At 43.0% G+C, this 72089-nt stretch overlaps 2 pseudogenes; both read right to left on the reverse strand.

The window, feature by feature from the left end:
• Nucleotides 1–19217: 19217 nt before the first annotated feature.
• LOC100445354 (cell division cycle protein 27 homolog) lies at nucleotides 19218–36270 on the reverse strand (annotated as a pseudogene).
• Nucleotides 36271–36584: 314 nt separating this feature from the next.
• LOC112131953 (uncharacterized) lies at nucleotides 36585–39950 on the reverse strand (annotated as a pseudogene).
• Between the last annotated feature and the right edge of the window lie 32139 nt (nucleotides 39951–72089).

Below are 72089 nucleotides of genomic sequence, written 5' to 3' on the forward strand. Positions count from 1 at the left end.
GGATGGTCTTTACAATTTGGCATGTTTTTGCAGTGACTGTTACCAGTTGTTCCTTTCCATGTTTAGTGCTTTCTTCAGAAGCTCTTTTAGGAGATTTCTGGTGGTGACAAAATCTCTCAGCATTTGCTTGTCTGTAAAGGATTTTATTTCTCCTTCACTTATGAATCTTAGTTTGGCTGGATATGACATTCTGGGTCCAATTTCTTTTCTTAAAAATGTTGACCATTGGCCTCCACTCTCTTCTTCCTTGTAGAGTTTCTGCTAACGGATCTGCTGTTAGTCTGATATGCTTCCCTTTGTGGGTAATCCGAACTTTCTGGCTGCCCTTAACATTTTTTCCTTCATTTCAATTTTGGTGAATCTGACAATGTTGTGTCTTAGAGTTGCTCTTCTCGAGGAGTATCTTTGTGTTGTTCTCTGTATTTCCTGAATTTGAATGTTGGCCTGCCTTGCTTGATTTGGGAAGTTCTCCTGTATAATATCCTGCTGATTGTTTTGCAAGTTGTTTCAATTCTCCCCATCACTTTCAGGTCCACCAATTAGATGTGGATTTGGTCTTTACACATAGTCCCATATTTCTTGGAGTCTTTGTTCGTTTCTTTTTATTCTTTTTTCTCTAAACTTCTCTTCACACTTCATTCCATTCATTTCGTCTTGCATCGCTGATACCCTTTCTTCCAGTTGATCATGTTGGTTACGGAGACTTGTTTATTTATCACGTAGTTCTGGTGTCATGGTTTTCAGCTCCATCAGGTACTTTAAGGACTTCTCTGCATTGATTATTCTATTTATCCATTTGTCTAATTTTTTTTCAAATTTTTTTAGCTTCTTTACCATTGGTTTGAACTTCCTCCTTTAGGTTGTAGTAGTTTGATCTTCTGAAGCCTTCCTCTCTCAACTCGTCAAAGTCATTCTCTATCCAGCTTTGTTCCATTGCTGGTGAAGAGCTACGTTCCTTTGAAGGAAGAGAGGTGCTATGATTTTTAGAGTTTCTAGTTTTTCTGCTCTGTTTTTCCCCATCTTTGTGGTTTTATCTTCATTTGGTCTTTGAAGATGGTGACGTACAGATGGGTTTTTGGTGTGGACGTCCTTTCTTTTTGTTAGTTTTCCTTCTAACAGTCAGGACCCTCAGTTGCAGGTCTGTTGGAGTTTACTGGAGGTCCACTCCATACCCTGTTTGCCTGGGTATTGGCAGTGGTAGTTGCAGAACAGTGGATATTGTTGAACCAAAAATGCTGCTGCCTGACCGTTCCCCTGGAGGTTTTGTCTCAGAGGAGTACCTGGCCATGTGAGGTGTCAGTCCAACTCTACTGGGGGGTGCCTCCCAATTAGGCTACTCAGGTGTCAGGGACCCACTTGAGGAGGCAGTCTTCCCATTCTCAGATCTCAAGCTGTGTGCTAGGAGAACCACTACTCTCTTCAGAGCTGTGGGACAGGGACATTTATATCTGCAGAGGTTATTGCTGTCTTTTCTTTGTCTGTGCCCTGCCTCCAGAGGGGGAGCCTACAGAGGCAGACAGACCTCCTTGAGCTGTGGTGGGCTCCATCCAGTTCGTGTGTCCCAGCCACTTTGTTTACCTACTCAAGCCTAAGCAATGGTGGGCACACCTCCCCCAGCCTGACTGCCACCTTGCAGTTTGATCTCAGACTGCTGTGCTAGCAATGAGCGAGGTTCTGTGGGCATAGGAACCTCTGATCCAGGTGCAGGATATAATCTCCTGGTGTGATGTTTGTGAAGCCCGTTGGAAAAGTGCAGTATTAGGGTGGGAGTGACCCAATTTTCCAGGTGCCATATGTCTCCCCTTTCTTTGACTAGAAAAGAGAATTCCCTGACCCCTTGCAGTTCCCAGGTGAGGCAATGCCTCACCCTGCTTTGGCTTATGTGTGGTGCACTGTAACCACTGTCCGGTACCCACTGACCGGCACTCCCCAGTGAGATGAGCCTGGTACCTTAGTTGGAAATGCAGAAATCACCCATCTTTTGCGTCATTCAAGCTGGGATCTGTAGACTGGAGCTGTTCCTATTCGGCCATCTTGGCTCCACCGACCAAGACTAAATATTTTTTACAAACATATTCAAATGTCCAACAGGTGTGTAGAAAGATGCTAAACATTACCATTCATGAGAAAATTGCAAATCAAAAGGTACCACTTTACAGCAGTTGGAATGGCTAATATAAAAAAAAAGAAATTTGACAAGTGTTAACAAGGATATGACAAAATATTTCTGTACAGTCAACGAGTTGTATACTGGAAGAGTCATTATGAAAATTAGTATGAAGGTTATTTTAAAAAATTGAACTATCCTACAATCCCGAAATTCCACTTCTGTCTATAAACAAAATAAAATCAGCATCTCAAAAATAATCTGCAGCCCTGTATTCAATGCAGCGTTATTCACAACTGTCAAGGGTACTTTTTTTTTAAAAAAGTGACTTATCTGTAGATGCTGAATAGATAAGGAAAATGTGGTATAAATAGACAACCGCATATTATTTACTCATAAAAAAGAATGAAATTCTGCTATTTCAACAACATGAATGGACCTGGGTACATTATGCTACGCAAAATAAGCTGGGCACAGAAAAACACTGTATGTTCTCACTTAAATTGAGAATTTAAAAAGCCTGAACTCACAGAAGCAGAGAGTACAATGGTAAAGACCAGGCCTGGAGGTAGAAAAAATGATAAGTTGTTCAAAGAGTACAAACTTTCAGTTACAAGATAAATAAGTTTTGGGGGTCTAATGTATAGCTTTAAAATGTAGTTAATAACAGTGTTTTTTATGCTTAGAATTTGCTACAACAATAGGAGACCTCAAATGCTCTCACTGCAAAATCATAACCACGTGAGGTGACATGTGTTCATCAACTTAATTGTATTAAACCTTTTACAATATATATCTATCAAATTATTATAATGTAGCCAATACATAATCATGCATTTTTTATTTTTCAAAAAGTTAATGTTATGTACACATGCATATATTCACATAAGTGTGTATATACACATATATAAAACATATACATATATATCAATTACATAAGTTGTTATGTATATACTTGTGTGTGTTTATATATATATATATATATACACATACATATCAATGACAAAATCCTAGTAAGCTTCAAACTAAACAAGAGAAAATTATAAAATAACTTTTAAAAAATCAGGAAACAAATGGGTATTTAATACATGCTCAGCAATATTCTAAGTTACTCAATGGCAAAGTACATGTTTTAAATGTAGAAAGTAGGTACATTAAACCATATTACAGTTTAGGAATTATGGAACAGAGTGTTTACAGTTTTAGCCTCAATACATACCAAAAACTTAAAATTTTGAAGTAAAATAACATTAGGTTTTATTATATGGGGCAGATGCTTAGTGTTCTGATAAAATTATTGAGTATGAATTTCTGTAGAATCACATTTGAATCCTTCACAGGATATGAAATTATAAAGCAGAAAACCTACGACATCTGGATGTGGTGTCTCTGCAATTTCTAAACCAAATCCCAATATCTCCACTACTCTCACACATTTTAGACAAGATTCAAAATGGAAATTAGAAAATGTTTAACATAGAGTTCCTTAAAAACCACAGATGGTCCCATGTCCTCAAAAGCAATAAAAAAGCAAGCGGTCAGGCCCTCCAGTCCCTTGCAAGCCATGCAAAGGGTTTGATTTTCTTTGTAACTTAGATGAATGATCGTTGAAGGGGAAGTCCAGTCCTAGAAAATTGAAGAGCATGGGGCAGAAGATGTCTGGCTCTAATGAAAGCAAGAGAAAGAAATCAGGGCTTCTCAGAAAAGATTTCCATTGGAACATAACTTCGCAAACCACACTTTAAGATCTGGCTTTCTCCTTGACCTTTGAACATCTCATCTGTGTCATCTGCCTTATTCACTCCCACCTCTTTGGATATTTGGCTACTATCTCCTGTCTCCTCACACTCTGGGGCTTTTTCTTTTTCTCAATGTAGGTGATCAGGTTTAGCTTAGAGAACAGCCAAGGACTCTGTATTAGAAAAAGTAATATGACTTATGCTGTGATTTTCCAATTACTACTTAGTACTGTGCTCAGCGGTAAAAAACAGAACATTATAAAAGAGTCTAAAAATGTAACACCAAATACTATTTCCTCACAGAAAAGTTATGATATTTAAAAACTTTGCTAAATTTGTGGGTCCTTAGCTCCACGACCCAGTGCTGCTGAATCAAAACTTGGTGGTGGTTGTCTGGGCATGGGGACTCACACGGCATATCCCAGCACTTTGAGAAGCCAAGGCAGGCATATCACTTAAGCCCAGGAGTTTGAGGCCAGCCTGGACAACATGGCGAGAACTAGTCTACGGGATGAGGGTGGTGAGGAGGGGGAAACGTGATGGTAATGCGAGGTGGTAATGCGATTATAAGGTGTGGGCAATCATATTTTGTGCCTCTAAATTTGTGCAGTTACCACTAATCTAAAATTAAGGATACGTATCATCTAAAGAAAGAAAAAGATTTATGTCGAGATGAAACCTCCTCGTGGGAATCCGCAGCTGCAATACCGCCAGGCGGCAGCATCCCACCTCTTCTGCCTAGCTGCAGCACCACCAGGCGCCCGGCTCCAGCCGGGGCGCTGTGGCAGGTACTAGACCCTGAAGGCACAGGCTAGGGTTTCCTGCCCTCCGGGGTGTCTTCCCACTCCCCGGACCCCAGGCAATTCAATTCATTAGTCAAGCGCCACTGCAACCGTCCAAGCTGGGGCAGCAGATCCCACAGCTGCCAGCCAAGACCTCCGCTCCAGAACAAGTGGGCTGCTTTCCCCGGGGGAAGATCATTGTCTTTGCCAGCCATGAAGAAATCCGTCCCTGTGCACCCTATTTCCCATTGCCACCTACTTTGTGTAAACTCTTGTCCTGAGGACACGAGAGAGATCCAGGCCTGACCCCGTGGACATGCTCAGTGCCACTGCTTCCACCAGATGGACGGGTGCACTCTACAAATCTCAGGGACCACCACACCAAGGAGACAGAAGGACCCTATGAAAAGCACCCCCAAAGCAACCAACCAATCCAAGAAAAAAGAAAAAAAAAACAGGTCTCAGGGCTCCGTTGGTTTTCCCGCTTGGGCAGTCCTGACCCCCTGTTCCAGCCTGGCCCAAGCACCCTCCACCTCACCCCGGCCTGCTCAAAGGTGCCCTGTCTACCTGAGCAGAGCCTCCCTCTCCAAGGCTCTTTCTCTCTTGCTCTACAACTCCCTCACCATCTCCCTTTCTCTATTTCCCTCTCCACCTCTCGCTCTTCTGTCACCTTCTGTCTCTCTCCTCTACCTTTCTCTCTCCCCCCACATTCCTATCTCTCCATCCCAGTCTCCCTAGCTCTCTTTCAAGCTGTGTCTGTGTCTTTGTCTGTATGTCCTTGTGTGTGTGTCCGTTTGTGTGCGTGTGTGCCTGTGCGCGTGCACCTGTGTGTATCTGTGTGTGTGTCGGGGTGGGTTTGCTCGTGGTGTTGGTGTGGTGTGTCTGGGTATCCGTCAGCCCCTCTTTCCCGGGATCAGGCTGCCGGGGCTCTAGTGCCAGCGTGGGGCAAAGCAGGGCCTTCTAGTCCTGTTGGCCACAGGCAGGTCCTCGTCGGGACAAGCGACGATGGTGTGGGCGTTGTGAGAAAAAGTGCTGGGCAGGCTGTTCGCCCCTGGGCAGCCCTGGTGGCTCTGGGTGTGTGGGGCAAGAGCGGGCCTTGCAGGAGGGGCAGTGAGGGATCCATAATAATTTTTCCACGGTAAGGCAGAGGACCGGAGGGGATCCCAGGACTGTGGGCCTCGTGTCCTAACGCCTCCGAATACACCCTGTCCTGAGCCGGCCCGATGTGTTGGAATCTCGGGAGCTCGTGAGCCAGGGGAAGGCCTGGAGTGTCAGCGAAAGGGAGGCCGCCTGGTGGGCCTGGAGCCAGGGCAGGGGACTGAGGCATCACAGCCTGACGACGGATTCCTGTTTCCTGCAACATGAGGAGTCTCCAAAATGGCCTGTTTGGAAACTGGAAAGGAGAGCAAAGACATGATGCCGCTTTTCCACGCTTCGATGGAGGTTTCTGTGTCCCCACAGAGCTTGGGAAACAAACAGTCAACATGGTCACGCTTTCGGGGGCCAGAGACCAGTGAGCAACAGGCCACCTTGCAGAGGGCAAAGGAACGTGGAATTCCGAATCATGGTTCACTCGGCTTGAGTGTGACTCCTGTGTGGATGGGAGTATCTGCCTCGCACTCTGTTGCAGGCTTAGCGTGGGGATATGTCATCTGTGAACCATTTGGATGAAAAACATTCAGCCATTCGAGTCTCGGCTCTGCTCTTTGAGGAATTCGCTCATTCCTTGGGAGGCAGAATTCGTCTGAATCGCTCCCAGATGAAGTAACCCAGGCTGGCAATCCCGAGGGCCGGTGAAGGCACCGATGGCCTATGTGGCCTTTGGCCAAGCACTCAGCCTGCACTGGGCACCCAACATTTTCCCGGAGTTCGAGATCCTGCTCGTCCTGGAGGCAGAAGATGGCTTTTCTCTTTGCCTTCCTTTCTCTGTTTCTTGCTCCTTTTCCTCCTCTGTCCATCCTTCCCTCTATTCTTCCTTCTCTCCCTCTCTCACTCCCTCCCTCTGTTCTTCTCTCCTTCCCTCTCTCCCTCCATCCATACCTCCCTTTCTCCCTCCTTCCCTCCCTCCCTTTTTCTCTTTTTCTTTCCCTCCCTCCCTCCCTCCATCCCTTCCAAGTTCCCTCCGTTCATCCGTCCTTTCCTCCCTCTGTCACTCCCACTCACTTTGTCTCCGTTCCTTTCCCCATCTCTGCCTGACTTCCCTCCCGCCTAGAAAGGGCAGAACCACAGTTTGTGCGAGATCTCAGGGTCTACATTTAGTTGCCAGGCACTCCACGTGATGCCGGGGAAGATGGCAGGGCACGGGTGGGTGAGTGATGGTGGAGCAGGGAGACAGTGAAGTTGAGCCACAGAAAGGAGAGCAGGCCTGGCCGCTGCCCCGGCCGGTGTTTCCCGGGGTGGAGTTCTCTGCCTACACAACTGAAGAACGCGGGCGCGGGGGGGCATACGGCGTAGGGGGGCTAGGGAAAGGATGACAGCCCTGCATGGGCTGGTTCCAAACCCTAGCCGGCTGCCCGCGGACCCACGCATGCACAGTAGACGGCCCATCTCTGAGTACCTGTGCTGGCTCTGAAATCCCTGAGATGCTCAGGAAAGAATGACAGCCCTCCTTTCTGTGGAGTCTCTCGCCGGACCTGGACTCAGGGATCGTAGACAGGTCAGCTGGAAAGGAAGACACAGGTCTCCATACCAACCTAGAGATTCACCGCGAAAGAAGGGCCACCCCCCTGTCCCCATCCTGTCCCAACCCCGCGTCCTAAAGCTCCTCCAGCTGAGCCCAGTGTTCTTCCTGGCTGAGGAGAGGTTCCAGAAAAGCAGGCTCTTCCACGTCCTTCAACCCCCCCAGTGGCTCTGTTGCTAGGAAAGGATGTGCCTTGTGCTGAAATTCTGGAGTCGACAGGAGCTCATATAACAGGGTGGATGCGAGTGCAGTTGAACACTTCTGCCCCTGTAGCGGTTGGGAGGGTGCCTGGATGGCTTACATCTGCTTCTGACATGCAGAGGCCTCCAAGGGCGCGAGCTGCGGAGGTAGATGTGCCTCGGCTTCGCGTCCCCAAGCGCCCTGGCGACCTGGAGACCCTGGCCCCAGCCCCAATACGGACTCATGTGAGACGTGTGCGAAGCAAGCACACCTTGCTCCTGTGACTCAGCCTGAGCAGCTCAAGTTGTCCCACTGAGCAGGCACCCAGAAGGCCGCCTTGGTGCAGGTCCTGGTCCACCTGCCATCTGTTTGACTCAGCGTGAGCAGCCCAAGCTGTCCCATTGAGCGCACACCCAGAAAGCCACAGTAGTGCGGATCCTGGTCCCCCTGCCATCAGTTTGGGTGCGGAGGTCACCCAGGTGTCTGAGGGTGGGACAGCGCCACTTCTGAAGGAGGCAGGGCAGCAAACCCAAAATCCCCGTGTGCCACGGCAGGTTGGGAGATTCCTTCTGCCGGCGAAGCCTCGCTGGGCTGCAGCAGAGGGGTGACCCTTGCTGCCCGGCTCACGAAAGCCCCTGTTCCCCACGCCATGGCGGGGGTGAAGGTGACCAAGGAGGGAGGGTGGCACCATGGTGGGCCGCGTTGCACAGGCCACCTGCGTGCGCAGGTTCCCTGCCACCCTGGCCTGGATGCCTGAACCTTCGATTCTGACACGAAATCTGAATCCTGGACTCTAAAAGGCAGGTCTCTCTGGCCAGTTCAGGTAAGGGTTCCGCTCAAAGCACACTGGCAGGGCATCTTTTTCGTTCAGGTTACAAACGAGTCTCCTTTGCTGTCCTCCTCGTCCTCAGGCTTCCGCAGGAGGGCTGTCAGAAGGTGTTGGGAGAGCCATCGCAAGGGCACCTGGCCAGAATTTCACGGACAGACATTGGCAGAGAGTGGCCGGTGGCTCCCGCGCGCCTCAGTTGGACTTTGTGCTGCACACAGGTCCAGTCAGGAATCCAACCCCGCCAGTGGCCCTTATGAAGACCCACCAGCTTCACCCCTTCACGAATATGCATGAGCACCTAAGGGCCCTGGGTAACCCGCCCTCTGAAGCAAGAAAACAGGGCCTTGTGTGGTAGGTGAAGGTGGGGCCAGATCGGCCGGGAAAGGGGGGCTTCTGGGGCTGGCTCTCTGAGTTCTCCAGAATTCTACAGAAACTGGAAGTTTCTCTCTGGTGTCACACACGATTTCAGGGAGAAACCACCTTGGAAGGGTGGAGTGTAGAACTGAACCTCCATGATAGTCTTGAGTTTTCCATGTCCACTCCGTGAAGGCAGCAATGGCTGTGGGTGTCGCTGTTGCCGTGATAGTCTTACACACGCAGGTGTGTGGATCTCATTCATTTTCGTTTTTTTTTAAATTTTCTTTTTTTATTTCTACCTCTTAAAGTCAATAATAAAGTCACAAGTGTAAAATGAATGGATTTAAAAACATAAAAATACATTTCAATTACAAGAAGTATGCAATGATCATGAAAATCTACTCTACACTTTGCCAAAGTCAAAGAATGAAAGACAATACGGAAAAGCCTATCTTCAAATATATTTTTAACAAAAACTCTCTCCTACATAGTAAAAGCGTCATCTAAACAGCAGTTCCAACCGAGAAAGAAAAAAAAAAAACAGCAAGGTAGATGGGACAGACAACTTTCCCCAGGTTTTCCAGATAAAAACGTGTGGTCACCAGGAATTCAAGGTAACTTCAAAAGCCACATTTAATTCAGAATAAAATGAACATTTCTGACAGGTGACAACAGTATGATACCGATTTTTTTCTTTCCTAGATACAAATGATATGGGGCATTTCTTAACAGTTTAGTACTCATCTAAGAATAACTGTAGAAATAACCCGAATTCCACCATCCTAGCCACTGGTACAAAACAAATAACCTTCCATTGATACTGTCTTTCATATAACTAAAATATCCTCAATTACTTGGAACAATTTCATGCTTACACATGATCACAAACACTTGTTTTCAGATGTTGTGGAATTATTGGGGCTGAGATTTTTGAAACAATATCTGAATCTTAGCAGAGAGATAATAATCCTTTCACTATACATTGATTGGGCTTCCTTAACCAAATCTGAGAAACTACTGTAATAATAATCCCGGTGGTAATCCATGATACTCTCAAATTGTTCCCTTTAAGAAATTTATAATCCATGGGACTCTAGCAAATATGTTACATTGCACACTTTCTTAATAAGGAATGGCTGTTTTCAGGCCTTAATAGGAAAGCAAACAAACAAACAATGGCAGTTACTACCTGTTTTTTATCACTGATAAGCTACAATAAAGCTCAAATATGGACAGTTTAATTGTGTGATATTAAGTAAAAAATGAAAACCATTATAGTTTTACCAAAAGAGACATAAAAAATATGGGAAAAAGTCAAATTAGCATGGCATGAGTCCCAAAGATGACATTATGATTCTGAACAGGATTTTCAAAAAAAAAGCTATCTACATACAATTTCTGTGAATATTTATTGTACTAGAAAGATCCAAAGCAAATGTAGGTTAAGCCGTACCTTGTCAAGGATAAATATTCAGGGAAACTAGAAGTTCCATCTGCTAAAGTGCATCTGCTGACCAGGTCTACCATGGCCCTGCTACTTACAGACATCTAAGAAAGTGGCCTCACTCGTGCTTATTCACTCGTTCTGTGGCTTATCAAGAGTCACACATAAAGATGATTTTGCTTTTTTAAAAAAACCAAATACTTTATACAGTGAACTATAGAAAAAACAATTCTAAATATAATTTTAAAATTCTAGAGAGTGGGGGCAGCCAACATGGCTGAATAGGAACAGCTGCGGTCTACAGCTCCCAGGGTGAGTGACACAGAAGATGGGTGATTTCTGAATTTCCATCTGAGGTACTGGGTTCATCTCACTAGGGAGTGCCAGACAGTGGGCGCAGGACAGTGGATACAGTGCACAGTGTGTGAGCCGAAGCAGGGCTAGGCATTGCCTCACATGGGAAGTGCAAGGGGTCGGGGAATTCCCTTCCCTAGTCAAAAAAAGGAGTGACAGACAGCACCTGGAAAATCGGGTCACTCCCACCCTAATACTGCACTTTTCCGACAGGCTTAAAAAACGGCACACCAGGATATTATATCCCACACCTGGCTCAGAGGGTTCTACGCCCATGGAGTCTCGCTGATTTCTAGCACAGCAGTCTGAGATCAAACTGCAAGGCAGCAGCGAGGCTGGAGGAGGGGCGCCGCCATTGCCCAGGCTTGTGTAGGTAAACAAAGCAGCCGGGAAACTCGAACTGGGTGGAGAACACCACAGCTCAAGGTGGTCTGCCTGCCTCTGTAGGCTCCACCTCTGGGGTCAGGGCACAGACAAACAAAAAGACAGCAGTAACCTCTGCAGACTTAAATGTCCCTGTCTTACAGCTTTGAAGAGAGCAATGGTTCTCTCAGCACGCAGATGGAGATCTGAGAATGGGCAGACTGCCTCCTCAAGTGGGTCCCTGATACCTGAACTCCAAGCAGCCTAAGTGGGAGGCATCCCCCAGTAGAGGCAGACTGACACGCCACACGGCCGGGTACTCCTCTGAGACAGAAGTTCCAGAGGAACGATCAGACAGCAGCATTTGCGGTTCATGAAAATCCGCTGTTCTGCAGCCAACGCTGCTGTTATAAAGGCAAACAGGGTCTGGAGTGGACCTCTAGCAAACTCCAACAGACCTGCAGCTGAGGGTCCTGTCTGTTAGAAGGAAAACTAACAAACAGAAAGGACATCCACACCAAAAACCCATCTGTACATCACGATCATCAAAGAACAAAAGTAGATAAAACCACAAAGATGGGGAAAAAACAGAGCAGAAAAACTAGAAACTCTAAAAAGCAGAGTGCCTCTCCTCCTCCAAAGGAATGCAGTTCCTCACCAGCAATGGAACAAAGCTGGATGGAGAATGATTTTGACGAGTTGAGAGAAGAAGTCTTCAGAAGATCAAACTACTCCGAGCTACAGGAGGAAATCCTAACCAAAGGCAAAGAAGTTAAAAAACGTTGAAAAAAATTTAGATGAATGCATAACTAGAATAAACAATACAGAGAAGTGCTTAAAGGAGCTGACGGAGCTGAAATCCAAGGCTCGAGAAATAGGAGAAGAATGTAGAAGTCCCAGGAGATGATGCAATCAACTGGAAGAAAGGGTATCAGTGATGGAAGATGAAATGAATGAAATGAAGTGAGAATGGAAGTTTAGAGAAAAAAGAATAAAAAGAAACAAACAAACGCTCCAAGAAATATGGGACTTTGTGGAAAGACCAAATCTATGTCTGATTGGTGTACCTGAAAGTGATGGGGAGAATGGAACCAAGTTGGAAAACACTCTCAGGATATTATCCAAGAGAACTTCCCAATCTATCAAGGCAGGCCAACGTTCAGATTCAGAAAATACAGATAATGCTGCAAAGATACTCCTCGAGTAGAGCAACTCCAAGACACATAATTTTCAGATTCACCAAAGTTGAAATGAAGGAAAAAATGTTAAGAGCAGCCAGAGAGAAAGGTCAGGTTATGCACAAAGGGAAGTCCATCAGACTAACAGCAGATGTGTCAGGAGAAACTCCACAAGCCAGAAGAGAGTGGGGGCCAATATTCCTCATTCTTAAAGAAAAGAATTTTCAACCCACAATGTCATATCCAGCCAAACTAATCTTCGTAAGTGAAGGAGAAATAAAATACTTTACAGACAAGTAAAGGCTGAGAGATTTTGTCACCACCAGACATGCCCTAAAAGAGCTCCTGAAGGAAGCACTAAACATGGAAAGGAACAACCGGTACCAGCAACTGCAAAATCATGCCAAATTGTAAAGACCATCGAGGCTAGGAAGAAACTGCATCAACTAACGAGCAAAATAACCAGCTAACATCATAATGACAGGACAAAGTTCACACATAACAATATTAACTTTTAATGTAAATGGACTAAACCCTCCAATTAAAAGACACAGACTGGCAAATTGGATAAAGACTGATGACCAATCAGGGTTTTGTATTCAGGAAACCCATCTCATGTGCAGAGACACACATAAGCTCAAAATAAAAGGATGGAGGAAGATCTACCAAGCAAATGGAAAACAAGAAAAGGCAGGGGTTGCAATCCTTGTCTCTGATAAAACAGACCTCAAAACAACAAAGATCAAAAGAGACAAAGAAGGTCATTACATAACGGTAAAGGGATCAATTCAACAAGAAGAGCTAACTCTCCTAAATATATATGCACCCAATACAGGAGCACCCAGATTCATAAAGCAAGTCCTGAGTGACCTAAAAAGAGACTTAGACTCCCACACAATAATAATGGGAGACTTTAACACTCCATTGTCAACATTAGACATATCAACGAGACAGAAAGTTAACAAGGATACCCAGGAATTGAACTCAGCTCTGCACCAAGCGGACATAATAGACATCTACCGAACTCTCCACACCAAATCAAAATAATATACATTTTTTTCAGCACCACACCACACATATTCCAAAATTGACAACATAGTTGGAAGTAAAGCTCTCCTCACCAAATGTAAAAAACAGAAATCATGACAAACTGTCTCTCCAACCACAGTGCAATTAAACTAGAACTCAGGATTGAGAAACTCACTCAAAACCACTCAACTACATGGATACTGAACAACCTGCTCCTGAATGACTACTGGGTACATAACGAAATGAAGACAGAAATAAAGCTGTTCTTTGAAACCAATGAGAACAAACACACAACATACCAGAATCTCTGGGACACATTCAAAGCAGTGTATAGGGAAATTTATAGCACTAAATGCCCACAGGAGAAAGCAGAAAAGATCCAAAATTGACACCCTAACATCACAATTAAAAGAACTAGAAAAGGAAGAGCAAATACATTCAAAAGCTAGCAGAAGGCAAGAAATAACTAAAATCAGAGCAGAACTGAAGGAAATAGAGACACAAAAAACCTTTCAAAAAATCAATGAATCCAGGAGCTGGTTTTTTGAAAACATCAAGAAAATTGATAGACTGCTAGCAAGACTAATAAAGAAGAAAATAGAGAAGCATCAAAAAGACGCAATAAAAAATGATAAAGGAGTTATCATCTCTGACCCCACAGAAATACAAAGTACCATCAGAGAATACTACAAACACCTCTATGCAAATAAACTAGAAAATCTAGAAGAAATGGATAAATTCCTCGACACATACACCCTCCCAAGACTAAACCAGGAAGAAGTTGAATCTCTGAATAGACCAATAACAGGCTCTGAAATTGAGGCAATAATCAATAGCTTACCAACGAAAAAGAGTCCAGGACCAGATGGATTCACAGCCGAATTCTACCAGAGGTACAAGGAGGAACTGGTACCATTCCTTCTGAAATTACTCCAATCAATAGAAAAAGAGGGAATCCTCCCTAACTCATTTTATGAGGCCAGCATCATCGTGATACCAAAGCTGGGCAGAGACACAACCAAAAAAGAGAATTTTAGACCAATATCCTTGATGAACATTGATGCAAAAATCCTCAATACAATACTGGCAAACCGAATCCAGCAGCACATCTAAAAGCTTATCCACCATGATCAAGTGGGCTTCATCCCTGGGATGCAAGCCTGGTTCAATATACACAAATCAATAAATGTAATCCAGCACATAAACACAACGAAAGACAAAAACCACATGATTATCTCAATAGATGCAGAAAAGGCCTTTGAAAAAATTCAACCACCCTCCATGATAAAAACTTTCAATAAATTAGTTATTGATGGGACCTGTCTGAAAATAATAAGAGCTATCTATGATAAAAACACAGCCAATATGATACCGAATGGGCAAAAACTGGAAGCATTCCCTTTGAAAACTGACAGAAGACAGGGATGTCCTCTCTCGCCACTCCTATTCAACATAGTGTTGGAAGTTCTGGCCAGGGCAATTAGGCAGAAGAATGAAATCAAGGGTATTCAATTAGGAAAAGAGGAAGTCAAATTGTCCCTGTTTGCAGATGACATGATAGTATATCTAGAAAACCCCACTGTCTCAGTCCAAAATCTCCTTAAGCTGATAAGCAACTTCAGCAAAGTCTCAGGATACAAAATCAATGTACAAAAATCACAAGCATTCTTATATACCAATAACAGACAGAGAGCCAAATCATGAGTGAACTCCCATTCACAATTGCTTCAAAGAGAATAAAATACCTAAGAATCCAACTAGCAAGGGATGTGAAGGACCTCTTCAATGAGATCTAGAAACCACTACTCAATGAAATAAAAGAGGACCCAAACAAATGGAAGAACATTCCAAGCTCATGGGTAGGAAGAATCAATATCTTGAAAATGGCCATCCTTCCGAAGGTAATTTATAGATTCAGTGCCATCCCCATCAAGCTACCAATGACTTTCTTCACATAATTGGAAAAAACTGCTTTAAAGTTCATATGGAACCAAAAAAGAGCCCGCATCGCCAAGTCAATCCTAAGACAAAAGAGCAAAGCTGGAGGCATCACGCTAGCTGACTTCAAACTATACTACAAGTCTACAGTAACCAAAAGAGCATGGTACTGGTACCAAAACAGAGACATAGATCAGTGGAACAGAACAGAGCCCTCATAAATAACACCGCATATCTACAGCTATCTGATCTTTGACAAACCTGAGAAAAACAAGCAATGGGGAAAGAATTCCCTATTTAATAAATGGTTCTGAGAAAACTGGCTAGCCATATGTAGAAAGCTGAAACTGGATCTTTCATTACACCTTATACAAAAAATAATTCAAGATGGATTAAAGACTTAAACTTTAGACTTAAAACCATAAAAACCCTAGAAGAAAACCTAGGCATTACCATTCAGGACACAGGCATGGGCAAGGACTTCATGTCTAAAACACCAAAAGCAATGGCAACAAAAACCAAAATTGACAAATGGGATCTAATTAAACTAAAGAGCTTCTGTACAGCAAAAGAAACTACCATCAGAATGAGCAGGCAACCTATAAAATGGGAGAAAATTTTCACAACCTACTCATCTGACAAAGGACTAATATCCAGAATCTACAATGAACTCTAACAAATTTATAAGAAAAAAACAAACAACCCCATCAAAAAGTGGGTGAAAGACATGAACAGATACTTCTCAAAAGAAGACATTTATGCAGTGAAAAAACACATGAAAAAATGCTCTCGATCACTGGCCATCAGAGAAATGCATATCAAAAACACAATGAGATAGCATCTCACACCAGTTAGAATGGCGATCATTAAAAAGTCGGGAAACAACACGTGCTGGAGAAGATGTGGGGAAATAGGAACACTTTTACATTGTTGTTGAGACTGTAAACTAGTTCAACCATTTTGGAAGTCAGTGTGGCGATTCCTCAGGGATCTAGAACTAGAAATACTGTTTGACCCAGCCATCCCATTACTGGGTATATACCCAAAGGACTGTAAATCATGCTGCTTTAAAGACACATGCACACGTATATTTATTGCAGCACTATTCACAATAGCAAAGACTTGGAACCAACCCAAATGTCCAAAAATGATAGACTGAATTAAGAAAATGTGGCACATATACACCATGGAATACTATGCAGTCATAAAAAACGGTGAGTTCATGTCCTTTGTAGGGACATGGATGAAATTGGAAATCATCATTCTCAGTAAACTATTGCAAGGACAAAAAACCAAACACCGTATGTTCTTACTCATAGGTGGGAACTGAAAAATGAGAACACACGGACACAGGAAGGTGAACATCACACTCTGGGGACTGTCGTAGGGTGGGCAGAGGGTGGAGGGATAACTTTAGAAGATTTATCTATTTGTAAGTGACGAGTTAATGAGTGCAGCACACCAGCATGACACATGCATACATAGGTAACTAACCTGCACATTGTGCACATGTACCCTAAAACTTAGAGTATAATAATAATAAAAAAATTTCTAGAGAGTTAAGATAACCTCATTTTTTAAAATACTGAAAATGTAAAGGGTCCGTATAAAAAGTTGCATTATGTACATACTTCTTATTTTAATAATTCACTTGCTTTGCTCTTAAAATCTCTGTGAGAGAAGTCGATATTTTACTCATGTCTTTTGGAAAGAGATTCAAAAGCAAAAGTAGCAGTGCTGTAAAATTTCATAAAATTTGTGGGACTTTTAAAAGCTAAATTATTCAATATTTTGTATCGTTATTCCACTCATATATTGCCCAGAATATATATACAGCAACCCAGCAACAGTGTTTGCAACAAAAGTAAGGTAAATGTGTCTACAATCATTTGATTTCCTTATTAGATAAATGAAGTTTTCATAGAGGAAATGCAAATTCAGTTCAGGTTACATAAGCTTAACTATTATTTAAAACTTATATTCAATTAAATCTAACCCTCACCACTACAAATCTGTTAGGAATCACTGTCAGGAATCTACAGGACTTGGCTTGTATTTACATTTGACCCACACTTAGAAATTTCATAAATGATGAGATGCAGGCCAAGGGGATTCCTCAAAGGGCTCCACCCAAAAGGAAAAGAAATAGAGTTAAACAGAAAATTACCACTTATGTATTTGTGGGTAATCAGCTTATTCCTCAGCCTCTGGACAGTGAGGAGCATGAAAAAATGGAAGAAGATAGCAAAGAAAAGGAAGAAAAAGATCACAGTGAAGCGATGAAGCCAGAGGAGCCGCCTCAAAATTTACAGAGAGAAAAAAATCATGAAACTGCCCCTCCCTGAATCTTTAAAAGTTTACTTGACATATTTTAGAGAGAAAAAACTTAGATGAAGAAGAAAGAATGCCTACTGATAATTCCTTTAGTGTTGAAAATGTAGCATTTGTGAGGAGTTAAAAGAATTATTTCTTTCATCAGAACAAATTATAGTGGAAAAAGTATCAGTTGTTACTGTCAGTAACATAAAAGATGTATTGAGTGAATAAAAGAATCCCTTTTATAAAATCTATTTTTCTTTAAATCTTGGAAAACTGTTGTTTTACCTCAAAGTGATTTCAAAGTGGAATGCAACAGTAGTCAAGACTTGTGTACCATAAATTCTTTTCTGATTCCTTACGAATCTTGTTCATTTTCATGTAGAAAACGAGAGTGAAACTACAGAGAAAAGAAATGCCCGATGCATCACGGCCTGACGATGGATTCCTGTTTCCTATGACATGGAGAGTCTCCACTATGACCTGTTTCCAAACAGGAAACTGGAAAGGAGAGCGAAGACAGGATGCTGCTTTTCCACTCTTCTCTGGATGTTTCTGTGCCCCCACAGAGCTCGGGAAACAAACAGTCAACCTTGTCACGCTTTTGGGGGTTACAGACACATGAGCAACAGGCCCCCTTGCAGAAGACAAAGGAACGTGGAACCCGAAACCACGCTTCAGTCAGCCTGATTGTGACTCCTGTGTGGACGCGACTATGCACCTCACGCTCCGTTGCAGGCTCAACGTGGGGCTATCTCATCTGTGAACTATGTGGATGAAAAATGGACAATCACCCGAGTCTCGGCTCATTGCTCTCCGGGTAATTCTCTCATTCCTTGGGTGACGAAATTCCTCTGAATCGCTCCTGGATGAAGTAACCCAGGTTGGGGATCCAGAGGGCCAGTGAAAACTCCGCAGCCCGACGTGGCTGTAGGCCAAGCCCTTAGCCTGCACTGGGCACCCAACATTTTCCCAGAGTGCGAGACCCTGCTGGTCCTGGAGGCAGAAGACCTCTTTTCTCTCTGCCTTCCTCTCTCTGTTTCTTGCTCCCTCCCTCCCTCTTTCCCTCCATCCTTCCCTCAGTTTCTCCCTTCCTCCCTCCATCCCTCCTTCCCCCTCTCCCTCCTTCTATCCCTCCAACCCTTCCAAGGTCCCTCGTTCCATCCGTTCTTTCCTCCTTCCATCGCTCCCCCCCTCTCTGTCTCCGTTCCTCTACCCATCTCTGCCTGATTTCCCTCCCGCGTAGAAAGGGCAGCACCCCGGTTTGCGCTGGGTCTCGGGTTTGCATTTAGCTGTCAGGCGCTCCACGGTGATGCCAAGGAAGCTGGCAGGGCAAGGGTAGGTGAGTGACGTTGGGGTGGGGAGACAGAGGTGGCGAGACGTGGAAAGAAGAGTAGGCTTGCTGCCTGCCCAGGCCAGTGTTTCCCGCGATGGGGGTCTCCGCCCGCGCCACTGAAGAACGCGGCGGTGGGGGCAAGAGGGAAGGGAGGAGAGCTCCGCCTGGGCTGGTTAGAAAACCTAGGCTGCTGCCTGCTAACCCACGCATGAGCAGTAGACAGTCCACATCCTGGTACCTGGATGGGACCTGGGATCCCAGGGATGCTCAGGAAAGAATGACAGCCCTCCTCTGAGTGGAGTCTCTCACAGGACCTGGAACTCAGGGATCCTAGGCAGGTCAGCTGGAAGGGAAGACACGCCTCTCTATACCGAGTCAGAGGTTCACCGTGAAAGAGAGGCCGCCGCCCTGCCCCCACCCCGCCCCAACCCCGCGTCCTAAATCTCCTCCAGCAGAGCCCGGTGTTCTTCCTGTCTGAGGAGTGGTTCCAGCGGAGCGGGCTCTTCCACTTCCTTCAGCTTCCCCAGTGGCGCCTGATCTAGGAAAGGTTGTGCCTTTTGCTGAAACGCTGGGCTTGACAGGAGCTCATCTAACAGGCTGGAAGTGAGTGTAGACGAGCGCCCTGGCTCCTGAAGCAGTTGAAAGGGGCCTGGATGGCTTGCATCTATGCTTGATGAGGAGGCCTCCGGAGTCGCGAGCTTCGGAGGTGGAGGTGCCCCGTCTTTGGTTTCCCACACTGCCCTGGCGACCTGGGGCTCCAGACCCACAGTGTACTCCGGTGGGACGTGGGTGGCACAAACACACCTTGACCCTGTGACTCAGCTTGAGGGAGCCCAAGCTGCCCACTGAGCACATGCCCATCAGGCCGCCATGCTGCGGATCCTCGTCCTCCTGGCATTTGTTGTGGTGCAGAGGCCACCGAGGAATCTGAGGGTTGGGCAGTCCTACTTCCAGAGCAGCCAGGGCAGCAAACACAAAATTCCCGCGTGCAGTGGCAGGTTGAGAGATTCCTTCTGCCTGTGCAGCCTGGCTGGGCTGAATTGGGGGGATGGCCCTTGCTCCCTGGCTCACGAAAGCCCCCTGTGGCAGAGCCCCAGGCATGCAGGGCGTGTGTGGTGCAGGAAGCCCCGTTCCCCACACCACGGTGTGGGTGAACTCGATTGAGGAGGGAGGAGGATGACACCCACTGAGGGTGTTAATTAGTAACCACAGTGGCCTCAAAGAGCTCAAATGGAATTAAGAATTGCCCGTCTCTCACTTTAAGTCCAGGGCTGGAAATGATTAAGCTTACTGAAGATGTAAAATTTTCATCGCTAGAGAGATGTCAACACTTGGCTTCAAAACTTCAAAGGATGGGCTGACTGTCTTTGAGGACCACTGCAGTTGATGACTTTAAGTTACAGCCAATGCTCATTGACCACTCTGAAAATCTCAGGGCCCTTAAGAATTATGCAAAATCTATTCTTTCTGTGCTCTAGAAATGGAACATCACAGTCTGAGTGACAACACATCTGTTAACAACATGGTTTACTGAGTATTTTAATCCCACTATTGAGACCTACTGCTCAGAAAAAAAAAACAACAACAAAAAAACGAGTCATTTAAAGGGATTGTTGCTTGGCCTGGTGCAGTGGCTCACACCTTTTAATCCCTGCACTTTGGGAGGCCGAGGTGGGTGGATAACCTGAGGTCAGAAGTTGGAGACCAGCCTGGTGAAAATTATGAAACCCTATGTCTAATAAAAATACAAAAAAATTAGCCGGGCATGGTGGTGGTACTTGTAATTTCAGCTACTTGGGAGGCTAACTCAGAAGAATGGCTTGAACCCTGGAGGCAGAGGTTGCAGTGAGCCAAGACCACGCCACTGCCCTCCATCCTGGGCAACAAGAGGGAAACTACATAAAGGAAAAAAAAAGGAAAGAAAAGAGAAAAGGAAAAATTATTGCTGCTTATTAATATTTTTCCTAGCTACCCAGAACCTTAGATGGAGATGTACTTGGAAATTAATGTCATGCTCATGGCTGCTAATACAATATCTATCCTTCAGCCTGTGGATCAAAGAATGATTTTGACTTTCAAGTGTTTTTATTAGATAATAAATGCATTTTGTAAAGGTATAGCGGTCACAGATAGTAATTTATTTGATGAATCTGGATAAACTGAATGGAAAATCTTTTGGAAAGGTTTCACCATTAATCCCTTCATGATATTTCAACCTCCTCCCGTGAATCACAAGTGTCCTTAATAGCAAATGCCATTAACGACATTTGTGATTGATGGGAGGAGGTTGAAATATCAACATTAACAGGAGTTTGGAAGAAGTTGATTCCAGCCCTCATGGATGACTTTGAGGGCTCAGAATGTTAGTGGAGGAAGTCCCTACAGATGTGGTAGAAATCGCAAGCCAACCAGAATTAGAATTAGGGCCTTAAGATGAGATTAAGTTGCTGTAACTCATGATGAACAAGTGGGGAGTTGCTTCTTATGGATGAGCAAAGAAAATATTTTCTTGAGATGGAATCTACCCCAGGTGGAGATGCTATGAACACTGTTGAAATAACAACAAAGGATTTAGAATATTCCGTAAATCTAGTGGTTAAAGCAGCAGCAGGATTTGAGAGGGTTTACTCCAATTTTGAAGGAACATCTACTGTGGATAAAATGCTATCAAACAGCATCACATGCTACAGGGAAATCTTTTTTGAAAGGAACAAACTTCATTGTTTTAAGAAATTGACACAGGCATCCAAACTTCAGCAGCCCCCACACTGGTCAGTAAGCAGACATCAACATAGAGGCAAGACCATCAATGTAGAGAAAAGAAAGAGAGATCAGACTGTTACTGTGTCTATATAGAAAGGAAAGACATAAGAGACTCCATTTTGAAAAAGTCTTGTACTTTAAACAATTGCTTTGCTGAGATGTTGTTAATTTGTAGCTTTGCCCCAGCCACTTTGCCCCAGCCACTCAGACCCAACCTGGAGCTCACAAAAACAAGCATTGTATGAAATCAAGGTTTAAGGGATCTAGGGCTTTGCAGGACGTGCCTTGTTAACAAAATGTTTACAAGCAGTATACTTGGTAAAAGTCATCGCCATTCTCTACTCTCAATAAACGAGGGGCAAAATGCACTGCAGAAAGCTGAAGGGACCTCTGCCCTTGAAAGCGGGGTATTGTCCAAGGTTTCTCCCCATGTGAAAGTCTGAAATATTGCCTCGTGGGATGAGAAAGACCTGACTGTCCCCCAGCCTGACACCCGTTAAGGGTCTGTGCTGAGGTGGATTAGTAAAAGAGGAAAGCCTCTTGCAGTTGAGATAGAGGAAGGACACTGTCTCCTGCCTGTCCCTGGGAACTGAATGTCTCAGTATAAAACCCGATTGTGCATTTGTTCAATTCTGAGATAAGAGAATAACCGCCCTATTGTGGGAGGCCAGACATGTTTGCAGTAATGCTGCTTTGTTATTCTTTACTCCACTGAGATGTTTGGGTGGAGACAAACATAAATCTGGCTTACGTGCACGTACAGTCATAGTACCTTCCCTTGAACTTAATTGATATAGATTCTTTTGCTCACATGTTTTTTGCTGACCTTCTCCTTATCATCACCCTGCTCTGCTACTACATTCCTTTTTGCTGAAATAATGAAAATAATAAGCAATAAAAACTGAGGGAACTCAGAGCCCGGTGCCTCTGCAGGTCCTTGCTACGCTGAGTGCTGGTCCCCTGGGCCTACTATTGCTTCTCTATACTTTGTCTGTGTCTTACTTATTTTCTCAGTCTCTCGTCCCACTTGACTAGAAATACCCACAAGTGTGGAGGGGCAGGCCACCCCTTCACTCACCAGAAAAAATATTATGACTTGGTAAGGTTCAGATATTCATTAGTATTTTTCAGCAATGAGGTATTTTAAGTTAAGGTATGTACATAGTTTTTTAGATATAATGCGATTACTAATTAATTAATTAATTAATTATTAAATACTCATTAGACTACAACACAGTTTAAGCATAACATTTATAAGCACTGGGAAACAAAATGTTTCTGTGACTAATTTGATTGTAACATTTGCCTTATTGTGGTTTTCTGGAACCAAACCTACACTATCTCTGAGTAGGCTTGTAGGTTTTTGGTTGTTCTTTGTTTTGAGAAGGGGTTTCGCTCTGTCACCCAGGCCATAGTGCAGTGGCATGATCATAGCTCACTGCAGCCTCAAACGGCTGGGTGAAGTGATTGTTCTACCACAGCCTCCTGAGTAGCTGGGACTACAGGCATGCAGCACTATGTTTGGCTTTTTTTTTTTTTTTTTTTTTTTTTTTTGAGACGGAGTCTCGCTCTTTAGCCCAGGCCAGAGTGCAGTGGCTCTATCTCGGCTCACTGTAAGCTGCACTTCCCGGGTTCACGCCATCCTCCTGCCTCAGCCTCCTGAGTAGCTGGGACTACAGGCACCCACACCAGGCCCGGCTAATTTTCTGTATTTTTAGTAGAGATGGGGTTTCACCGTGTTAGCCAGGATGGTCTCGATCTCCTGACCTAGTGATCCGCCCGCCTCAACCTCCCAAAGTGCTGGGATGACAGGCGTGAGCCACCGAGCCCGGTCTGTCTTTTATTTCTAGTGGCACAAGCCCCATGGAGTGTGGTGCGTCTGCTCTCTGATGCTTTTGAACAGTGTAGAAAGTGTTGCTGTCTGTATTTAATTTTTTCCTACATGTATGGTCTCGATCGATCACAAGAAGATCAATAAGCCCTTCTCCTTATTCTACTTCCCTTTCTAGCAACGGAGAACTTTGATTGGATTTTTCCTGCCTACAGACAGGAATGAGTCTGCTGTTTTCTTTTTTAAACCTGAGGGGGCTGAGCGTGAGGGCCTCGAGCGTGGCCACCCTCCCCCAACCCCAAACTGGTGATTGTGGTGGTGGTGGTTTTCTGTTCCAGTTTCTGTTCTGTTGTTGTTGCTGCTGCTGCTGCTGCTGCTGTCGTCGTTGTTTTGGTATTTTACAGACTCAGGGGGTGTACTTGCTTGTTTGTTAGATCAGCATACTACTGCCTCTGGATGTAGAAGTGGACCTCCAGTGTATCCGATACCCACGTGGCGAACGTTGTCTCCAACGGGCGATTTATTCATCCTTCGTCCCCCTCTTACCCTCCTCCTCCCTTTTGGAGTGTCTGTTATTTCCATCTTGATGACCGTGTGCATACCCACTGTTTACCTCCCACTTTTAAGCAGAAGGCAGTTCACTGGGTACATACTTGCTTCCAGCTCTATCCATGTTGTGGGAAAAGACGTGAAATCACTCTTTTTTTGTGCCTGCACCATTAGAGAATTTTAACTTTCTTGGTGGTTGTTTTTCTTTTTCCTTTTCTTTTCTTTTCTTTCCTCCTCCTTTTTTTCATTTTTTTCAGCTGGGCTCTCCTACTTGTGTTGCTCATTTGCTCGGGCTGGTCTGAAACTCCTGGCCTTGACACTTCTTCCGTCACATCCACCGCCTGGTTGTTGAAATGAGCATCTCTTGTAAAATGGAAAAGACGAAAAAAAATAAAGAGAAAGAAAAAAAGCATGGGGTGAACGTTTCTCTTGCCGCCTCCCAGGGTGTACCTTGGACCCGATAGGAGGGAGGGAGATTGCCAGGGTGGGTTTTCGGTGCTAAATCCTCCCGGGTGCCTCCTTCCCTCTCCTCTTTGTCCCTGCTTCTCACCCAGCCAAGGCTCCCACCGCTGTTGTGGGATTTTCCGTGGGAGAGGTATGGGAGAGGACTAAGGCGCCTTCCAGATCTATATCCTGCCAGACGTCTCTGGCTCAGCGTCCCCCACCGCCTGCCTGCCACCTTCCAGGGAGCTCTGAGGCCGATGTCCCACCCCCCTTCACGTCCCACCACCCTCCCCCGGCTGGCCTTTGCCTGGCGACCCCAAGAAAACCGCGATTACTCTTTATTTTTTTTTCTTTTTTTTATTTTATTATTATTATACTTTAAGTTTTAGGGTACATGTGCACAACGTACAGGTTTGTTTCATATGTATACCTGTGCCATGTTGTTGTGCTACACCCGTTAACTCGTCATTTAGCATTAGGTATATCTCCTAATGCTATCCGTCTCCCCTCCCCCCACCTCACAACTGTCCCCGGTGTGTGATGTTCCCCTTCCTGTGTCCATGTGTGCTCATTGTTCAATCCCCACCTATGAGTGAGAACATGCAGTGTTTGGTTTTTGTCCTTGTGATAGTTTGCTGAGAATGATGGCTTTCAGTTTCATCCATGTCTGTACAAAGGACATTAACTCATCATTTTTTATGGCTGCATAGTATTCCATGGTATCGAATCCTCCAGTGAAGACTTCCACCAGATGCCCCGGGTGGGCCAGATGGGACGAGACTGGACCACCCTGGACCATGCTGTTCTTGGGGGTGTGTTGACATACAGGGTGGACTGGCAGCCCCAGCATTGTAAAGGGTGTCCAGGTATGGAAATGTCACATAGGATTCCCTCCTTCCCATCAGCCTGCCTTCAGCTTCCTCAGGCTTGAAGACAACTTCCCATCAGAACCTCTTTTCTTCCCTTTCTCCACCACACACATGAGAGGCATGAGAGGGAGAAACAGCTCAATAGATACTGCTGACCTTCATTTGTGGAATCTTCAGTCATCTACACACAGACAGGTAACTAGACAGGGACCCAAATCAAACACCATTTCCGGGTCCTTATGGTGGGATTGGTCTCTCTCTCTCTCACACACACACATACACACACAATTTCCACATCTAGTTCACAAGCCACACTAATTTACCCCTTTCACAGTACACAGTCTGAGTAAAACCAACCCCACTCTCCACCCAGCGGCTGACAAAACTCCTTCTCTACAATTTTTAAAAAAGATCATCTGGGTCGGGCACAGTGGCTCACACCTGTCATTCCATCACTTTGGGAGGCCAAGGTGGGTGGATCACTTGAGGCCAGGAATTCAGGACCATGCTGGCCAACATGGCAAAACCCCATCTCTATGAAAAATGGAACAATTACCAGGTTTGGTGGTATAGGCTTGTAATCACAACTACTCAGGAGACTGAGGCAGGCGAGTTGCTTGAACTAGGGAGGCCAAGGTTGCAGCTAGCTGAGATCATGCCATGGCAATTATTGAGACAGAGCGAGACTCTGTCTCAATAATAATTATAATATTATTATAAGATTAGTTTTGTGTGCTGATACCTGCCTGTAGTCGCAGCTACTGGGAAGGCTGAGATAAGGAGAACACTTGAGGCCCCACAGGTCGAGGCTTCAGTCAGCTGTATCCTGGGCAGTCACCAGTCAAGGAGATATGCCCCTTCCCATTTTCTTTCCTTTTCTTCTCTTTTCTTCTCTCTTCTTCTCCCTCCCTTCCTTCCTTTCTTTCTTTCTTCCTTTCCTGCCTGACTGTCTTCCTGCCTCTCTTCTTTCCTCCCTTCCTCCCTTCTTTCGTTCCTCCTGCCTTGGCCTCCCAAAGTGCCAGGATTACTGGCATGAGGCACCATGCCTGCTTGGCCTAAAGAGACACCCTTTGAAAGTAAGACACAGACAGCGCCTTCCAGTGATCTGATTGATTGATTGACTGATTTAGAGACAGTGTCTCACTCTGTCACCCTGGCAGTGGTGCCATCATAACTCACTCACTGCAGCATTGACACTCCTGGACTCAAGCGATCCTTCCACCTCAGCCTCCAGAGTAGAGTACCTGGGACCACAGATACACGCCACTGTGCCCAGATCATTTTTATTTATTTATTTATTCATTTTCCCAAGACAGACTTTCTCTCTGGTTGCCCAGACTGGAGTACAATGGCGCGATCTTGGCCCACCACAACCTCTGCCTCCTGGGTCCAAGCGATTCTCCTGTGTCAGCCTCCCCAGTAGCTGGGACTACAGGCATGCACCACCACGTCTGGCTGATTTTGTATTTTTAGTGGAGACAGGGCTTCTCCATGTTGGTCAGGCTGGTCTTTAACTCCCGACCTCAGGTGATCCACACTCTGAGGCCTCCCGAAGTGCTGGGGTGGCAGACGTGAGCCACCGAGCCTGGCCTTCATTTTTCAATGTTTTTCCACAGACAGAGTATCATCATTTTGTTGCAACCCTCCTGACCTGGTGCCTCAAAGTGCTGGCATGACAGGCGTGAGCTACTGCGCCTGGACTCCGGGGAATGATTCACGACCACGACCGCTGTACTGAGTCTTTCTTTCTTTCATTGATGATTTTTTTTATTATTGATTGATTGATTGATTTAGAGATGGAGTCTCAATCTGGGCGAGGTGAGGCGAGGCGAGGCGCAATGCTTTGGAAGTGGCAGCACAGCCTTCTAAAGCCCCATTCAAATGTACAAAGCCCCATTCCCTTCCTGGAGTTGGAGCTGATGCCTTCCATTGCCTTGGGCTTCTCTCCATTCAGAAGTTTTACAGGCGCAACCCCACCCAGAGGCTGGCTACGGCTGAGGATTACGGGGTGTGGTGGGGCTGGAAACTTGGTCCCCCATGGTTACAAGCTCAGGCAAGACATCCCCCGACCCCCATCGCTTGCTCACCCTTTGAGATCCCCTGCCTCCACCGCCTTGGAGGCTGACCTCTTACTTTAATTTCTGTCTTCCTTCCTTTTCTGCATTTGAAGAGGGGGTGGAGGAATGAGGTTGTGTGTGGGGAGGGGGTGCGGGGTGGGGACAGAGGGGAGCGTCCTAAGGGTTGATTTAGTGTCATGCCTCTTTCACCGCCACCACCGAAGATGAAAGCAACAATCAGCTAAATACCTCGTGTTCTCATCCATAAGTGGGAAGTTATAGATGAGAGTTCAGCGTGGGCAGAAGGAGGGGGACAAGAGACGCGGGAGCCTACTTGAAGGAGGAGGGGTGGAAGGATTGACAGCTTCAGGAGAAACCAAAACAAAACGAAACATGAAAACTGTCGAGTACTGCGCTGAGTGTCCGGGTGATGAAATCATCTGCACACTGAACCCCCCGTCAGAAGTTTACCTATGTAACAATCTTGCACATGTATGCTTGAACAAGAAATGAAAGTTAGAGGAGAGAGGGAGAGAGGGAGTGAGAGAAGTGAAACGAAACACCACCTCCTTGACCTGAGCCAGGGGGTTTCCGGCCTTTTGGGGGAACATTCAGCGACAATGCAGTATTTGGGCCTGTTCTTTTTTTTTTCTTCATTTCTTTTTTTTGGACTGAGTCTCTCTCGTTCTGTCACCCAGGCTGTGGTGAAGTGGCGCTCTCTTGGCTCACTGAAACCTCTGCTTTCCGGGTTCCAGTGATTCTTCTTTGGTAGCTGGGATTACAGACGCGCACCACGACAGACGGCTAATTTTTCTATTTTTAGTGGAGACGAGGTTTCTCCATGTTGGCCGCGTTGGTATTGAACTCCTGACCTCAAGTGATCTGCATTCCTGTGCCTCCCAATGTGCTGGGATGACAGGCCTGAGCCGTAGGGATTTCAGCCTTTAGAAGTGCCCGCCCTGCCACCTTTCGCTGCGGCCCTTATGCTCAGAATGATGTGTCCTCTCTGTCATAGTTTGGCTCTTTGATTCCCCTATGCCATTGCACTGTAGCCTTGGCAGCAAGAGCGAAACACCTTCCCCCCATCTTCTCGTGCAAAAAATACATAAATAAATAAATAAAATCTGTACACATGACCTAAAAGTGTGTGTTCCCATGAGTGATTTCTAGTAAATGGCGCTGTACACTGAACGCAGTGGATCACGTCTGTCATCCCAGCACTTTGGGAGGCCGAGGTGGTTGGGTCACGAGGTCAGGAGTTCAAGACCAGCCTAGCCAACATGGTGAAACCCCGTCTCTACTGAAAATATGAAACTGAGTCGGGCGCGGTGGGGCAGGCACCTGTAATCCCAGCTAATCTGGAGGTTGAGGCAGGAGAATCACTTGAACCTGGCAGGCGGAGGTTGCAGTGACCCGGGATGGCGCCACTGCACTACAGCCTGGGTGACAGAGTGAGACTCGGTCTCAAATAAATGAAAGAAAGAAAGAAAGAAAGAAAGAAAGAAAGAAAGAAAGAAAGAAAGAAAGAAGAAAGAAAGAAAGAAAGAAAGAAGGAAGGAAGGAAAGAAAGAAAGGAAGGAAGGAAGGAAGGAAGGAAGAAAGAAAGAAAGAAAAGAAAGAAAGAAAGAAAGAAAGGAAGGAAGGAAGGAAGGAAGAAAGAAAGAAAGGAAGGAAGAAAGAAAGAAAGAAAGAAAGAAAGATAGAAAGAAAGAAAGAAGAAAGAAGAAAGAAGAAAGAAAGAAAGAAAAGAAGAGAAGAGAAGAAAACCAGAAAAGAAAGAGAAAATGATAGAAAAGGCACTGTATCGCTACTGGGCTAGTACCTTCTCTCTTTCTGTCTGTATCTCTCTGTCTCTCTCTGTTTCTCTCTGTCTCTCTCTGTGTGTCTCTGTCTTTCTCTGTCTCTTTCTCTGTCTGTCGGTCTCTTTCTTTCTCTCTATCTCTCTCTCGGCCTGTCTCACTGTGTCCGTCTTCTGTCTAACTCTCTTTCTCTGCCTGTCTCTCTCTCTCTCCCTCCCTGTCTGTTTCTCTCTCTCTCTATCTCTCTCTTTCTGTCTGTTTCTCTCTGTCTGTCTCTGTTTCTCTCTGTTTCTCTCTGTCTGTCTGTGTTTTTCTTTGTCTCTTTCTTTTTCTGAGTCTCTCTGTCTGTCTCTCTCGCTCTCTCTCTCTGTCTCTCTCTCTGTACCTATCTTGTCTTACTCTCTTTCTCTACCCGTCTGTCTCTCTCTCTCTGTCTGTCCCTCTTCCTCCCTTTCTGTCTCTCTCTCTCTCTCGCTCTGTCTCTGTCTCTCTTTCTGTCTCTTTCTCTCTGTCTCTCTGTCTCATCTCTGTCTGCCTGTCTTTCTGTCTATCTCTGTCTGTCTCTCTCTGCCTGTCTCTCTCACTGTGTCTGTCTTCTGTCTTGCTCTCTTTCTCTGCCTGTCTGTCTCTTTCTCTCTCCCTACCTTTCTGTTCTCTCTTTCTCTGTCTCTCTTTCTGTCTGTTTCTGTCTGTTTCTCTCTGTCTGTCTCTTTCTCTGTCTGTCTCTCTCTTTCTTTTCTTTTTTTCACATGGAGTCTCACTGTGTCACCCAGGCTGGAGTGCAGTGGCACCATCTCGGTTCACTGCAAGCTCCACCTCCCAGGTTCACGCCATTCTCCTGCCTCAGCCTCCCGAGTAGCTGGGACTATAGGCGCCCGCCACCAAGCTCAACTAATTTTTTGTATTTTTAGTAGAGACATGGTTTCACCGTGTTAACCAGGAAGGTCTCGATCTCCTGACCTCGTGATCCACCCGCCTCAGCTTCCCAAAGTGCTGGGATGACAGGAGTGAGCTATCTCGCCCGGCCTGTCTCTCTCTTTCTTTCTTTCCTCTCTCTCTATGTGCCTAACTTCTGTCTTACTCTCTTTTTCTGCCTGTCGGTCTCTCTCTCTCTGTCTCCCTCCCTCCCTGTCTGTTTCTCTCTCTCTGTCCCTCTCACTCTCGCTCTCTCCGTCTCTCTCTCTTGCTGTTTCTCTCTGTCCGTCTGTCTGTCTCTTTATGTCTCTCTCTTTCTCTCTGTCTCTGTCTCTCTCTCCCTCTGCCTGTCTCTCTCACTGTGTCTCTCTTCTGTCTTACTCTCTTTCTCTGCCTGCCTGTCTCTCTCTCCCCTTCTCTTTCTGTTTCTCTCTATCTCTCACTCTCTCTCTCCATCTCTCTCTCTGTCTGTTTCTCTCTGTCTGTCTCTGTCTTTCTCTGTCTGTCTGTCTGTCTCTGTCTCTCTCCCTCCCTGTCTGTCTGTTTCTCTCTCTTTCTCTATCTCTGTTTCTCTCTTTCTGTTTCTCTCTCTTTCTCTATCTCTGTATCTCTCTCTTTCTGTTTCTCTGTGTCCATCTCTTTCTCTGTCTCTCTCTTTCTTTCTCTCTGTCTCTCTCTCTCTGCCTGTCTCTCTCACTGTGACTGTCTTCTCTCTTACTCTTTCTCTCCCTGTCTGTCTCTCTATCCCTCCCTTTCTCTCTCTCTCTGTCTCTCTCTTTCTTTTTCTCTCTGTCTCTGTGTGTCTGTCTGTTTCTCTCTTTCTCTGTCTCTCTCTCTTTCTGTCTGTTTCCTCTCTGTCTGTCTCTGTCTGTCTCTCTCTCTCTGTCTCTCTCCCTCCCTATCTGTCTGTTTCTCTCTCTCTCTGTCTCTCTCTTTCTGTCTGTTTTGCTTTGTCTCTCTCTGTCCATCTCTGTCTTTCTATGTCTGTCTCTTTCTCTGTCAGTCTGTCAGACCCCCCACGCTGGACAGGGCCCTGCCCCTTCCACGAAAGTGAGAAGCACCTTCTTAGAGAGGCCGAGAGGAATCCAGACAGACAGGCCTTGCTAGGCTTTGCCACTCAGTGTATGATTTTGGGAGGTCGAGGCCGGGTCCCTACTTGGATGGAAGGGGCATTTTCAGACTTTTCTCTCTGTCACGTGTGGCGTCCCTACTTCTCGTATTTCCCTGATAAACTCCTCGACTCAAAAATACATGGTTAAGGCCGGGCGTGGTGGCTCACGTCTGTCATCCCAGAACTTTGGGAGGCCGAGGCAGGGGATCACGTGAGGTTGGGAGTTCGAGACCAGTCTTGCCACCATGGCAAAACCCCGTCGCTACTAAAAATACTAAACTGAGTCGGGCGCAGTGGGGTATGCGCCTGTAATGCCAGCTACTCGGGAGGCTGAGGCGGGAGAATCACTTGAACCTTGGAGGCGGAGGCTGCAGTGAGCCGAGATCGCGCCACTGCACTACAGCCCGGGCTGTAGAGTGAGACTCTGTCTCTAAACAAACAAATAAATAAATAAATAAATAAATAAATAAATAAATGCATTCTTTTCCATGCTGACTGACACGTGCAGACATCAGTTGTCTTTGGGCGTCATCTAGCGGCCACTGTTATTGAAAGTCTAAGTGACATGGAGGGATGTCTCGGAGACTTCACTGAGCCTGGGGCAACGGGTTTCTCTCTCTCCCTTCTGGAGGCCCCTCCCTCTCTCCCTGGTTGCCTAGGGAACCTCCACGCTGGCGGAGGCCCTATTGTTCTTTGATCAGCTCTTTAGTTTTCTTTGTGTGTTGGATTCTTCCATGATCATAGACTCTTCTACTTGGGTTTTAGGAGGGGTCAGTTTAATTTTCAAGTCGCCCCCCTGCTGCCCCAACTACCCACGTTCCTTTATCTTCATTTAGTGAGTCAGTTAGGCAGGTTCTCCCCAACCCCCCGACCCCCGCCTCCCAATACCCTGCTTGGAAATCTTCCGGAGCCACCCCGGTGTGCCTCCGTCTTCTCTCCCCTTCCCCCACCCCTTACCGGCGATCTCATTCTTGCCAGGCTGACATTTGCAATGCTGGGAGTCAAGCCTCACTCAGTGGCCACCGTTTTTGAAGATGGGGGTGGCAGTGTCCCACTTCCCCGGAGGCAGCTCTGGCCGATGGTGTAGCCCTTGACCCGCATGGGCAAGCGGGAGGGTCTGCTGTTTTGGGGTTTTTTTTCCCCCACGTCCCTCCTCAGGCCTCCCTCCCTAAAAAAGCTTTACCCTGGATGGGTCTCAATCACCTTTTATCATGATGTTTTAGCTTCTCCGCCATCCAGCCAACATAGTTTCACAATGGGAATGGCGTCACAGCTCTAGTCTGGGCCTTCTTAGTATTTGCCTAAAATTGAAACGTTTTGTGAAAACTAATACTTTGCTCACTTAAGATTTCCAGGGACGGTGCCTTGGCCCGTGTTTGTTGTTTTGTTTTGTTTTGTTTTGTTCGTGTTTTTCCTTTTTCATATGTATTTCTTTTCAGGTGAAGTAGAAATCCCCAATTTTCAGGAAGACATATGTTTTCCCAAGACGTGTTAGCTGCTGTTTTCTCCTGTCGTTAACTAGCGCTTTTGTGAATCTCTCAACGTGTAGTGAGAGCCGGTTGATGTTTACTTCAGAACATCTTATTTTCTAGAAATCCGTAAGTGAATGCTGCTGCTGCTCTTTCTGCTGCTGCTCTTGTTGCTGTTGTTGTTTTCAAAGCACACCCCGGCCACCCTTTACAGAATCAAAAGCATTATAAAATATGTGTAATTATTTCCTAAGCATGCCCTTCCTCCTCCTCTCTCTGTCTCTCTGTCTGTCTCTGATAGATAGAAAGACTATCTATTTTGTTGTTAGAATAAAGTTGCTCAGTATTTCAAGTTACCTAAATACGTCAGCATTTAAACTCCTCCTACTAAAAGCTTGCCAATCTTAATAATCCTCCTTTAAACACAATTTTTGATATTGTTAAGGTTTTTAAGAATGTGACTCCTGTAGAATAGCTGAACAGACAATACACATTTAAAAAAGAACAGCACAAGGATCAACCAGACTTGGGAAAAAATCAAAAACAACACAAGCCTTATGAAGAACTGAGTTCTTAAAATATTATGGAGAGCATAGCTATTGGAAGAGAAGGCAATATTGGCAAGTTGATTGTTACATTTGTCAGCAAAAGCTAGCACTATTTTTTTTTGGCAATCTTTCAGGCACTGCAACTACTACTGCAAAATGAGATATAATCCATTAAACAACACATTCACAAATCAAAAAATATTTTAGTAATATAATGCTTCAGATTTAGAAGCAAATCAAGTGTTAAAACACAACTGCTATAATAATTAACCCCAAAGATAACCGTATCTGACAAAAAAGCTTTCACAGAGTTACGACTTCAGAATTATACTTTCTCTTGATATTTACTTATTTATTTTATTTTATTTTATTTTACTTATTATTTTTATTTTATTTTATTTTTTTTTCTTGAGACGGCGTCTCACTCTGTCGCCCAGGCTGGAGTGCAATGGCATAATCTTGGCTGACTGCAACCTCCACTTCCCAGGTTCAAGCGATTCTCCTGCCTCAGCCTCCTGAGTAGCTGGGACTACAGGCACCCACCACCATGCCCAGCTAATTTTTATACTTTTAATATAGACGGGGTTTCACCATGTTGGCCAGGATGGTCTCGATCTCTTGATGTGATCTGCCTGCCTTGGCCTCCCAAAGTGCTGGGATGACAGGCATGAGCCAACATGCCTGGCCTTCTCTTGATATTTAAACTTTTATGTCAGTCCAGAAAAATACAATAAATGTCAACAGTAAGTATGGTGTTGAGGCAGAAGTAGGACCAAACTTTTTCATATGTTATTCAGTTGATAACAATATGACCTGGGTAGTAATTTCCTATGTGTCTACTTATACACAAATACAAAAAAGTAAAACAGAGATACTGCTAAATAAAAGGGTACACTAAGTTCTTAATAGTAACTCAATAAACTGGAATACTGTCAAAAAGCAGCAACTAGTGAATTTTTCCGTGTTTTTTTCTATTATCCAATAAGTGAATTATGCTATTCCTTTCCAATTCCCAAGCACTTTTTGTCCCAATCACCATTTCTGTGTTTGAAGAAAAAGTAACGAATCAAGTAACAAAACTAAACAAGCAAACAAACAAAACACAACTACAGTGTCTGCAAAAGTTTGGTAGAAGACTGAAACTGTTGAGTATAAGCATCTGGTATTCTATTATATTTAGTTAACTGAAGAGTTTGTTAAAGACATACATTTCATAAGAAAACATGTTAGTTTGAAGTTATTGACCAGTATGTACCATCCCTAAGTATTAGTAACCAAATTCATGACAATAAAGAGCTATCTAACAAGAAAAATTAGTGACTACCAGCACCATCAACAAGACTTTGTCTTTACACTTCATTCCCACTTACCGTGCATTATAATGTCTAGGACTGACTCTGATAGCATTTCAAAAACAAGCTAATGCTCTGTCCAATTCTTCAGTTAAGACAAACTCTCGCCCTAATAGAGTATAGGCATAAGCATAATTTGGACCCACTTGGATAGCTCTCTGGAAGAATTTAATTGCAATATGGTGTTCCTGCTGCAGACTGAAACAGTTCCCTGCAGCACACCAGGCCTCTGGCGAATTTTTATCCATGTCTGTTAAGTCTTTTGACAGAAATGAAAGAGCGACATCTTTTTGAAGATGCCAAAGTGTTGTAAAATAGATTTCCATGCCTTCGACTCTATAATTTTCAATCCTTCTAACCTCTGAGAATATTCTTTCAGCTTGCATGTACTCTAAAATTTTAAAATAGGCCCTTCCAATTTGGCACAGTACCCAACCAGTATTGTAGTGGTGAGAAGGTAGATGGCTCAAAATATTTATAGCTTCTTTGCAGTAGTATGAACACAAAGCTAAATAACCTTTCCCCCTTTCACTAAGAAGGCTCATGAAGCCTTCTGCTGCTGCTTTTTGTAGATTAAAAGCCTGAATCTTATGTGTGATTCTGGATATTTTCTCTTCTGAATTGATGGAAGAGTCCAATTTTGTAATTTCCAGGTTGTCATTTATATTAGGTTGAGTTATTCCTCCTTTATTAGTTTTACTTTTTGTTTTTCTGTTTGGGGTTTTAGGTGGAAACTTCATTTTTAATTTCTTCCTATTCTATTTGGTTGTGGAACTGTCACTAGTAAAGAGTCATGAAGTTTTTCGATGCAGTGCATTTGGGGGAGATGTCATAGTGGGGCTCATTACCTGAGGTGTTGTACTTATTTATGGACCAGAACTTTCTGTTTGTGAAATAATTGGAGTTACCTCTCAGCTATTTCCACTCTGCGAGAAGACAGACTTTTCTCCAGTTTGGCCAATTCCGGCAACAGACTTTTTTGAAGGGGCTCCGGTGGATGGCACATCAATTACAGAAAGTGTATTAGTGTAGTTTTGTAAATAAGATCCATCTCCTGGACTTGGGGTTTCTAATGGCAAAATCCCAAAACTTAGGTTTAATGGACTAAGAGCTGCTAGTCCTGTTAATAAACTTTGACCAGTTTTTGGTTTATTTTGAACCTGTTTAGATAATATGGAAGTTCCTGTTCCCAGTGGGACAGTATCAGGTGAAATTACAGCTGAATCAATAGAAGACAGTGGGGAATCTGTATTCAAGGAGTACTTTGAATTGGAAGATTCTGAATTCAATCTGTTTAATTCACTTGTGTCCTGGGGTGTTTCCATAAGAACGGTCTCAGGCTGTCTGTGACATAAACTGTGATTAGGTACTTGTGTTGTGCAAGAGTTGGGCAGACAGTTGCTAAAGTTCTGTAAAGATATGAATTTAAATGTTTGGTCAGGATCTGGTTTTTCACCTATTTCACATAATGATTCAAAGGGATACCAGAGGAAAGGATTTAAACTAAGTCTCTTTTGGTAACATTCTGATCCTTTGGCAAGCCGATCAGTCTTGCAATATACATGTCCCAACAATGGAAGAGGAAAGCAAGCTGAATCACCAAACTCAGTAACAATATCATCATGGCTTTTCTGCTTATTAAACACTCCACCAGATAAGATTTGTTCCCAGTCTGCAAGCTTACTGAGATCAACACAACATTTTGCAAGCAGGTATTTGCATTGCGGTGTAGGACAACTGTGTCTTTTCAAGAGTCTATACACTTTATAGGCCTTTTCTGGGCGGCAAGAACAGGTCGCCATTAAAAACAAGGCTTCTTCTGAGTGTACTTCTGCATAAAGGCGTTCTGTGAGGAAAACCCCATCTCGGTAAGCATAGTGGCTTAGTGCTTGCCATATAGCATCCTGGACGGGTTCCTGCAGCACGGTCATCCTCGAGGCTCAGGCCCAATTTCTGCAGTGCCTCAGGCAACCCCCCACCCCACCCACCCCTCTCCCCCGTGTAGCGGCTCCGGCCCCGCCAGCCTCGGCTCATTTAAATTCACTAGTTACCTGGGGATGGGGGAGGCCGAGCCAGAATGACTTCTTTATCCTGCAGACTCTGGAAAGCCCGGCCCCTTGTGATCCATTGCAAAGCGAAAGTCACCTCATGTTTGGAAAACGGATCCGCTCCCAAGTTCAGTGGAGGGATGTGGCATGTAGGACGAATGACTCTCTTCCTTCTGATTTGGTCTGCACGGTGGGGCCTAGGGCTGGAGCTCTTTCTGTGCAGACCGCTGACTCCCTCTACCTTGGGTTCCATCGGCCTCACCCTGGGACACGGGCCTTGGCAGATTCTGGCCCTTCCTGGCCCTTAAGTCGCTGTCAGAAACCCCATCTCGTGTTCGGATGCCCCGAATAACTGTGGCTCGTACCTCTCTGGAAACATTGGAAATCTCTCCTCTACACATGGTCACCTAAAACCCCAGGAGCTCAAGACATACGTCCGCCATCCACCTCACTGCTTTAGGGAGAGAATGCTGAGAGTCTCTTGCCGAATCTCTCTTGACTTGAGTTCTTCATGGGTGTGTGGTTAAGACGTAGTGAGACCAGATGTATTAACTCAGGCCAGGTGCTGGTGTCTCACGCCTGTAATCCCAACACTTTGGGAGGTCGAGGCTGTAGGATCCCTTGAGAAATCACCTAACCATGGGGAGGTTGAGGCTGCAGTGAGTGAGCCATAATGGTGTCACTGCACTCCAGTCTGGATGAAAGATAGAGTGAGGCCCTGTCACAGGCAGGCAGGCAGGCAGGCAGACAGACAACAGCCGTATTATGTTCTTCTCAGGGTAGGAAGCAAAAATAACAGAATACAGTGCTTAATTTCTTTTTTTGGGGGGGGATGGAGTTTTACTCTTGGTGCCCATGCTGGAGTGCGATGACACCATCTCGGCTCACCGCAACCTCCACCTCCCGTGTTCAAGTGATTCTCCTGCCTCAGCCTCCTGAGTAGCTGGGATTACAGGCATGTGCCACCACACCCGGCTGATTTTGTATTGTTAGTAGAGACAGCATTTCTCCACGTGGGTCAGGCGGGTCTTGAACTGGCCACCTCATGTGATCTGCCCACCTCGGCCTCCCAAAGTGCCGGGATGACAGGTGTGAGCCATTGTGCCCAGCCAGCTACGTTTTCTTTTAAATTTTCAATTTTAATCTATTTATTATTATTATTATTATTATTATTATTTTGAGACGAAATCTCACTCTGTTGCCCAGACTGGAGTGCAGTGGCATGATGTCGGCTCACTGCAAGCTCTGCCTCCCGGGTCCACCCCATTCTCCTGTCTCAGCCTCCCAAGTAGCTGGGACTACAGGCGCCCGCCACCACGCCTGGCTAATTTTTTGTATTTTGAGTAGAGACGGGTTTTCACTGTGGTAGCCAGGATGGTCTCAATCTCCTGACTCCCGTGATCCGCCCACATCGGCCTCCCAAAGTGCTGGGATTACAGGTGTGAGTCACCTTGCCCGGCCTATTTATCTATTTATTAACTTTGAGTCCAGGTTCTGAAACCAGTTAGTTTTTGTATTTTTTTAGAGACGAGGTTTCACCATGTTGCCAAGGCTTGGATCGAGGGATCCACCTTCCCTCACCTCCCAAAGTGTGGAGATGACAGGCGTGAGCCTACCGCACCCGGCTCCCCCCTTCCCCCCGAGCTTATCACTCAGGTGCCCGAGGCCCAGCGGTGGTGTGTGTTTCCCATCCCCAGCGGCCCCTCCTCCGGTCACCGCCATGGTGTCCGCGAGTGGGTCCTGAGGGAGCTCGTTGGTGTGGCGGTCAAGGCGGTTGAGTGAGATGCACCCCTGCCATGCAGGGAAGGGCGCCGCCTGGTCTGGTGAATGCAGGTCCCATGCTTCCCTCTGGCGGGTTCACGCGGGGCGTGTTAACGATCGCGGTGGGCTGGGGCAGGTGATGCCTGTGCCGGCCGGCTGCTGAGGGGCTACCGTTCTGCCTTCCACAGGTTGTGTGTGGGTTTACTTGGAGGTGCTTTGCCTGGGAGATAGGAGGCGGGTGGACGGGGAGTCCTTACAGGATTGCACGCACATGCAGCGGAGAGGTCCCCAGCCCAGACCGCGAAGGCTCAAGGTTGCCCCACGCAGATTTTTCCTGGTACCGCAAGCCCCCTCCCTTCCCCAGGCATCCCTGAGCACCTCTGCGGGCCCGACGAGGGGCGACTGGCGGGTGGGTAGTGTGACCCACCCTCAGTGAGAAAGCCTTCTCTAGCGAACTGAGAGGTGTGCCTTTGGGGTACCGGATCCCCCAGCCTGCCGCCTCTCTCTGCGTTATGGTAGCACTGCCATGGCGACTCGCTTGCAGAGGACACTCCTCCGCTTCCCCGTCGATGGGGTGAGGGGGGAAGAGAGAGGGTTCCCCGGCCTCCGCGGTGGGGACCGAGGGCGGCTCATTGCCTACTGTGTGGCCCACGCCTCTTCCTTCTGAGTCGGTGCGCGAGCGGTGGCTGTGCCCGGCATTCCGTCCGGTGCGTGACCCGCTCCACTGCGAGCTGGCTCTTCGCCTGCTCCCCTGTGGAGCAGCGACCGTGCCGATGACCGCATTTGTGTGGCACGGGGTTGGGCCGCATGGCCATGGGAAGCATCCCAAGTAGGGGGCACGTCATTCTCCCAGAGCTTGACCGGGTTGGAGGATGGACGAGAAATGAGCAACGTGGCCCTGGCGTTGGGTTTGTGGCTGAGGTTGCTTTGGGGTCCCAATGGCAGGACCTGGGGCTCATGAGGCGGGTCTTGGTGAGTGCCGAGGGCCGTCTGGAATCCTAGGTTGGGAGCTGTGGGACATCCCTCGTGCCTGTGGTGGTGGGATCCCGTGGCCGTGTTTTCCTGGTGGCCCGGCCGTGCCTGAGGTTTCTCCCCGAGCCGCCCCTCTGCGGGCTCCCCGGTGCCCTTGCCCTCGCAGTCCCTGGCCTTGCCTGTCTGTGCCCCCTCCCTGCCCACTGATCCTTTCTCCCTGAACGGCTCACCAGCTTAGGCTGTGGTGGCCCCGTCTGGGACTAAACCCAGCTCCACCTTGTGGGGCGCTGCCACCCGCCACTGTTTGGCCTGTTGTCAATGTCTCTGGGCGCACGCCTTTGGGACCAGATCGGCGGCGCCCCGCATGGGCGTGCTGGGCACCTGGAGGGTTTGGGGTCGGCCTGCAGCACGCACGAGGAAGAGGGTTCCGGGGGCTGGACGCAATGGCGGTGGCGGTGGGGGAGCCGCGGGCCCACTGAAGGCCAGTCGGCCGCTCTAGGTGCTGCACTGTGCCACCTTCATGCTCGGAGGCCACTGGCAGTGAGATCCCGGGCACCGCGGTCCACCTCTCGTTTGCTGCCCAAACGTCGGGGCCATCCCGTGCCTGCCACATGCGAATGGCCGCCAGTCCCTCGCAGCTGCCGTGCACGGGTCGGGCGGTCTGCCTCCTCGCAAGTGGGCATGAAGGGTCGGGAGTGGTGATCCCGTGGAGGGGTGTTGTGTCGTGTGGGTGGATGGGATGTCCGGTTCGCCACCCCACCACCCCCTCCCACCGCCCCGCACTGTTCCCTCCCTCTCACACACCACGTCGTCCTCCCTGCCATGCCCATCCTCGCGACTGGGACTCTGGGCTCATCCTCGCGAGGCCCAGAGGGCGCTTTCTACCTACATGGTTGATCCTACCAGAATCATATGCTTGTCTCAAAGATTAAGCCATACATGTCTAAGTATGCAGGGCCAGTACAGTGAAACTGTTAATGGCTCATTAAATACGTTATGGTTCTTTTGGTTGCTTGCTCCTCTCCTACTTGGAAAACTGTAGTAATTCTAGAGCTAATACATGCTGAGGGGTGCTGACTCCCTTCACGGGGAAGATGTGTGCATTTGTCAGATCAAAACCAACTGTGTCAGCCCCTCTCCGGCCCCGGCCAGGAGGGTCGGGTGCCGATGGCTTTGTTGACTCTAGATAACCTCAGGCCAATCGCACGCCCCCAGTGGCAGCGATGACCCAGTTGAACGTTTGCCCTATCAACTTTTGATGGTAGTCCCTGTGCCTACCATGGTGACCACGGGTGACGGAGAATCAGGGTTCGATTCTGGAGAGGGAGCCTGAGAAACGGCTACCACATTCAAGGAAGGCAGCAGGCGCACAAATTACCCACTCCCCACCCGGGGATGTAGTGACGAAAAATAACAATACAGGACTCTTTCGAGGCACTGTAATTGGAATGAGTCCACTTTAAATCCTTTAATGAGGATCCATTGGAGGGCAAGTCTGGTGCCAGCAGCCGCGGTAATTCCAGCTCCAATAGCGTATATTAAAGTTGCTGCAGTTAAAAAGCTCGTAGTTGGATCTTGGAAGCGGGCGGGTGGGCGAGTCACGGCCTGTCCCCACCCCTTGCCTCTCGGCGCCCCCTCGATGCTCTTAGCTGAGTGTCCCGTGGCCCAAAGCGTTTACTTTCAAAAAGTTAGAGTTTTCAAAGCAGGCCCGAGCCGCCTGGATACCGCAGCTAGGAATGATAGAATAGGACAGCGGTTCTATTTTGTTAGTTTTTGGAACTGAGGCCATGATTAAGAGGGACGGCCGGGGGCATTCTTATTGCACCGCTAGAGGTGAAATTCTTGGACCGGCGCAGTTTGGACCAGAGCTAAAGCATTTGCCAAGAATGTTTTCATTAACCAAGAACGAAAGTCGGAGGTTCCAAGATGATCAGATAGCGTCGTAGTTCCTACCATAAATGATGCCGACTGGTGATGCAGCAGCATTATTTCCATGACCCGCTGGGCAACTTCCAAGGAATCATTCTTTGGGTTTTTGGGTTTCCGGGGGAGTATCATTGCAAAGCAGAAACTTAAAGGAATTGGTGGAAAGGCACCACCAGGAGAGGAGCCTGCAGCTTAATTTGACTCAACACGGGAAATATCACCTGGCCTGGACACGGACAGGTTTAACTGATAGCTCTTTCTCGATTCCATGGGTGGTGGTGCATGGCCTTAGTTGATGAAGTGATTTGTCTGGTAAATTCTGATAATGAACAAGACTGTGGAATGCTAACTAGTTGCATGACCCCCGAGCTGTCGGCATCCCCCAGCTTCTCAGACGGACAAGTGGTGTTCAGCCACCCGAGATTGAGCAATAACAGGTCTGTGATGCCCTTAGATGTCCGGGGCTGCATGTGCGCTACACTGACTGGCTCAGTGTGTGCCTACCCTATGTGGCAGACGCGGGTAACCTGTTGAACCCCATTGGTGATGGTGATCGGGGATTGCAATTTTTCCCCATGAACGAGGAATTCCCAGTAGGTGCGGGTCATAGGCTTGCATGAAGTCCCTGCCCTTTGTGCACACTGCTGGTAGCTACTACTGATTGAATGGTTTAGTGAGGCCCTCGGATTGGCCCCGCTGGATCAGCCCATTGCCCTGGCGGAGCACTGAGAAGACAGTTGAACTTGACTATCTAGAGGAAGTAAAAGTCGCAACAAAGTTTCCGTAGGTGAACTTGCAGAGGGATCTTTAATGGAGAAGAGTGAAACCGGGGAGGCACCACCACGTCTTTCTTCCTTGGCCGACCATGTTCCCCATGTGGTGCGTGTGTGGGCGGGGTCGTGCCCTTTATTGGTGGCACAGCCCTGCCTGCCCCAAGAGCTGGAGAACTAGGGAGGGAGAGGGGGGAAGAGAGAGACATTCGTGTGGGGACGAAACAATGTGTGCGTGTTGTGGGGTGGGCTGGATGGCACGCCGGCCTGATGAGCAGCATGGAGCAGTCCCCTGCCGTGGCCCCCACATGTGTGTCAGCGGGTGCGGGAGTGGTTCTTGGTGTCACGGCAGGGTAGGGGTCTCGGTGCCCTTCCTGCTGGGGCCATCGTCCTGCCCTGACACGCTGGCTCGGCCCCATCCCACCTGCTCCCGTCAGGGCCAGCCGGGTTCCCATCGCTGCCACTGCTGCCATCATCGCCTCTGCCACATCGCACCACGGGGCCCAGCCCAGCCCCCTGGCTCTCCCCAGTCTTCCTGCTAGGGCGTCTCGAGGGTAGGAGGCTGGACGCCTGTCACCCCTCCTCATCCTCCCCTGCCGTCCAGGTACCTAGCGTGTTCTGGTGTGGAGGTTTAAGGACCCCATGGGGGGGTCACCCATCCGCCTGTGGGTCGGGTGCGGTGGGTCTGCGGGGGAGTCCTTTCGGGAGGGGCTGGCCCCTCTCTCGCCTCATCAGCCAAATCCATTACCCCGGCCGGCTGGGGCCGCGCCACACTTGCGTGTTGCCACTGATGCTGGCTGGGGCTTTACCCGGCGGCTGTCATGCCATCGTGCGTGTGTCGCGTGTGTGGCGTGTGCCCCATGCTGTGGGGGCGGGAACTCCCAGTGCCCATGGGGTGGTGTCAGAATTCGCCCCCCTCTGTAGTTGGCATCCCCTCCCTGTGTTGTGAAATCTTCCGACCCCTCTCTGGAGTCTCGTCCCATTGCTGTCTGATCAGCCGGCCTGAGGTAATCCCTCTGGGGGACATGCTGTGCCAGGAGGGCCTCCCGTTGTTGGGAGCACCCTCGCCAAATTGACCATGTATGACTTTTAGAAGTGGATCACTAGGCTCCTGCGTCGATGAACAACGCAGCTAGCTGTGAGAATTAATTTGAATTGCCGGGAATAGGGTGGGGGAGCACGTCCCAGTGGCCGTGGTTTACCGCCCGCCACTGGTGGCAGCCTGGCGACATGCTGACCACCACCCCTCCTCCCCAACACCGCTCCGAGGCTACATCCTTCTCACCCGCCCGCCCCCCACCCGCCTGGCATGTGTCGTGGTGTGTCCAGGGCCAGAAGCCTGCCACTCGTTCAGTCTGGCAGGGCTTGTGACCATGGTCCCAGGGTTCGCTTGTCCCTGGTGGTGACCCGCTGGAAGCTGCAGTGTCATCCGCCATCATGCGCTCACCTCCAGCTCTCGGCCAGGTGGTTCCTGGGGCCCCGTCCGGAGCTTCGACATTGGGGCGGGGTGGTGCCACAGCGCCCTTGGACCCGGCCCCCACCACCATTTAGTACGTAGGCAATCCCATGTAACTTAGCAAAGCTAGCAAGTCCCTAGACTTGGCGCAGCCACTGTAGGGGTGGTCTCCCAGTAGCATCGTTAACATCAATTGTAATTGGTAGGCAGTCACTTAGTTTCACATTTTATTACACGAGTTATACAAATGTGTAAAAAAAATACAGTTTTAATAAAAGGGAGTAAAGGATAATATGAGTAATATTCACAATCTCTAGTTGGAAGAGGTAGTGTTTTCTCAGAAATGATGCATTCCTGGAGCAGGGTCATTTTGTGTTTGGTTTGTTAAACATCTATTTCCATTTTGACAAACCACTGGAAAAGCCCAGCTTCAAAAGAACTCTCCATGAGAATGATCACACAAAAGAACACTCATAACACAAATTCAAAACAAGGTTGGTCCGGGATTCACATTAAAGGCTCATTATCAAGTTTTCTTTGAAGAGATAAAGTACACAAAGTTACTTTTATGTGATGGAAAACAGAGAGAAAGAGTAAATGAAACAATAAATGTTAAGCAACAACAGTGAAAACCAAGCTGTGGAAAAAAATGAATGGAATTGTTTTGTTTGGTATTGATTTCCTATCCTGATATCAGAAAGTATGGGAAAGAACAAAGCACATTTTTTTGAGACAAATAGAACATAAAACAAATGAATGTTAAAGACTATTTTACAGTGGTAACAAAACTATCTGTGCCTTGTTTTTTCCCTTTAAAAATACGATTTTGTACAATTACATTTATACAATTATTGAAATAAAATTGTAAAGATGGAGAACAGACTACGGGGTTGCCAAGAGGAAGGGGTGGAGGAAAACGTGTCAGAGTGTCAGCAAAGATCACAAGTTGGAGCCTGGTGGTGAGGCTACAGTTCTGTATCTTGACTGTGGAAGTGGTAGTTACAGAGATCTACACCACATAAAAATGCACAGAACATATGCACACACATACAAAAATGAATGCATACAAAACGGTTGCGATCTGAGTAAGCTTTCTGAATTGTGCCTATGTCAGTTTCCAGGTTTTGATAATGCTCTATGCCTATGCGAGGTGTCACCATTGGAATTAGTGAAGAGTACCTAAGACATCCCTGTACCTTTTGCAACTTCCTGTGAATCTATAATTATTTCAAAAGAAACTTGAAAGTCATAGCAGACTTTCACTTCAAAGAGGAAAAAACCTGAAGATTAATGAAATTGTTGAAGAACATCAGATACTCAATAATCTGTATGAGAGCTGTATTCTGTCCACTCGCACCACAGCTGTCATTTAGCCTTTTCCTGACATGCCCTGGAGAACTTGAGCTCCTCTTGGATTGCCAAGGCTGATAGTGTTTATTTGTAACTAACTTTGCACTGGGCCCCCAAAAAATGAAAAGTGATTGAATAATCATTTATAATAACTAGAAATTTTACTTATAAAGAGACAATACTAGTAACAAATTTAAATATTTAGGGTAAAGAATAGGATCTTCATAAGACAATACTGGCAAAATTTAAAAAGAAAAAATAAGGAATCAGAAACATAAGTAGTTCAGTATTGTGGAACATTTCTGGATCTGAGAAGCAAAAGAACACAGATTGTATTGCGTTTCTGCTCCAAACCTGATGAATCACCTTAGGTGTGTTTTGTTTCTGTGCCAAAACTGCTGAATCACCTTAGGCAATGCATGCCCTTTCCCGGAGTCTGTTTTCTTTTCTACGAAATAAAGTGAGCTAGATCATCCCCAAGGTCCCCCAAATATTCACATTTTCGGCTCCACATGAACTTCAGTTGAATTGCTATTTTCAATGTGGATAATACATGTGGGCTGCACCACAAGTAGTGTGTCTAAATGCTCATGTTTGTCCTAAAAACTAATTATGAGTAGTTTGGAAATTCTGTTGTTGTAGAATCTGCAAAGGGATATTTGTGAGTGCTTTGAGGCCATGGTGAAAAAGGAAATACCTTCACATAAAAACTATAAAGAAGGTTTCTGAGAAACTGCTTTGTGATGTCTGCTTTCATCTCACAGAGTTAAACGTTTCATTCCTTTGATCAGTCTGGAAACTCTGTTCTTGTACAATCTGCAAAGTGATATTTGTGAGTGCTTTGAGGTCTGTGGTGAAAAAGGAAATACCTTCAGATAAAAACTAGACAGAAGCTTTCTGAGAAACTACTTTGTGACGTGTGCATTCATCTCACAGAGTTAAACCATTCTTTTGATTGAAAAGCTTGGAAATGGTGTCCTTATAGAATCTGTAGAGGGATATTTGTGAGCGCTTTGAGGCCTATGGTGAAAAAGGAAATATCTTAACATAAAAACTAGAAAGAAGGTTTATGAGAAACTGCTTTGTGATGTATGCATTCATCTCACAGAGGTAAATGTTTCTTTTCATTGAGCAGATTGGAAACTCTGTTCTTGTAGGATCCGCAAAGGGATATTTATGAGCAGTTTGAGGCCTATGGTGAAAAAGGAAATATCACCACATAAAAACTTGACAGAATTTTCTGAGAAACTTCTGGTTATGAGTGCATTCATCTCACACAGTTGAAATATTCTTCAGATTGAGCAGTTTGGAGACAGTATTTTTGTAGAATTGGCAAAGGGATATTTCTGAGCACTTGGAGGCCAATGGTGAAAAAGGAAATATCTTCACATAAAAACTAGACAGAAGCTTTCTGAGAAACTTTTTTGTGATGTGTGCATTCATCTCAGAATGGAACCATTCTTTTGATTGAGTAGTTTGGTAACAGTCTTTTTGTAGAATGTGAAAAGGATATTTGTGAGCGCTTTGAGGCATATGGTGAAAAAGGAAATAGCTTCACATAAAAACTAGAAAGGAGATTTCTGAGAAACTGCTTTGTGATGTGTGAATTCATCTCACAGAGTTGAACCTTTCTATTGATTGAGCATTTTGGAAGCAGTCTTTTTGAAGAATCTGCAAAGGGATATTTTTGAACACTTTGAGGTCTACCGTGAAAAAGGGAATATCTTCACATGAAAACTAGACAGAAGCTTTCTGAGACACATCTGTGTGCTGTGTGCACTCATCTCACAGAGTTGAACCATTCCTTTGATTGAGCAGTTTGGAAACCGTCTTTTTGTAGAATATGCAAATGGATATTTGTAGTGCTTTGAGGTCTATGGTGAAAAAGGAAATATCTTCACATAAAAACCAGACAGAAGGTTTCTGAGAAACTGCTCTGCAATGTGGGCATTCATCTCACAGAGGCAAACGTTTCCTTTCATTTAGCAGATTGGAAACTCTTTTCTTTTAGAATCTGCAAAGGGGTATTTTTGAGCAGTTTGAGGCTTATGGTGAAAAAGGAAATATCATTGCATAAAAACTTGACAGAAGTTTCTGAGAAACTTCCTGGCTACGTGTGCATTCATCTCACAGAGTTGAACCATTCTTTTGATTGCACAGTTTGGAAACAGTCTTTTTGTACAATCTGCAAAGGGATATTTCTGAGCTGTTTGAGACCTAAGGTGAAAAAGAAATATCTTCCTATAAAAACTAGATAGAAGCATTCTTAGAAACTACTTTGTGATGTGTCCATTCATCTCACAGAGTTGAAACTTTGTTTGATTAAGCAGTTTGGTAACAGTATTATTGTAGCATCTGCAAAGGTATATTTGTGGTCCCTTTATGGCCTATGGTGAAATAGGAAATATCTTCACATAAAAACTAAACAGTAGATTTCTGAGAAACTTCTCTGTGATGCATGCTTTCATTTCACAGAGTTGAACATTTCCTTTGATTGAGCATATTGGAAACAGTGTTTTTGTACAACCTGCAAATGGATATTTGGAATGCTTTGAGGCCTATGGTGGAAAAGGAAATATCTTCACATAAAAATTAGACGGAAGCATTCTGAGAAACTTCTTTGTGACATTTGCATTCACCTCACACAGTTGAACATTTGTTTGATTGAAGATTTGGAAACAGTCTTTTTGTAAAATCTAGAAAGGGATAATTGTGAACCCTTTGAGACCTATGGTGAAGTAGGAAATATCTTCATGGAAAAACTACACAGAAACATTCTGAGAAACTTTTTTGTGATGGGTGCATTCATCTCACAGAGTTGAAGCTTTCTTTTGCTAGAGCAGTTTGGAAACAGTCCTTTGTAGAATCCCCAAAGGGATAATTCTGAGCCCATTGAGGCCTTTAGTGATATAGGAAATATCTTCACATAAAAGCTAGACAGAAGCTTTCTGAGAAACTTCTTTTAAATGAGTGCTTTCGTACTCAAAGAGTTGAGGATTTCTTTTGACTGAGCCATTTGGAAACACTCTTTTTGCAGAATCTGCAAATGGATAATTGGAGCGCTTTGAGGCCTATGGTGAAAAAGGAAATATCTTCAGATAAACACTAAACAGAAGCTTTCTGAGAAACTTCTTTGTGATGCGTGCATTTATATCACAGAGCTGAAACTTTCTTTTGATTTAGCAATTTGTAAACAGTCTTTTGGTAGATTCTGCAAACGGATACTTGGAGCAGTTTGAGGCCTATGGTGAAAAAGGAAATATCTTCAAAGAAAACTAGAAAGATACATTCTGAGAAACTTCTTTGTGATGTGTGCTTTCACCTCACAGAGTTGAGATTTTCTTTTCATTGAGCAATTTGGAAACTGTCTTTTTGTAGAATCTGCAAATGGATATTTGGAGTGCTTTGAGGCTTATGGTAAAAAGGAAATATCTCACATAAACACTAGATAGAAACATTCTGAGAAACTTCTTTCTGTTGTGTCCATTCATCTCACAGAGTTGAACCTTTCTTTGGATTGAGCAGTTTGGAAACAATTTTTTTGTAGAATCTGCAAAAAATATTTGTGAGCCCTTTATGGCCCACGGTGAAACAGGAATTATCCTCACAGAAAAACTAGACAGGAGCTTTCTGACAAACTCCTTTGTGATGTGTGCTTTCAACTCACAGAGTTGTACCTTTCTTTTGATTGAGCAGTTTGGAAACAATCTTTTTGTGGAATCTGTAAATGGATATTTGGAGTGCTTTGAGGACTATGGTGAAAGGGAAATACCTTCACATAAAAACTAGACAGAAGCATACTGAGAAACATCTCTGTGATGTCTGCCTTCATCTCATAGAGGTGAACATTTCTTTGATTGAGCAGTTTGGAAACCGTCCTTTTGTAGAATCTGCAAACGGATATTTCTGAGCCCATTGAAGCCTAGGGTGAAAAAGAAATATCTTCACATAAAAACTAGACAGAAACATTCTGATAAACCTTTTTGTGATGTGTCTATTCATCTAACCGAGTTGAAACTTTCTTTGGATTGAGAAGTTTGGTAACAGTCTTTTTGTAGAATCTGCAAAAAATATTTTTTTGCCCTATATGGCCCACGATGAAATAGGAAATATCTTAACATAAAAACTAGACATAAGCTTTCTGAGAAAATTCTTTGTGATGTGTGCTTCCGTGTCATGAGTTGAACCTTTCTTTTGATTGAGCAGTTTGAAAACACTCTTTTTGTAGAATCTGCAAATGGGTATTTGGAACACTTTGAGGCCTATGGTGAAAAAGAAAATATCTTCACATAAAAACTGGACAGATGCATTCTGAGAAACTTCTTTGTGATGTGCGCATTCATCTCACAGAGTTGAATATTTCTTTGGATTCAGCTGTTTTCTAAACAGTCCTTTTGTAGAATCTGCAAAGAGATATTTCTGAGCCCATCGAGGCCTATGGTGAAAAGGGAAATATTTTCAAATAAAAAGAAATCAGAAGCTTTCTGAGAAACTTCTTTTTGATGTGTGTATTCATCTCACAGTGTTGAAACATCCTTTTGATTGAGCAGTTTGGAAACAGTCTTTTTGTAAAATCTGCAAAGGAATATTTCTGAGCCATTTGAGGCCTCAGGTGAAAAAAAAATATCTTCACATAAAAACTAGACAGAAGCATTCTGAGAAACTTCTTTCTGATGTGTGCATTCATTTCACAGAGTTGAACCTTTCTTTTGTTTGAGGAAACAGTCTTTCTTTAGAATATTCAAATGGATATTTTTGAGCTCTTCACAGCCTATGATGAAATAGGAAATACCTTGACATAAAAACTAGACAGAATCTTTCTGAGAAAATGCTTTGCAATGTGTGCTTTCATTTAACAGAGTTGAACTTTTCTTTTGATTGAGCAGTTTCAAAACAGTCTTTTTGTAGAATCCATAAATGGATATTTGCAGTGTTTTTAGGCCTATGGTGAAAAAGGAAATATCTTCACAAAAACACTAAAATGAAGCTTTCTGAGAACCTTCTTTGTGATGCCTGGATTCATATCACAGAGCAGAACCTTTCTTTTGATTGAGCAGATTTGAAACAGTCTTTTTGTACATTCTGCAAATGGATATTTCTGAGCCGTTTGATGCCTGTGGTGAAAAAGAATTATCTTCACATAAAAACTAGACAGAATCATTCTGAGAAACTTCTTCATGATGTGTGCATTCATCTCACAGAGTTGAACGTTTCTGTTCATGGAGCAGTTTGGAAACAGTCTTTTTGTAGTATCTGCAGAGGGATATTTGTGAATGGTTTAAGGACTATGGTGAAAAAGGAAATATCTTCAGATAAAAACTAGACAGAAGCATTCTGACAAACTTCTTTTTTATGTGTGCATTCATCTCACAGATATGAATCTTTCTTTTCATTGAGCAGTATGGAAACAGTCTTTTTGTTCAATCTGCAAAGGGATATTTCTGAGCAGTTTGAGGCCTATGGTGAAAAAGTAATATCTTCACATAAAAACTAGACAGAAGCATTCTGAGAAACTTCTTTTTTATGTGTGCATTCAGCTCACAAAGTTGAAACTTTCATTTCATTGAGCAGTTCAGAAACACGCTTTTTGTAGAATCTGAAAGGGATATTTCTGAGTCCATTGAGGCCTGTGGTGAAATAGGAAATATCCTTACATAAAAACTAGACAGAAGCTTTCTGAGAAACTTCTTTGTGATGTGTGCTTTCATCTCACAGAGTTGAACCTTTGTTTTGATAGAGCAGCTTGGAAACAGTCTTTTTGTGGGATCTGCAAATGGATGTTTGGAGTGCTTTGAGGCCTATGGTGAAAAGTAAATATCTTCACATTAAAACTAGACAGAAGCATTCTGAGAAACGTCTTTGTGATGCATGCATTCATCTCACGTTGTTGAGCCTATCTTTTGATTTAGCAGAATGGAAAAAGTCCTTTTGTTGTATCTGCAGAAGGATATTTGTGAGTGGTTTGAGGCCTATGGTGAAAAAGGAAATACCTTCACATAAAAACTAGACAGAAGCAATCTGGGAAACTTCTTTGTGATGTGTGCATTCAATTCACAGAGGTGAACCTTTCTTTAGATTGAGCAGTTTGGAAACTGTCCTTTTTTAGAATCTGCAAAGGGATATTTCTGAGCCCATTGAGGCCTAGGATGAAAAAGAAATATCTTCATATAAAAACTGGATAGATGCATTCTGAGAAACTTCTTTGTGATGTGTCCATTCATCTCACAGAGTTGAACCTTTCTCTGGATTGAGCAGTTTGGAAACAGTCTTTTTGAAGAATCTGCAAAAGATACCTGTGAGCCCTTTATGGCTTACAGTGAAATAGGAAATATCTTCACATAAAAACTAGACAGAAGCTTTCTGAGAAACTACTTTGTGATGTGTGCTTTCATCTCACAGAGTTGAACCTTTCTTTTGAATGAGCAGTTTGGAAACACTCTTTTTGTAGAGTCTGTAAATGGATATTTGGAGCACTATGAGGCCCATGGTGAAAAAGGAAATATCTTCACATAAAAACCAGACAGGAGCATTCTGAGAAACTTCTTTGTGATGGGTGCATTCATCTCACAGAGTTGAACATTTCTTTGGATGCAGCAGTTTGGAAACAGTCTTTTTGTAGTATCTGCAGAGGGATATTCATGAGTGGTTTATAGCCTATGGTTAAAAAGGATATATCTTCACAAAAAAACTCGACAGATCCGTTGTGAGAAACTTCTTTGAGATGCATGCATTCAACTCACAGAGTGGAAACTTTCTTTAGATTGGGCAGTTTTCTAAACAGTCCTTTTGTAGAATCTGCAAAGGGATATTTCTGAGCCCATTGAGGTCTATGGTGAAAAAGGATATATCTTCACATGAATGCTAAACAGAAGCTTTCTGAGAAACTTCTTTGTGATGTGTGCATTCATCTCAGTGTTGAAACTTTATTTTGGTTGAGCAGTTTGGAAACAGTCTTTTTGTACAAGCTGCAAAGTGATATTTCTGAGCCATTTGAGGCCTATGGTGAAAAAGAAATATCTTCACATAAAAACTAGACAAAAACATTCTGAGAAACTTCTTTGTGATGTGTGCATTCATCACACATATTTGAACCTCTCTTTTGATTGAGCAGTTTGGAAACAGTCTTTTTTTAGAATATGCAAAAGGATATTTGTGAGCCCTTTCTGACCTATGGTGAAATGGGGAATATCTTCAAATAAAAACTGGACAGAAGCTTTCTGAGAAACTTATTTGTGATGTGTGCCTTCATCTCACAGAGTTGAACTTTTCTTTTGATTGAGCAGGTTGCAAACAGTCTTTTTGTAGAATCTGCAAATGGATATTTGCAGCATTTTAAGTCTATGGTGAATGGGAAATATTTTCACATAAAAACTAGACAGAAGCATTCTGAGAAACTTCTTTGTGATGTGTGCATTCATGTCACAGGGTTGAAACTTTCCTTGGATTGAGCAGTTTGGAAAGAGTTGTTTTGTAGAATCTGCAAAGGGATATTTGTGAGCCCATTGAGGCCTATGGTGAAATAGGAAATGTCTTCACATGAAAACTAGACAGAAGCTTTCTGAAAATCTTCTTTGTGCTGTGTGCTTTCATCTCAAAGAGTTGAACCTCGCTTTTGATTGAGCAGTTTGGAAGCACTCATTTTGTAGAATCTGCAAATGGATATTTGGAGTGCTTTGAGACCTATGGTGAAAAAGGAAATATCTGCACATAAAAACTAGACAGAAACTTCTGGGAAACTTCCTTGTGATGCATGCTTTCATCTCAGATTTGGATCTTCCTTTTCATTGAGCAGTTTGGCAACAAGTCATTTTGTAGAGTCTCCAAAGGGATATTTGTGAGCAGTTTGAGGCCTATGGTGAGAAAGTAAATATCTTCACAAAATACCTAGACAGAAGCATCTTGAGAAAACTCTTTGTGATGTTTACATTCATCTCACTGAGTTGAAACTTTCTGTTCATTGAGCAGTGTGTGGAAACATACTTTTTGTGCAATCTGCAAAGGAATATTTGTTTGCAGTTTGAGACCAATGGTGAAAAAGTAATATCTTCACATAAAAACAAGACAGAAGCATTCTGAGAAACTAATTTTTTATGTGTGCATTCATCTCACAGAATTGAACCTTTCCTTTGATGAAGCAGTTTGGAAACAGTTTTTTGTACAATCTGAAAAGGGATATTTGTGATCTCTTTGAGGCCTAAGATGAAATAGGAAATATCTTCACATAAAAACTAGACAGAAACTTTATGAGAAACTTCTTTGTGATGTGGGCTTTCATCTCAAAGATTTGAACATTTATTTTGATTGAGCAGTTTGGAAAGACTCTTTTTCTAGTATCTGCAGAGGGCTATGAGTGGACTGAGGCCTATAGTGAAAAAGGAAATGGCTTCTCAAAAAAACTAGACAGAAGCATTCTGAGAGACTTCTATGTAATGTGTGCATTCATCTCACCAAGTTAAATCTTTCTTTTGATTGAGCTGTTTAGAAACACTCTTTTTTGTAGCATCTGCAGGGGTATACTTCTGAGCCCTTTGAGGTCTATTTTGAAATATGAAATATCTTCATATAAAAACTAGACAGAAGGTTTCTAAGAAATTTCTTTGTGATGTGTGCTTTCACCTCAGAGAGTTGAACCTTTCTTTTGATTGAGCAGATGGGAAACGCTCTTTTTGTAGAATACGCAAGTGGATATTTCGAGCGCTTTGAGGCCCATGGTGAAAAAGGAAATATCTTCACATAAAAACTAAACAGCAGTTTTCTGAGAAACTTCTTTGGGATGTGTGCATTCATCTCACACATTTGAACCATTCTTTTGATTGAGCAATTTGGAAACAGTCTTTTTGTAGAATCTGCAAATGGATATTTGGAGTGCTTTGAGGCCTATGGTGAAAAAGGAAACTTCTTCACATAAAACTAGACAAAAGCATTCTGAGAAACTTCTTTGTGATGTGTGCTTTCATCTCACCGAGTTTAACCTTTCTTTTCATTGAGCAGTTTGGAAACAGTCTTTTTGTAGAATCTGCAACAGGATATTTGTGAGCAGTTTGAGGCCTATGGTGAAAAAGGAAATACCCACGCATAAAAACCAGACAGAAGCTTTTTGAGAAACTTCTTTGTGATGTTTGCATTCATCTCCCATAGTTGAATGTTCCTTTTCATTAGCTGTTTGGAAACAGTCTTTGCACAATCTGTAAAAGGATATTTCTGAGTGGCTTGAGGCCTATGGTGAAAAGGAAATATCTTCACATAAAAATCAGAGAGAAGCATTCCGGGAAACTTCTCTGTGATGTGTGCATTCATCCCACAGGGTTGAAACTTTCATTTCATTCAGTAGTTCGGAAAGAGTCTTTTCATAGAATCTGCAAAAGGATATTTCTGAGCCCTTTGAGGCCTATGGTGAAATAGGAAATATCTTCACATAAAAACTAGACAGAAGATTTTTGAGAAACTTCTTTGTGATGCGTGCTTTCATCTCACAGAGTTGAACCTTTTTTTTGATTGAGCAGTTTGGAAACAGTCTTTTTGTAGAATCTGCAAAGGGATATTTCTGAGCCCTTTGAGTCCTATAGTGAAATAGAAAATATCTTCACATAATAACTAGACAGAAGCATTCTGAGAAACTTCTTTGTGATGTGTGCTTTCATTTCACAGAGTTGAACGTTTCCTTTGATTGAACAGTTTGGAAACACTCTTTGTAGAAATGGTAAAAGGATATTTGGAGTGCTTTGAGGCATAAGGTGAAAAAGGAAGTATCTGTACCTAAAAACTAGACAGAAACTTTCTGAGAAACGTCTTTGTGATGCGTGCTTTCATCTTACAGATTTGAATATTTCTTTTCATTGAGCAGTTTGGGAACAAGTCATTGTATAGAATCTGCAAAGGTATATTTTTGAGCCTTTTGATGCCTATGCTGAAAAACTAAATATTCACATAAAAACCAGACAGAAGCTTTTTGAGATAACTTTTTGTGATGTTTGCATTCAGCTCAAAGATTTGAAACTTTCTGTTCATTGAGGAGTTTGGAAATATTTTTGGGCAATCTGCAAAGGAATATTTCTGAGTGGTTTCAGGCCTGTAGTGAAAAAGAAATATTTTCACATAAAAACTAGACAGAAGCATTCCGAAAAACTTCTTTTTTATCTGTGCATTACCCTCACAAAGTTGATTCTTTCTTTTCATTGAGCAGTTTGGAAACAGTCTTCTTGTAGAATCTGCAAAAGGATATTTGTGATCTGCTTTAGGCCTATGGAGAAATAGGAGATATCTTCACATAAATACTAGACAGAATCTTTCTGAGAAACTTCTTTGTGATGTGTGCTTTCATCCTACACAGTTGAACCTTTCTTTTGATTGATCACTTTGGAAACAGTCTTTTTGAAGATTCTACAAATGGATATTTGGAGAGCTTTGAGGCCTAAGGTCAAAAAGGAAATATATTCACATAAAAACTAGACAGAAGCATTTTAAGAAACTCCTTTGTGATGTGAGCTTTCATTTCAGAGAGTTGAATCTTTCTTTTGATTGAGCAGTTTGGAAACAGTCTTTTTGTAAAATCTGCAAAGGTATATTTCTGAGCCATTTGAGGTCTATGGTGAAAATGAAATATGTGTACATAAAAACTAGACAGAAGCATTCTGAAAAACTTCTTTGTGATGTGTCCATTCATGTCACAGAGGTAAACCTTTCTTTTGATTGAGAAGTTTGGAAACAGTCGTTTTGTAGAATCTGCAAAGAGATATTTGTGAGCTCTTTATGGCCTGTGGTGAAATACGAAATATCTCCACATAAAAACTAGACAGAAGATTTCTGAGAAACTTCTTTGTGATGTGTGCTTTCATCTCACAGTGTTGAACCTTTCTTTTGATTGAGCAGTTTGGAAAGTCTTTTTGTAGATTCTGCTAATGGATGTTTGGAGCTATTTGAGGCCCATGGTGAAAAAGAAAGTATCTTCACATAAAAACTAGACAGAAGATTTCTGAGAAACTTCTTTGTGATGTGTCAATTCATGTTACAGAATTCAACCTTTCTTTCGATTGAGCAGTTTGAAAATGGTCTTTTGTAGAAGCTGCAAAGCGAAATTTCTTAGCCTTTTGTGGCTTATGATGAAAAAGAAATATCTTCACATAAAAACTAGACAGAAGCTTTCTGAGAAACTTCTTTGTGATGTGTACATTCATCTTACAGAGTTAAAACTTTCTTTTGATTTAGCAGTTTGGAAAATGTCTTTTCTTAGAATCTGCAAATGGATATTAGTGAGCCCTTTATGGCCTATGTTGAAATACGAAATATCTTCACATAAAAACTAGACAGAAGCTTTCTGAGAAACTTCTTTGTGATGTGCACTTTCCTCTCACAGAATTGAACCTTTCTTTTGTTTGAGCAGTTTGGAAACAATCTTTTTGTAGAATCTGCAAATGAATATTTGGAGCGTTTTGAGGCCTATAGTGAAAAAGGAAATATCTTCACATAAAAACTAAACAGTAGCTTTTTGAGAAAACTATTTGTGACATTTCCATTCATCTCCAATATTTGACCATTTCTTTTCATTGAGCAGTTTGGAAACAGTCTTTTTGTACAAACTGAAAAGGGATATTTCTGAGTGGTTTGAGGCCAATGGTGAAAAATAAATATCTTCACATGAAAACTAGACAGCAGCATTATGAGAAACTTCTTTGTGATGTGTACATTCGTCTCACAAATTTGAATGTTTCTTTTGATTTAGCAATTTGGAGAAAGTCTCTTGGAAATATAAGCAGAGTTATATTTGTGAGCAGTTTAAGGCCTATGGTGCAAAAGGAAATATCTTCATATAAAAAGTAGACAGAAGCTTTCTGAGAAACTTCTTTGTGATGTGTGCTTTCGTCTCACAGAGTTGTGCCTTTCTTTTGATTGAGCAGTTTGGAAACATTCTTTTTGTAGAATCTGCAAATGGATATTTGGAGCAACTTGAGTCCTATGGTGAAAAAGGAAATATGTTCACATAAAAACTAGACAGAAGAATTCTGAGAAACTTCTTTGTGATGAGTCCATTCATCTCACAGAGCTGAAACTTTCTTTGATGGACCAGTTTGGAAATAGTCTGTTTGTAGTATCTGCAGAGGGATATTTTTGAGCAGTTTAAAGACTATGGTGAAAAAGGAAATATCTTCACATAATAACTAGACAGAAGTATTATGAGAAACTTCTTTGTGATGTGTGCATTCATCTCACAATGTTGAACGTTTCTTTTGATTGAGCAGTTTGGAAACAGAACTTTTGTAGAATCTGCAAAGGGATATTTGTGAGGCCATTGAGGTCTATGGCGAAATAAGAATTATCTTGAGATAAAAACTAGACAGAAGATTTCTGAGAAACTTCTTTGTGATGTGTGCTTTCATTTCAAAGAGTTGAAAATGTCTGTTGATTGAGCAGTTTGGAAACAGTCTTTTTGTATAATCTGCAAATGGATATTTGGAGTGCTTTGTGGCCTAAGGTGAAAATGGAAATATCGTCACATAAAAACTAGACAGAAGGATTCTGAGAAACTTTTTTGTGGTGTGTGCATTCATCTCAGGGAGGTGAACTTTTCTTTTCATGGAACAGTTTGGAAACAGTCTTTTTATAGAATCTGCAGAAGGATATTTGTGAGCGGTTTAAGGCCTATGGTGAAAAAGGAAATATCTTCACAAAAAAACTAGAGAGAAGCTTTCTGAGAAACTTCTTTGTGATGTGTGCATTCATCTCACAGTGTTGAAACTTTATTTTGTTTGATCAGTTTAGAAACAGTCTTTTTCTGCAATCTGCAAAAGTATATTTCTGAGCCATTTGAGGTCTATGGTGAAAAAGAAATATCTTCACATTTAAACCAGACAGAAGCATTCTGAGGAACTTCTTTGTGATGTCTCCATTCATCTGACAGAGTTGAACATTTGTTTTAATTGAGCAGTTCAGAAAGCATATCTTTTCTGAATCTGCAAAGGGATATTTGTGAGCCATTTGAAGCCTATAGTGAAATAGTAAATATCTTCACATAAAAACGAGACAGAAGAATTCTGAGAAACTTCATTGTGATGTGTGCATTCATCTCCCACAATTTAACCTTTCTTTTCATTGAGCAGTTTGGAAGAGGTCCTTTTTTAGAATCAACAAAGGGATATTTTTTAGGCCTTTGAGGCCTGTGGTGAAACTGGAAATACCTTCACATGAAAACTAGACTGAAGCTTTCTGAGAAACGTCTTTGAGATGTGTGCTTTCATCTCACAGATTTAAACTTTTCTTTTGATTGAGCAGTTTGGAAACACTCGTTTTGTGAAATCTGTAAATGGATATTGGGAGCACTTTGAGGCCAATGGTGACAAAGGAAATAACTTCACATAAAAACTAAACAGAAGTTTTCTGAGAAACTACTTTTAGATATGTCCATTAATCTAACAGAGTTGAAACTTTCTTTTTATTAAGCAATTTGGATACAGTATGTTTGTAGAATCTGCAAAAAAATATTTGTGATCCCTTTTTTGCCTATGGTGAAATAGGAATTATCTTCACATATGAACTAGACAGAAGCATTCTGAGAAAGTTCTTTGTGATGTATGCATTCATCTCACAGAGTTGAAACTTTCTTTGGATTGAGCAGTTTGGAAACAGTCCTTTTGTAGAATCTGCAAAGGGATATTTCTGAGCTCATTGAGTACTGTGGTGAAATATGAAATATCTTCACATATAAACTAGACAGAAACTTTCTAAGAAACTTCTTTGTGATGTGTGCTTTCATCTCACAGAATTGAAACTTTCTTTTGATTGAGGAGTTCGGAAACACTCTTTTTCTAGAATATGCATGTGAATATTTGGAGCGCTTTGAGGCCCATGGTGGAAAATGAAATATCTTCACATATAAACTAAACAGAAGCTTTCTGAGAAACTTCCCTGTGATGTGTGCATTCATCTCACAGAGTTGAACCTTTCTTTTGATTGAACACTTTGGAAACAGTCTTTTTGTAGAACCTTCAAAGGGATATTTTTGAGCTCTTTATGGCCTCAGATGAAATGGAAATATCTTCACTTACAAACTAGAGAGAAGCTGTCTGAGTAACTTCTTTGTGATGTGTGCTTTCATCTCAGAGAGTTAAAAATTTGTTTTGATAGATCAGTTTGGAAACAGTCTTTTTGTAGAATCTGCAAATGGATATTTGGATCCCTTTGAGGCCTATGTTGAGAAAAGAAATATCTTCACATAAAAACAAGACAGAAGATTTCTGAGAAACTTCTTTGTTATGTGTGCATTCATCTCACAGAGTTGAATTTGTCTTTTGATTGAGCTGTTTGGAAACGTCTCTTTGGAGAATCTGCAAAGGTATATTTGTGAGCAGTTGGAGGCCTAAGGTGAAAAAGGAAATATCCAAAAATAAATTCTAGACAGAAGCTTTCTGTGAAACTTCTTCGTGATGTGTGCATTCATCTCACAGAGTTGAACTTTGTTTTGATTGAGCAGTTTGGGAGCTGTCTTTTTGTATAATCTGCAAAGTGATATTTGTGAACAATTTGAGGTTTATGGTGAAAAAGGAAACATCTTCACAAAAAAACTAGACTGAAATTTTCTGAGAAACTTCTTTATGATGTGTGCATTCATCTCACAGAGTTGAAGCTTCCTTTTGATTGATCAGCTTGGAAGCATTATTTTTGTAGAATCTGCATAGGGATATTTGTGAACCGTTTGAGGCCTGTGGTGAAAAAGGAAATATCTTCATACAAAAACTAGACAGAAGCATTCTGAGAAACTTCGTCGTGTTGTGTGCTTTCATCTCACTGATTTGAACCTTTCTTTTCATTGAGCAGTTTGAAAACAGTCTTTATGTAGAATCTGCACAGGGACATTTGTGAGCGATTTGAGGCCTATGGTGAAAAAGGAAATATCTTCACATAAAAACTAGATAGAAACATTCTGAGAAACTTCTTTGGGATGTGTGCATTCAGCTAACAGTGTTGAACCCCTCTTTAGATTAAGCAGTTTGGAAACAGTGTTTTTGTAGAATCTGCAAAGGGATATCTGTGAGCCCTTTGAGGCCTATGGTGAAAAAGGAAATAGCCACAAATAATATCTAGACAGAAGCTCTCTGAGAAACTTCTTTGTGATGTGTGCATTCACCTCACAGAGTTGAATCTTCCTTTTGATTGAGTAGTTTGGAAACAGTCTTTTTGTAGAATCTGCATAGGGATATTTGTGAGTCCATTGAGGCCTATGTTGAAAAAGGAATTATCTTCACATAAAAACTAGACAGAAGCTTTTTGAGAAACTTCTTTGTGATGTGTGCATTCATCTCACATAGTTGACCTTTTGTTTTGATTGAGCAGTTTTTAAATAGTCTTTTTGTTCAATCTGCAAAGAGATATCTGTGAATGCTTTCAGGCTTATGGTGGAAAAGGAAATACTGTCACATAAACCTATAAAGAAGCTTTCTGAGAAACGTCTTTAGGATGTGTGCATTCATCTCACAGAATTGAACATTTTTTTTGATTCACCAGTTCAAAAACAGTCTTTTTGTAGAATATGTAAGGAGACATTTTTGAGCTCTTTGAGGTCTATAGTTAAAAAGGAAATATCTTTACATCAAAACTATACAGAAGATTTCTGAGAAACTTCTCTGAGATGTGTGCATTCATCTCACAGAGTTGAACCTGTGTGTTGATTGAGCAGTTTGGGAACGGTCTTTTTGTATAATCTGTAAAGTGATATTTCAAGGCGTTTTCAGGCATATGGTGAAAAAGGAAATACCTTCACATAAAAAGTAGACAGAAGCTTTCTGAGAAACTTCCTTGTGATGTGTGCATTCATCTCACAGAGTTGAAACTTTCTTTTGACTTATCAGGTTGGAAACAGTCTTTTTGTAGAATATGCAGAGGGATATTTATGAGCAGTTTGAGGTCTGCAGTGAAAAAGGAAATATCTTCACATAAAACCTAGAGAGAAGCATTCTGAGAAACTTCTTCATGATGTGTGCATTCATCTCAGAGAGTTGAACCTTTCTTTTCATTGGGCAGTTTGGAAACCGTCTTTTTGTAGAATCTGCAAAACAATATGTTTCAGTGTTTTGAGTCCTATGGTGAAAAAGGAAATATCAAAAAATAAAATGTAGACAGCAGCTTTCTGAAAAACTTCTTTGTGATGTGTGCATGCATCTCACAGGGTTGAAACTTTCTTTTGATTGAGCAGTTTGGAAACAGTCTTTTTCTAGAACCTGCAAGGTGATATTTGTGAACACTTTGAGGCTTATGGTGAAAAAGGAAATATCTTCACATAAAAACTAGACTCATGTTTTCTGGGAAACTTCTTTGTGATGGGTGTATGCATCTCAAAGGGTTGAATCTTTCTTTTGATTGAGCAGTTTGGAAACAGTCTTTTTGGAGAATCTGCAAAGGGATGTTTTTGAGGAGTTTGAGGCATGTGGTGAAAAAGGAAATATCTTCATATAAAAACTAGACAGAAGTATTCTGAGAAACCACTTTGTGATGTGTGCATTCATCTCACAGAGTTGAATTTTCTTTCATTGAGTAGTTTGGAAACAGTCTTTTTGTAGAATATGCAAAGCGATATTTGTGAGCTTTTTGAGGCCTGTTGTGAAAAAGGAAATATCCACAAATAAAATCTAGACAGAAGCCTTCTGAGAAAATTCTTTGTGATGTGTGCATTCATCACACAGAGTTCAACCTTCTTTTTGATTGAGCAGTTTGGAAACAGTCTTTTCGTAGAATCTGCAAAGGAAAATTTGTGAATGCTTTGAGGCTTGTGGTGAAAAAGAAGTATCTTCACACAAAAACTAGACAGAAACGTTGTGAGAAACTTCTTTGTAATGTGTGCATTCATCTCACAGAGCTGAACTTTCATTTGATTGAGCAGTTTGGAAACAGTCCTTTTCTGGAATCTGGAAAGGGTTATTTATGAGCGGTTTGAGGCCTATGGTGAAAAAAGGAGTATCGACAAACAAGAACTAGATAGAAACTTTCTGAGAAACTTCTCTGTGATGTGTGCATTCATCTCACAGAGTAGAAAGCTTTCTTTGATGGAGTAGTTTGGAAACAATCTTTTTGTAGAATCTGCAAAGGGACGTATGTAGGCGGTTTCAAGTCTATGGTGAAAATGGAAATATCTTCACATAAAAACTAGACAGAAGCTTTCTGAGAAAATTCTTTGTGATGTACTCATTCATTTCACAGATTTGAAGTGTTCTTTTCATTGACCAGTTTGGGTAGAGTCTTTTTGTAGAATCTGCTTTGTGATATTTGTGAACCCTTTGAAGCCTATGGTGAAAAAAGAAATATCTTCACACAAAAACTAAACAGAAGCTTTCTGAGTTATTTCGTTGTGATGTGTGCATTCATCCTGAAGAGTTGAAACTGTCTTTGGATTAATCAGTTTTGAAACAGTCCTTTTATAGAATGTACAAAGGGATATTTGGGATCCCTTTTTGGCCTATGCTTGAAAAGGAAATGTTTTCACATAAAAACTAGACAGAAGCATTCTATGAAACTTCTTTTTGATGTGTGCATTCTTCTCACAGCTTTGAACCTTTATTTAGGTAGAGCAGGTTGGAAAATGTTTTTGTAGAATCTGCAAAGTGATAATTTGAATGCTTTGAGACTTATGGTGAAAAAGGAAATATCTTCAAATAAAAACTGGACAGAAGCTTTCTGAGAAACTTCTTGTGATGTGTGCATTCATCTCAAAGAGTTGAAGCTTTGTTTTGGTTGAGCAGTTTGGGAACAGTCTTTTTGTAAATTCTGTAAAGGGACACTTGTGAGCACTTTGTGGCCTATATTGAAAAAGGAAACATTGTCAAATAAAACTAGACAGAAGCTTTCTGAGAAACTTCTTTGCAATGTGTGCATTCACCTCACAGAGTTGAACCTTTCTTTTGATTGAATAGTTTGGAAACAGTCTTTTTGTAGAATCTGAAAAGGGTTATTTATGAATGGTTTGAGGCCTATGGTGAAAAAGGGAGTATCAACAAATAAAAACTAGACAGAAGCTTTCTGAGAAACTTCTCTGTGATGTGTGCATTCATCTCACAGAGTGGAAACTTTCTTTGAGCCGTTTGGAAACAGTCTTTTTGTAGAATCTGCAAAGGGATATATATAGGTGGTTTGAGGTATATGGTGAAAACGGAAATATCTTCACATAAAAACTAACTGCTTAATGGGAGGAAACTTTTACTTCTGTGTGATGAATGCACATGTCAGAAAGGAGTTACTCAGAAAATTACTTTCTACTTTTTATGTGAAGATATTTCCTTTTTCACCATATGCCTCAACATGCTCCCAGATATCCCTTTGCAGATTCTATGAAAAGACTGTTTCCAAACTGCTCAACAAATGTGAGAGGAAAGTGCACATCACAAAGAAGTTTTTCACAAAACCTCCTTCTCGTTTTTATGTGAAGATATTCCCTTTTTGAACATAGGCTTCAACGTGCTCCCAAACATACCATTGCAGAATCTACAAAAAGCTTTCCAAACTGCTCAATCAAAAGAAAGTTTCAACTCTGTTAGATGAATGCACACATCAGAAAGTAGTTTCTCAGCAAGCTTCTCACTAGTTTTTATGTGAAGATACCTTTTTCAATGTGGGTCTCAAAGCACTCAAAAATATCCCTTTGTGGATTCTAGAATAACAGAGTTTACAAACTGCTCAATGAAAAGAAACGTTTAACTTTGTGAGATGAATACACATGTCTTAAAGCAGCTTCTCAGAATTCTTCTTTCTAGTTTTTGTGTGAAGATATTTCTTTTTTCACCATAGGCCTCAAAGCACTCCTAAATATCCCTCTGCAGATTGTACAAAAACACTGTTTCCAAACTGCTCAATCCGAAGAATGTTTCAACTCTGTGAGATGAATGCACACATCATGAAGAAGTTTCTCAGAAACTTTCTTTATAGTTTTTCTGTGAAGATATTTCCTTTTTCACCATAGGCCTCACCTCAAAACCCTCACAAATATCCCTTTGCAGATTCTACAAAAAGACTGTTTCCAAACTGCTCAATAAAAAGAATTATTGAACACTGTGAGATGAATGCACACATCTCAAAGAAGTTTCTCAGAAACCTTCAGTCTAGTTTTTATGTGAATACATTTCCTTTTTCACCATAGGCCTCAAAGCCCTCCAAATATCCATTTGCAGATTCCACAAAAAGACTGTTTCCAAACTGCTCAACCAAAACAGAGGTTTCACTCTGTGTGATGAATGCACACATCACAAATAAGTTTCTCAGAATGCTTCTGTCTAGATTTTAAGTGAAGATACTTGCTTTTCACCATAGGCCTCAAAGTGCTTACAAATATCCCTTTACAGATTCTACAAAAATACTTTTTCCAAATTGCTCAATCAAAAGAAAGGTTCAACACTGTGAGATGTATGCACACCACAAAGAGGTTTCTCAGAAAGCTTCTCTCCAGTTTTTATGTGAAGATATTTCCTTTTTCACCATAGGCCTCAAAAGGTTCACAAATATCCATTTGCAGATTCTACAAAAAGACTCTTTACACACTGCTCAATCAAAAGAATGTTTCAACTCTGTGGACGAATGCTCACATCGCCAGGATGTTTATCAGAAAGTTCTGTGTAGTTTTTAAGTGAATATATTTCCTTTTTCACCATATGCTTCAAAGGGCTCATAAATATCCCTTTGCAGGTTTTACAAGAAAATAGTTTCAAATCTTCTCAATGAAAAGAAACAGAAACATCTGGGAGATGAATGCACATATCACAAAGCAGTTTCTCAGAAACATTCTGTCTAGTTTTCATGTGAGGGTATTTGCTTTTTCACCACTGGATGCAAAGCACTCAAAATTGTCCCTTTGCAGATTCTACAAAAAGTCTGTTTCCACACTGCTCATCAAAAGAAAGTTTGAACTCTGTGAAATGAATGCACATGTCAAAAAGAACGTCTCAGAAAGCTTCTATTAAGATTTCATGTGAATGTATCCTTTTTTCACCATAAGCCTCAAAGCCCTTACAAATATCTGTTTGCAGATTCTGCAAAAAGACTGTTTCCAAACCGCTCAATAAAAATAATTATTGAACTTTGTGAGATGAATTCACACACCTCAAAGAAGTTTCTCAGAAACCTTCTGTCTAGTTTTTATGTGAATATATTTCTTTTTTCACCATAGGCCTCAAAGTGCTCCAAATAGCCATTTGCAGGTCCTACAAAAAGACTGTTTCCAAACGGCTCAAAGAAAAGAAAGTTTCAACTCTGTGAGATGAATGCACACATCACTAAGAAGTTTCACAGGAGGCTTCTGTCTCATTTTTATATGAAGACATTTCCTTTTTCACCATGGGCCTCCATCTGCTCACAAATATCCCTTAGCAGGTTTTACAAGAACAGAATTTCCAGACTGATCAAAGAAAACAAATGTTTTTCTCTGTGAGATGAATGCACACATCACAAAACAGTTTCTCAGAAACCTTCTTTATACTTTTTATGTGATGATATTTCTTTTTTCTCCCTAGGACTCAAAGTACTCAGAAATATCCCCTTGCAGATTCTACAAAAAGATTGTTTCCAAACTGCTCAATCAAAAAAATACTTCAACTCTGTGAGATGAATGCATACATCACAAAGAAGTTTATCAGAAACCTTCTTTATAGTTTTTATGTAAAGGTATTTCCTTTTTAACCCTAGGCCTCAAAGTGCTCAGCAATATCCCTTTGCAGATTCTGAAAAAAGATTGCTTCCCAATTGCTCAATCAAATAAATTTTTGAACTCTGTGAGATGGATGCACACATCACAAAGAGGTTTCTCAGAAATCTTCTGTCCATTTTTTATGTGAAGATATTTTCTTTTTCACCATAGCACTCAAAGTCCTGAAAAATATCCCTTGCAGATTCTATAAAAAGGCAGTTTCCAGACTGCTCAATCCAAAGAATGGTTCAACTCTGTGAGATGATTGCACACATCACAAAGAAGCCACTAAGAAAGCTTCTGTCTAGTTTTTATGTGAAGATATTTCCTTTTTCACCATAGGCCTAAAAGCACGCACAAATATCCCTTTGCAGATTGTACAAGAACACAGTTTCCAGACTAACCAGAGAAAATAAACGTTTACATCTGTGAGATCAATGCACACATCACAAAGCTGTTTCTAAGAAACCTACTTTATACCTTTTATATGAATACATTTCCTTTTTCACCACTGGCCTCAAAGTGCTCATAAATATCCCTTTGCAGATTCCACAAACAGATAGTTTCCATACTGCACAATCAAAATTAAGTTTCATCTTTGTGAGATGAATGCCCACATAACAAAGAGGTTTCTCAGAAAGCCTCGCTGTATTTTTTATGTGAAGATATTTCTTTTTCCACCATAGGCCTCAAAGGACTCATAAATATCCCTCTGCAGACTCTACACAAAGAGTTTCCAGACTGACTAGAGAAAAGAAAAGTTTACCTCTGTGAGATGAATGCATACATCACAAAGCTGTTTTTGAGAAACCTTGTTTATACTTTCTAAAAAAATTTTATTTATTATTATTATTATTATTATACTTTAGGTTTTATAGTACATGTGCACAATGTGCAGGCAAGTTACACATGTATACATGTGCCATGCTGGTGCGCTGCACCCACTAACTCGTCATCTAGCATTAGGTATATCTCCCAATGCTATCCCTCCCCCCTCCCACCACCCCACAACAGTCCCGGAAGTGTGATGTTCCCCTGCCTGTGTCCTTGTGTTCTCATTGTTCAATTTCCACCAATGAGTGACAATATGCGGTGTTTGGTTTTTTGTTCTTGAGATAGTTTACTAAGAATGATGATTTCCAATTTCATCCATGTCCTACAAAGGACGTGAACTCATCATTTTTTATGGCTGCATAGTATTCCATGGTGTATATGTGCCACATTTTCTTAATCCAGTCTATCATTGTTGGACATTTGGTTTGGTTTCAAGTCTTTGCTATTGTGAATAATGCTGCAATAAACATACGTGTGCATGTGTCTTTAGAGCAGCATGATTTATAGTCCTTTGGGTATATACCCAGTAATGGGATGGCTGGGTCGAATGCAATTTCTAGTTCTAGATCCCTGAGGAATTGCCACGCTGACTTCCACAACGGTTGAACTAGTTTACAGTCCCACCAACAGTGTAAAAGTGTTCCTATTTCTCCACATCCTCTCCAGCACCTGTTGTTTCCTGACTTTTTAATGATTGCCATTCTAACTGGTGTGAGATGGTATCTCATTGTGGTTTTGATTTGCATTTCTCTGATGGCCAGTGATGGTGAGCATTTTTTCATGTGTTTTTTGGCTGCATAAATGTCTTCTTTTGAGAAGTGTCTGTTCATGTCCTTCACCCACTTTTTGATGGGGTTGTTTGTTTTTTTCTTATAAATTTGTTTGTGTTCATTGTAGATTCTGGATATTAGCCCTTTGTCAGATGAGTAGGTTGCGAAAATTTTCTCCCATTTTGTAGGTTGCCTGTTCACTCTGATGGTAGTTTCTTTTGCTGTGCAGAAGCTCTTTAGTTTAATTAGATCCCATTTGTCAATTTTGGCTTTTGTTGCCATTGCTTTTGGTGTTTTAGACATGAAGTCCTTGCCCATGCCTATGTCCTGAATGGTAATGCCTAGGTTTTCTTCTATGGTTTTTATGGTTTTAGGTCTAACATTTAAGTCTTTAATCCATCTTGAATTGATTTCTGTGGAAGGTGTAAGGAAGGGATCCAGTTTCAGCTTTCTACATATGGCTAGCCAGTTTTCCCTGCACCATTTATTAAAAAGGGAATCCTTTCCCCATTTCTTGTTTTTCTCAGGTTTGTCAAAGATCAGATACATGTAGATATGTGGCATTATTTCTGAGGGCTCTGTTCTGTTCCATTGATCTACATCTCTGTTTTGGTACCAGTACCATGCTGTCTTGGTTACTGTAGCCTTGTAATATAGTTTGAAGTCAGGTAGCATGATGCCTCCAACTTTGCTCTTTTGCCTTAGAGTTGACTTGGTGATGCGGGCTCTTTTTTGGTTCCATATGAACTTTAAAGTAGTTTTCTCCAATTCTGTGAAGAAAGTCATTGGTAGCTTGATGGGGATGGCATTGAATCTGTAAATTGCCTTGGGAAGGATGGCCATTTTCACGATTTTGATTCTTCCTACCCATGAGCATGGAATGTTCTTTCATTTGTTTGTATCCTCTTTTATTTCCTTGAGCAGTGGTTTGTAGTTCTCCTTGAAGAAGTCCTTCACATCCCTTGCAAGTTGAATTCCTAGGTATTTTATTCTCTTTGAAGCAATTGTGAATGGGAGTTCACTCATGATTTGGCTCTCTGTTTGTCTATTATTGATGTATAAGAATGCTTGTGATTTTTGTACATTGATTTTGTATCCTGAGACTTTGCTGAATTTGCTTATCAGCTTAAGGAGAGTTTGGACTGAGACAATGGGGTTTTCTAGATATACAATCATGTCAAATGCAAACATGGACAATTTGACTTCCTCTTTTCCTAATTGAATGCCCTTGATTTCCTTCTCCTGCCTCATTGCCCTGGGCAGAACTTCCAACACTATGTTGAATAGAAGTGGTGAGAGAGGGCATCCCTGTCTTGTGCCATTTTCAAAGGGAATGCTTCCAGTTTTTGCCCATTCAGTATGATATTCGTTGTGGGTTTGCATAGATTGCTCTTATGATTTTGAGATACGTCCCATCAACACCTAATTTATTGAGAGTTTTTAGCATGAAGTGTTGTTGAATTTTGTTAAAGGCCTTTTCTGCATCTATTGAGATAATCATGTGGTTTTTGTCTTTGGTTCTGTTTATATGCTGGATTACATTTATTGATTTGGGTATATTGAACCAGCCTTGCATCCCAGGGCTGAAGCTCACTTGATCATGGTGGATGAGCTTTTTGATGTGCTGCTGGATTCTGTTTGCCAGTATTTTATTGAGGATTTTTGCATCAATGTTCATCAAGAATATTGGTCTAAAATTCTCTTTTTTGGTTGTGTCTCTGCCAGGCTTTGGTATCAGGATGATGCTGGCTTCATAAAATGCGTTAGGGAGGATTCCCTCTTTTTCTATTGATTGGAATAGTTTCAGAAGGAATGGTACCAATTCCTCCTTGTACCTCTGGTAGAATTCGGCTGTGAACCCATCTGGTCCTAGCCTTTTTTTGGTTGGTAAGCAATTGATTATTGCCACAATTTCAGCTCCTGTTATTGGTCTATTCAGAGATTCAACTTCTTCCTGGTTTAGTCTTGGGAGGGTGTAGGTGTTGAATTATTTATCCATTTCTTCTAGATTTTCTAGTTTATTTGCATAGAGATGTTTGTATTATTCTCTGATGGTAGTTTGTATTTCTGTGGGATTGGTGGTGATATCCCCTTTATCATTTTTTATTGCATCTATCTGATTCTTCTCTCTTTTTTTCTTTGTTAATCTTGCTGGCGGTCTATCAATTTTGTTGATCCTTTCAAAAAACCAGCTCCTGGATTCATTTATTTTTTGAAGCGTTTTTTGTGTCTGTATTTCCTTCAGTTCTGCTCTGATTTTAGTTATTTCTTGCCTTCTGCTAGCTTTTGAATATGTTTGCTCTTGCTTTTCTAGTTCTTTTAATTGTGATGTTAGGGTGTCAATTTTGGATCTTTCCTGCTTTCTCTTGTGGGCATTTAGTGCTATAAATTTCCCTCTACACACTGCTTTGAATGCATCCCAGAGATTCTGGTGTGTTGTGTCTTGGTTCTCGTTGGTTTCAAAGAACATCTTTATTTCTGCCTTCATTTCGTTATGTACCCAGTAGTCATTCAGGAGCAGGTTGTTCAGTTTGCATGTAATTGAGCAGTTTTGAGTGAGATTCCTAATCCTGAGTTCTAGCTTGATTCCACTGTGATCTGAGAGATAGTTTGTTATAATTTCTGTTTTTTCCATTTATTGAGGAGAGCTTTACTTCCAAGTATGTGGTCAATTTTGGAATAGGTGTAGTGTGGTGATGAAAAATATGTTTATTCTGTTGATTTGGGATGGAGAGTTATGTAGAGTCTATTAGATCCGCTTGGTGCAGAGCTGAGTTCAATTCCTGGGTCCTTGTTGACTTTCTGTCTCCTTGATCTGTCTAATGTTGACAGTGGGGTGTTAAAGTCTTCCATTATTAATGTGTAGGAGCCTAAGTCTCTTTGTAGGTCACTCAGAACTTGTTTTATGAATCTGGGTGCTCCTTTATTGGGTGCATATATATTTAGGTTAGTTAGCTCTTCTTGTTGAATTAATCCCTTTAACATTATGTATTGGCCTTCTTTGTCTCTTTTGGTCTTTGTTGGTTTAAAGTCTGTTTTATCAGAGACTAGGATTGAAACCCCTGCCTTTTTTTGTTTTCTATTTGCTTGGTAGATCTTCCTCCATCCTTTTATTTTGAGCCTATGTGTTTCTCTGCACATGAGATGGGTTTCCTGAATACAGCACACTGATGGGTCTTGACTCTTTATCCAATTTGCCAGTCTGTGTCTTTTCATTGGAGCATTTAGTCCATTTACATTTAAAGTTAATATTGTTATGTTTGAATTTGATGCTGTCATTATGATGTTAGCTGGTTATTTTGCTCGTTAGTTGATGCAGTCTCTTCCTAGTCTCGATGGTCTTTACATTTTCGCGTGATTTTGCAGTGACTGGTACCAGTTGTGCCTTTCCATGTTTAGTGTCCTTCAGGAGCTCTTTTAGGGCAGGCCTGGTGGGGACAAAATCTCTCAGCATTTGCTTGTCTGTAAAGTATTTTATTTCTCCTTCACTTATGAAGCTTGGATTGGCTGGATATGTAATTCTGGGTTGAAAATTCTTTTCTTTAAGAATGTTGAATATTGGCCCCCACTCTCTTCTGGCTTGTAGTTTCTGCCGAGAGGTCCGCTGTTAGTCTGATGGGCTTCCCTTTGAAGGTAACCCGACCTTTCTCTCTGGCTGCCCTTAACATTTTTTCCTTCATTTCAACTTTGGTGAATCTGAAAATTATGTGTCTTGGAGTTGCTCTTCTCGAGGAGTATCTTTGTGGCGTTCTCTGTATTTCCTGAATCTGAATGTTGGCCTGCCTTGCTAGACTGGGGAAGTTCTCCTAGATAATATCCTGCAGATTGTTTTCCAACTTGTTTCCATTCTCCCCGTCACTTTCAGTTACACCAATCAGACGTAGATTTGGTCTTTTCACATAGTCCCACATTTCTTGGAGGCTTTGCTCGTTTCTTTTTATTCTTTTTTCTCTAAACTTCCCTTCTTGCTTCATTTCATTCATTTCATCTTCCAGGGCTGATACCCTATCTTCCATTTGATCACATTGGCTCCTGAGGCTTCTGCATTCTTCACATAGTTCTGAGCCTTGCTTTTCAGCTCCATCAGCTGCTTTAAGAACTTCTCTGTATTGGTTATTCTAGTTATACATTCTTCTAAGTTTTTTTTAAAGTTTTCAACTTCTTTGCCTTTGGTTTGAATATCCTCCCGTAGTTCAGAGTAATTTGATCGTCTGAAGCCTTCTTCTCTCAGCTCGTCAAAGTCATTCTCCGTCTAGCTTTGTTCCGTTGCTGGTGAGGAACTGCGTTCCTTTGGAGGAGAGGTACTCTGCTTTTCAGAGTTTCCAGTTTTTGTGCTCTGTTTTTTCCCCATCTTTGTAGTTTTATCTACTTTTGGTCTTTGATGATGGTGATGTACAGATGGGTTTTTGTTGTGGATGTCCTTTCTGTTATTTTTCCTTCTAACAGACAGGACCTTCAGCTGCAGGTCTGTTGGAGTACCCGGCCAGCCGTGTGAGGTGTCAGTCTGCCCCTGCTGGGAGGAGCCTCCCAGTTAGGCTGCTCAGGGGTCAGGGGTCAGGGACCCACTTGAGGAGGCAGTCTGCCTGTTCTCGGATCTCCAGCTGCATGCTGGGAGAACCACTGCTCTCCTCAAAGCTGTAAGACAGGGACATTTAAGTCTGTAGAGGTTACTGCTGCCTTTTTTTTTTGTCTATGCCCTGCCCCCAGAGATGGAGCCTACAGACGCAGGCAGGCCTCCCTGAGCTGTGGTGGGCTCCACCCAGTTCAATCTTCCTGGCTGCTTTGTTTACCTAAGCGAGCCTGGGCAATGGTGGGCACCCCTGCCCCAGCCTCACTGGCGACTTGCTGTTTGATCTCAGACTGCTATGCTTGGAATCAGTGAGACTCCGTGGGCATAGGACCCTCTGAGCCAGGTGTGGGCTATAATCTCCTGGGTCACCATTTCCTAAGCCCATCGGAAAAGCTCAGTATTTTGGTGGGAGTTGCCCGATTTTCCAGGTGCCGTCTGTCACCCCTGGAAAGGGAACTCCCTGACCCCTTGTGCTTCCCGAGTGAGGCAATGCCTCACCCCTGCTTTGGCTCATGTATAGTGTGCTCACCCACTGGCCTGCGCCCACTGTCTGGCACTCCCTTGTGATATGAACACGGTACCTCAGATGGAAATGCAGAAATCGTCTTCTGCATCACTCAAGCTGAGAGCTGTAGAACGG

Source organism: Pongo abelii, chromosome 18 (genome assembly GCF_028885655.2).
Source record: "Pongo abelii isolate AG06213 chromosome 18, NHGRI_mPonAbe1-v2.0_pri, whole genome shotgun sequence".
NCBI lineage: Eukaryota > Metazoa > Chordata > Mammalia > Primates > Hominidae > Pongo > Pongo abelii.